This window comes from Taudactylus pleione, unplaced genomic scaffold (assembly GCF_031769625.1).
Source record: "Taudactylus pleione unplaced genomic scaffold, aTauple2 ptg000051l, whole genome shotgun sequence".
Taxonomy (NCBI): Eukaryota; Metazoa; Chordata; class Amphibia; order Anura; family Myobatrachidae; genus Taudactylus; species Taudactylus pleione.
In genome coordinates, this window is record NW_028284453.1 from 1,234,659 (window position 1) to 1,306,747 (window position 72,089).

General features: G+C 45.7%; 2 protein-coding genes across 3 annotated transcripts in view; both read left to right on the top strand.

The window, feature by feature from the left end:
* The window catches only part of LOC148535434 (uncharacterized), a 6,400-nt gene extending 3,483 nt beyond the window's left edge, over positions 1 to 2,917 (top strand). Inside the window, exon 3 of the mRNA XM_088462624.1 lies at positions 2,670 to 2,917. Within this exon, the coding sequence (XP_088318750.1) occupies positions 2,670 to 2,917 (248 nt within the window). The remainder of the gene's footprint in view (positions 1 to 2,669) is intronic.
* Positions 2,918 to 11,720: 8,803 nt separating this feature from the next.
* On the top strand, positions 11,721 to 58,262 carry LOC148535435 (uncharacterized). Of its 2 annotated transcripts, XM_088462558.1 has the most exons (5): positions 11,721 to 11,923; positions 25,196 to 25,537; positions 30,324 to 30,458; positions 44,770 to 44,819; positions 57,671 to 58,262. In XM_088462558.1, exons 1-5 carry the CDS (start codon positions 11,890 to 11,892, stop codon positions 57,677 to 57,679), a joined length of 570 nt encoding a protein of 189 aa, XP_088318684.1. In that variant the 5' UTR covers positions 11,721 to 11,889; the 3' UTR covers positions 57,680 to 58,262. The 2 variants fall into 2 exon arrangements, with proteins under 2 accessions (XP_088318684.1, XP_088318685.1); XM_088462559.1 differs by lacking the exons at positions 44,770 to 44,819; positions 57,671 to 58,262 and adding an exon at positions 38,506 to 39,689.
* Positions 58,263 to 72,089: the final 13,827 nt, after the last annotated feature.

Genomic DNA, 72,089 nt, shown 5'->3' on the forward strand with positions numbered 1-72,089 from the left:
CATTGGTACCCCACAGCATCTGCATCTGGCGTGCAGGTCGCCTGGAATGGCCTCCCCATGACCAGTAGCGCTGCTGCTCGGGGTGGCCAAAGGACGCTCAGTGCATGCACCCTGCAGTGTGAAAAGCTGCCCAGAGCGTCTGGCCAGCTCTACACTCTCTCCCGCTGGCCATCCCACCCCCACACGTGTCATCACATACAAGGGGTGGGGGCGGTACAGGGTACCGGGGAGAACTGCTCTGACGCTGAACCTGATTTTGGGGCATATTTATTAATTAACGGGTTTTGAACCTGATAATTATATTTTTTTAAGGTAAGGATTGCCGACAATTATTCAAAATCACATGCAGGGACAGGGACTGTGATAGAAGCCCATTCCTGCAATGTGTAAAGCGACCACTAGTGACATCACTTTGCTTCCACATTTGGGCCAATTTCTTCTATACAGGTGCTATGTGCATTTTGGTATACTATGTTTAGAATTTACATACAAGCGCAGTTTGATGGCAGATAAGAAGCAATCTGTTCATCTTTTTCAATCCATAATAAATTGATCCATTTGTTTATATAATTAATTTTTATATTATAAGTATATCTATACTATACAGCTTATACACCTGTATGTGTGTGCCTTCTTGACTGTGGTACATTATGTTTAAATTTCCTCATGGTATGTACTACTGGGCCTTATAGTAGAGTAATGTATACGTCCTACTATTTACTCATGAAGTGAGAGCTGTGTGTGGATCAGAATGAACCTATATTATAAAATCACATGATGCAAAGTAACTAATCAGCAGGTGACAATGCCAAAATCATCCGATATCCGTGGAGATAAAAGTGTAAGTCAGACTGGGGCATGAAGGGCCCACCAGGGAATACAGTGGTAGGGGACCAAGATAAGGGGTGTGGGATGTGGCCAGCCACCACAGAGGGACATGGACAACTATTAGAGAGGACATGCAAAGAACAGGGCCCTTTTATAAAGGAGGGAACAAAGGTGTGTCAGGACCACCCACTTTGATTGGCAGGAGGGCTAATCTTGGTGTAGCGTCCATAGAAATAAACCAAGCACCCAAGTTCCTCCATGGTCCTTCTCCACCCCTAGAGGAAGTAGGTGAGGCCTTCAGGCAGTGTGGCCCACTGAGAGTTTCCCGTGTACACCTGTGGGCAAGTTCGACCTTGATCATAAACAAAAACATAAAGCAATAGATGCAAAAATATATAGACCAGCCAAGCCAAGGAAAATGGGGATGGCATATTCTAAACCCTTTGTACAAAGTCAAGGGATAGTATAGCATGGAACATATTTGAATACAGCACATAGTTACGAGACCCTTGAATAAAAGTAGAAAGATAAGAATTGGTTTTGTCGCACATCACAGGTGCTTTAATGCTCTAAATTGTTGCAGTTACTATTCAGTGGTTTTAGCAGTGATTATCAAACTTGCTGGCAATTTGTGACAATATATATATATATAAATGACTGAGGGCCTGATTCAGCAAAGGAGGGAATTGCAAAGCTGCACACAAGCAGCATTGCAATCCATGCCGACGGAGATCCTGGCCTCTTCCTCCCCCCCAACGACGGCGGCACTCCTCTGTTTTGGGGAACGGTGGCTGTTGCCGCCCCCTGCCCACCCAAAATCGGCAGCAGACTGTCAATCACTGGTAGCTGGTGGTGGCGCAAGCGCAGACACCTTCTACCTGTATTTTTTCTGAAAATTACAGAGAGAAGTGTGCAGACGGGATTCATATGGATGTTAGTACATCCATGTGATATTTCCTAAATTCCCAATGGGAGTTTAGTCGAAAATATCACACTACAACCACAGTTTAAATGCAGATTTTAGTAAATAGCGGCCTTTGGGCCCGATTCAGAGCCGGACGCTCTGAAAGAGCGCTCACTCTGAATCAGGGTGTTTTTGACCACCCACAGCTATTGTGAGCGGCCAGGTGATGGTCGCGATGGTCTCGACCATTAGGGCTTGCGACGAGACCCTTGCGGTAGGGTCTCGTTCCCGCAAGCCCTAGTGAGCTTCCGGCTCTAAATAAAGCCGGAAGCTCACCACTGACATCACTCGTGATGTCAGTGGGGCCGCCCCCAAACGGCAGGCGTTCCTTCGGGAACACCTCCATTTGGCCAGCCACCCCCCCTGCCCGCCTCCCAAATGGAGCGAGCTGTCAATCACCATTGATAGCTCGCCCCCTTTGGTGCGAGACCCGTAGTGACGGAGCGACCGTAGCTAGCAGGGTCTCGTGTATGCGCACGCCGGAGCCGGCTCCGGCGTGCGCATGTGCAGTGGCCAAACATCGACCCGCTTGCGAGCGGGTCTGAATCAGGCACATTATCCCTTTGGTTCACCCAAACCCTAACCCCAATTTTGACCTCACAAGTGCTATAAAAGCCCAACCACTTGGGAGCTGGGTGGGAGTGAGTAGAGGTGGCGAGCGGTTTCGTGAGTTTCCTATTGTGATTTCTGAGAGGTGTCCTGTGGGATTTTTTTTGTTGCTTTTTTGCTTATGTGTCTGTTTCACTTGCTGTTTTGTCACATATTATGTTATTATTATATTATGTCTAAGTTCTGTCTGTGTATGTGAGTGTGGTGTGAGTACCATTTATGTAAGTGTTTATTTGTCACATATTTACACTTACGTCATCCATTCCAGATAGAAGGCAAGAGCATTATATGGAACCTGGAGAGAGCGAGAAGGACAGCTCACGGCTTGAAGATAAGGAAACATGCCAGGTGGTTCAGCACCTGAAACAAAGCTCAAGATTTCAAAATAAGCTAGCCACTGTTATGGAGCGAATAGAGATTAATTTGGTCCACATGACAGCTGCTTTAAATAATCTCACTGGTGTAGTAAAGGAATTAAACTCTAATTTACAGCAACACAAACACAGCACAAAATAGTCCCATCCAGTGACACAAGAATGGGCAGCTCACCTGCAACAAGTCCACAAAGGAGCTGATCTCGACTATATATAATTTAAGTTACGAGCACAGTAATTAACACATAGGGTTATTTTATGTAATAAGTTTAGGGAGAGAATATAGTTTGAGAAAATACACAGGGCAAACATTGCATGAGGTCCATGGAGATGGGTGTCCAAATCGGCGGGATGGAGGTGTGGTACCGTAAATTCCATCATTGCAAAGCGAAACGCGTCATCATGTCCCCCAGCCCAGAACACCGGAGAAGTGATGGGCTGCTGGAGGGTTGCATACTGCGGGAGCCACAACATCGGGATATTCTGGGAGCGTAGGTGAGTGTGGCGCAGGGACGTATTACCATACACACCTTCTATGAGGTTATGGGGGTGAGCGGAAAGGAGTTGATTAAAGCCTGTGCGAAAAAGATGCTAAAGTGCAAAAGTCCACAATTAGCTATCCGTGGTGTGACATCTAAGTCGTGCCTTGAGTCTCGCACTATATAGCGCAAAAATGCTCGCTGAATGAGGACCCACCTGTATACCAGGCAGTGCTTTTCAAAGCCGCCACATTTTTAGCAGTTTTGGACACTGAATTTTAAAGGGCAATTATATTCAATGCAAAACCAGGCATCTCTTGATTTCAATTTACCCCAGAGCCTGGCTAATGATCCCTGCCGCCCAAGGCTAATACACATATAGCCACCCCCCATGTTTATGTGTCCTGCAGGCTGCAAGAACCTTATCATCCTCTCTGTGTTTTATGCCCCCCAACATTTTAAAAGCCCCTCCTATCCTGCACAATGGGCCTGATTCAGACCCGCTCACAAGCGCACAGCGCTCGCAAGTGGGTCAATGGTCACCCACAGCTTAGCAAGCAGGCTGGAGGAATAAAAAAATAAATAAATAAACACACTGATTCAGGGGCTGATTCAGACCCACTCGCGATCGTTATGTGCTCACAAGCGGGTCGATGTTAGCCCCCTGCGCATGCGCCGCCTTCGGCGTGTGAATGCGCGAGACCCGGCCAGCAACGGGCGCTCCCGAAGGAATGCCTGCCATTTGTGGGAGGCACCGCTGACATCACCAGCTCAATGGGGTCTGCGGGAACGAGACCCTACCACAAGGGTCTCGTCGCAAGCCCCAATGGTCGCGACCATCACCTGGCCGCTTGCAAAAGCTATGGGTGGTCACCCACAGCTTAGCGAGTGGCCAGGAGGCCGGCTCAGAAATAGAAAAAAGCCGCCCTGATTCAGAGCGAGCGCTCTGAAAGAGTGTCCGGCTCTGAATCAGGGCCTCAGAGCGAGCGATGGGCTGCTGAATCAGGGCCAGCAGCGAGTGGCTCTGAATCAGGCCCAATGTGTTTTATGCCTCCCCCCAATCACCCCCAATGCTGTTTCACTATACAGCTGGTGGCAAACTCACAAGTAAACTACTTACTAGAGGCAAATACCGCAAGTCCGCACTGCACAATGTGCTTGCCATGTGGTCTTGCCACAGCTCCTCCCAGCTCTGCTCAGACAGTCAGAAACAAGGAACAGGGAGGGAGGAATGTCCTCGGTTCGGCCTGAAAGTGTGGGGGGCAGGCTGCAGCATTGGCATATTCTAACTACTGAGTACTGAGCACTCAGCAGTTACATTAAACCAATTCTGACAGCAGCGCAGATGGCACCTGCCAGCTGGCGCCCCTTCTTGGCTGGCCCCCTGGGCTGCAGTGGCACTGATTACCCCTTTAACTTTTAACTGGCTAATATTTTTTTTATTAATACTGAATTAAGAATATCTATTTATAACTTATCCAACACGAGTTATTTAAATCGATGATCAGAACATCACGAAATTGCTACTTAGCATTTTTCTGGAGGCACCCCCCCACCCGGTTGCGGCAGAGAGGGGCAGCTGCTGGGATACCCGATCAGTAGTGATCGGCTGCACGGCGAACACTGGGGGAGGGTGTAATGATGCAGAGGGGCCAGGAAATCCCTCCTAGATTGGTGGCGGTTGGAATATCATCTTCCGTCAGCCGCCCAGTGGGCATTTCTGACTGGTCGCATTATTTGAGACCATGTCAGGGAACCCACAGCATGGTGTGGTCGCAAATGATGCGACCGTGCCAGGCAAGTGGTTAAATCCAGAGGTTAAAACCGATGAAGGTGCAGCGGTTTTGAAAAGTGGCGTATAGTATATTTAGCCCTTTGACTTCATTCTCTCATGGTTCATTCTGTGAGGTTCCTGTCCAACTGGGAAGTCTGTCTCACCCCACCTAGCCAGCCTTAGGGGTCTGTTCATTATCACTTCATTTCTACAAAAGAAGGTGTAAATGAACATTTTCATCTGTAATTGTAAAAATTAAGTATTCGGTCCATTCATCAAGAAGGTAAAGCAGGAGATATCACAGATACAGTACCTCCTGCTTACCTTCCTCTGGCGGAATGGCCCGCTGTCCCCATACACTAGTATCACAGATATCTCCTGCTTACCTTCCTCTGGTGGAATGGCCTGCTGTCCCCATACACTAGTATCACAGATATCTCCTGCTTACCTTCCTCTGGTGGAATGGCCCGCTGTCCTCATACACTAGTATCACAGATATCTCCTACTTACCTTCCTCTAGCGGAATGGCCTGCTGTCCCCATACACTAGTATCACAGATATCTCCTGCTTACCTTCCTCTGATGGAATGGCCCGCTGTCCTCATACACTAGTATCACAGATATCTCCTACTTACCTTCCTCTAGCGGAATGGCCTGCTGGCCCCATACACTAGTATGGGGACAGAATTCATCAAGCTCCGAAAATACAATATTTTCGGAATTAGAGTGCGGGAGCATTCACCATCTTCAGATGGCGAATGCTCCTGCTTGTGGATCGCATGTCCCGGGTTGCGAAGAGAGATCCTTTCAGGTCCCTCCGCCCCTATACGGCTACTTCCGCCAGACGTCGGGGCTCTTGTGCGCATGCATGACCTGTAGGTCATGCATGCACACTACCGTCACTGCTCTGAAAGGAGCATTGAAGCCGCTCGCAGGACAGCAGATGTTTGCATCATTGCTCCGGATTCCACGGCGAGTTCGAATGTTTATTATTGAAGTCCAGACCCCGATAATTAACATCATGAATAGACCCCTTAGGCCGCAGTCATAGTTGCCTCATGTAAGGTGATTAATATTATCTTTCAGTTAACTTTTTTTTAATTTTGTATTGCTTTTGTAATTCTATTTTGTAATTTTTTTCTGAAACCTTATTATGTACTCTTATGTTGAATAAATATTCCCTTATCAGTCTGTGATTATTTGCTTGAAATAACATTATTTTCAGAAGAGATACTGTAGATTGCTCATCTAACTTATATTATTAATATATATTATATTATTATTGTGAATAGAGGAAATAATAACGAGTCAGCTATTTCATGCAAATGTGCGCCATTCTGTAATGAAGGTACAGATTTGTAGCGGCCGTCTTCACTACATGGTGGCGGTTACCGGGGTTAGAGTACCAGGATGAGTGAAATTGACAAAATTATGAATAGTGTAATTAATAAGTACCTGAAGAACCACAGCGGTCTGGTTCCTTGACAGTGCCATATACAACTGAGAAGGGGAATTCCTAATTCATGAATCTACTTCTTGCTCACAGTAATAAGCCACTCCAGTCATCTTGATGCACTGAAATACAGTACAAGGGCTCTAATATCACAAGATTTGATTTATTCCATTAGTCTTACTATTGGTCTATAGTTGGCAGTAGAAGCCACAAATAACTGTACTGATATACCTATTAAAAGTATCCAATTTGTAACAGCATAGGCCCGTATTCAATTAGTTTCGCACCCGCAATACTTTTTTATAAGCCGGACTTTTCGCCTACATCGCGTATTTTAGCTGCGGAAACTTTTCGCGCTCGTCACCGCGGTTCGCTGTATTCAATTCCAAAATACGCGAAAACGCAACCCGGCGAACGCAAAACAGGCAAAAAGTGCTGTCAGAATTGGGCAAATCAGCCTAACACCCCCTAAAAGATGCACTAACATTGGGGATAAATGTACATGCTCCCGAATAGCCATAATAAAGCTATTTGGGGTACTTAAGGTGTGTCAATAGCTTCTAATTAGCATCTTTGCAGAAGTGGTGAAGAATGGCATTTAGCAGTTTGTTTTGGTGAAGATAAGTAGTCCTGTCAAATTTGGGGTACTTGATAATGGGTGTAAGCATATTTTGAAGTCGCTAAAGTGAAGTGAAAAGAAACGTACCTTCAGCAAACACCTGCAATTCAAAAAACACCTTTGCAGCCCCCCCAAAGTCTATTTTGCTACTTTTTATGTTTGTAAGACCACTTTTACTTTTTCGACCCCTTTTTCAAAGTTGTTTTTTGGGGTGTTTCTATAATTTTTTCTAGTTTTTTTTCACAGTTATCCTTTGAGGGGCTGTCCCAAATGTGCTGAGTGGTTTTCCCACCTTTGTACCCCAAAATAGCTAATTCTTTTCTCCACCTATTCAGAGGCAAATCTTTTTATCAAGTATCAGCTCTTCTTACTTCAGACAGTGTCTGCGCCAACTATCAATTCTTCAGCCAGTGGCTGCACCAAATATCAATTCTTCAGCCAGTGGCTGCACCAATTATCAACTCTTTTTACTTCAGACAGTGTCTGCGCCAACTATCAATTCTTAAGCCAGTGGCTGCACCAATTATCAAGTATCAGCTCTTCTTACTTCAGCCAGTGGCTGCACCAATTATCAACTCTTCTTACTTCAGCCAGTGGCTGCACCAAATATCAATTCTTCAGCCAGTGGCTGCACCAATTATCAACTCTTCTTACTTCAGACAGTGTCTGCGCCAACTATCAATTCTTAAGCCAGTGGCTGCACCAATTATCAAGTATCAGCTCTTCTTACTTCAGCCAGTGGCTGCACCAATTATCAACTCTTCTTACTTCAGACAGTGTCTGTGCCAACTATCAATTCTTAAGCCAGTGGCTGCACCAATTATCAAGTATCAGCTCTTCTTACTTCAGCCAGTGGCTGCACCAATTATCAACTCTTCTTACTTCAAAATATCAATTCTTCAGCCAGTGGCTGCACCAATTATCAACTCTTCTTACTTCAGACAGTGTCTGCGCCAACTATCAATTCTTAAGCCAGTGGCTGCACCAATTATCAAGTATCAGCTCTTCTTACTTCAGCCAGTGGCTGCACCAATTATCAACTCTTCTTACTTCAGACAGTGTCTGTGCCAACTATCAATTCTTAAGCCAGTGGCTGCACCAATTATCAAGTATCAGCTCTTCTTACTTCAGCCAGTGGCTGCACCAATTATCAACTCTTCTTACTTCAGACAGTGTCTGTGCCAACTATCAATTCTTAAGCCAGTGGCTGCACCAATTATCAAGTATCAGCTCTTCTTACTTCAGCCAGTGGCTGCACTATCAATTCTTACTGCAGCCAGTGATTGTATCAATTATCAATTCTTCAATCATCAAGTGGTACCCCAACCATCATCTTTGCGCAGTCCTCAACTCTATTCATCACTCAGTTTTGATTCCGCCTAGGAATCGTGACAGCCAGCTACATGGATGCAACCTTTTTGGCCCTTAACTAGATGCAAAACTCAATATTGTGAGCTGTGAGGTGGTCAAAATTGACTGGAAACGACTGGAAATAAATGTTATTGAGGTTAATAATACTGTAGGAACAAAAACAGGCTAATTTTATGTGATTATAGCTGTTTTTATGATTTTTTAAAGAAAAAATCCATATCCAAAACCAAGCCACCAAAACAAAACACAGAGGTGAGGTTTTGGCAAAACCAATCCAGATCCAAAACCAGGGGAGATCCAGATCCAAAACCAAAACACGGGGTCGGCGCACATCTCTAGTAATAACTAAGGGCTCCATTTACTAATGAGTTTGTCCTGCTGTTATTTATCGTTACCGCTCACCGCTGCTTTTGCTGAATTTAGTATTTATCAATGATGTGCTTATCAGCGAGCGGTGGTATTACAAATCCTGTCAGCACTGTTTCTTTTCTTCAGTGCTGACGAATGACGTTTTATTTATTTTATCTATAATGGGCGTGATAGCATTCCCGTGACATGCGCAGTCTGTGAGACCTGGCTCCCCTCTAGGATCCCCAGGGCTGTAACTAGGGTGGTGCGACCAGTGCCATGGCACAGGGCACCGCAGGGCCGAGGGCGCAGTTTAGGCCTGTCAAATTTATTGTTTATTATCATTCTCACTTGTAACTTCCTCTTCTTTTATCCGTTTTCTCCATCCCAGGCCAGGAAAAAGAAAAGGGCAAAATCCCTATTTTTGGCTAAAAATACGGGGATTTCTTTCAGAACCTTTTGGACACCCCCCTCCTAATGATAAATAACCCCAAAAACTTTACGTAAATTGCGTACTTTGGCAAAAAAAACAGGCGCACAAATTTTGGGTGAAAAAAAAATCTTTGAAAATGGTTTTAACGTATTGGGCTTGATTTTTCGGGAGGCAGTATCGATGCGTCAAGTGTTTTAAACATTGCAAGCGGTCGCAGCAGGCTTTTTTTAATAGTTTTTACAACACGAAAATATACTTGCACCCATTTTAACGTACCCCCAATTTACGTGGCACGGTAATTTCCTGGGAAAAAAATGCGTTCTATCATTTTCAACTATTTTTTTTTCCACCCAAAATTTTTTTGGAGTCATTTATCATTGGGGGGGGGGGTCCAAAGGGTTCTTATAGAAATCCCCGCATTTTTAGCCAAAAATGGGCATTTTGCATTTTTTTTCTCCTGGTCCGGGATGGAGAAAACTTTTTTTCCTCCATTTTCGCATGTTTGCTGTTTTGGCAAAAAATGTCGCTCTTTTTTTTGCTGAAAAACGGACGTTTTGCCAATATATATGCTGCCCTTCGGCTAGTGTGTACAGATGATATGTCTGTGACCGACGTCATTCATAGATATATCGCATTGGCTGTGCTGCACAGCTGATGGACAGTTATATCTGCAGACATATCTGTCCATCGGCAAGTGTGTACGGGCGATCAGACGATTGCCCATACACATGCAGCGGCAGCCGCGGGGGCAGCCACAACCCCCAGCCGGCGGGACCCGCAAGTGCCGGATAGATGATGGTCGTTCAATGTGTATGAACAACCATTATCTACAGATATATCTGCAGATCACTCGATCTGCAGATATATCTGTATAGTGTGTACCCACCTTTAGACATCTTAGAACTTTTGGAATTACTGCTTATGTACACATACCAGAGGAAAGAGGATGCAAGCTGGATTCAAAAGCTATTGCTATGTAAGCAAATGCTACTGATTACGGGCTCCAAGCAGTATGCAGTCGGGATGCCGACGGTCTAAATGCCTACCGTCGGCATCCCGACTGTCTAATCCCGGCAAGGGTCTAATGACAGACATCAAAATCCCGACGCCTGTCATTTTACCAATGCCAGGATCCCGACGCCAGGCAGCCCGATCGAAGGTAAGCCGGGCGCGGAGAGCTGTGGGGGGAGGGTTAGGGGCTCCAGGGGGCACTTAGGGTTAGGCACCCCCCCGGGAGGGTTAGGCTAGGGGAAGGGGGTGTTAGGGTTAGTCATCCCCAGGGGAAGGTTAGGATTAGGCACACCCCCGGGAGACTTAGGTTTAGGCTGTGGAGAAGGGGGGGGTTAGGTTTAGGCACTTACAGGGGTGTTAGGCACTTGGGGGGGAGATTAGGCACCCCTAAGGGAGGGTTAAGGTTGGGAGGGGGATAGGTTAGTGAATACTAAAATATTTACCTGTCGGGATTAGAACCGCCGGTCTTCCAGCGTCGGGATTAGAACCGCTGGACATGCTTCCGACAGTATTTCATACCGATCCCCTTAAAAGAGATGTTATAATTAAGGAAACAACAAAAGCTGTAGAAAGAGCTGTATTGTCAGCAACCTACCGCTGTCAGCGATGGGCTAACGAGCTATGTGCATGCACAACGTCAGTCTGCGGGACCTTGCCGGAGGGGTAATTAGTGTTATATGCCCAGCGGTATAAGCGTTAGTATCACTGACACTGTGGAACAGATGTGTCCTGCTACATCTTTGCTGCGTATGCAGCAAATCGCACCTTGCATGATGCAAGGCATGCATCACGAGCAGATACGTGCACTGCGTTCCCACCTGCGGCTTCAAAGGATTGCATGGTGCGATCGCAGTGCGCGCCAGAGTACCGTAGCGTACATTGCTGCAGGAAATTGCATGGCACGATGCGTGCAAGGATGTAAGAGGACACATTTGCATGCCACCAGCAATAAGTATCGGTAATAAATGGAGACTTGAGGACAGGGAGCTGCTCTCTGTCACCGCTACATCAGACATACAGTAGCCTGTTCTCTGGCAGGTGTGCCGTGCACCAGCAGCAGTGAGTGACATGAGTTACAGTATATGAGGCGGAGTAAGTAGGACCACACCCACACACCAACGCCTGGTTACACACTGTGAGGTACCGTAGGGATGACCATTAACAATTGATGATTCATAATCATCAATGGTTTATGGTCGATGACAAATGATTTTTACCATCGATGGGGGAGAACCAGATTGTTTCCCTCCATCGATGGCACAGCATAAAGTAACGAATGTTTTTTTTTTAACACGGTGCCGAGACATGGACCATAGCCCCACCCCCTGACATCCGCGAAGCCCCGCCCCCAGTTCTGATTGGCCCACGGGCCAATCATTCAAAGAGCAGGGACGATCATCGATGGTCATCTATTACAGAGTTGGTTACCATCGGTGGCACTTGCTATTTTGCCATCGATGGTAATCACACCGATGGTCGTCCCTGAGGTTTGGCACCCGGCCGCCGCCGACTCAGGAACCAGGAAGCGATCATTGCAGCAGCTGAAGAAGTGAAAGTAAATCTTCTCATTCTCCTGTGTAGCCGCGGGAATCTCCCATTACTATCTCTCCCTCCACGATACTCAGTGATGGCGGCCCAGGGGAAGCTCTGCCTGCTGACAGGTAACGGTCACACGGGAGTCACTGACTGTGCCCGGGGGAGGGGCGGCTGTTGTATTACTGGACGTGCAGTGAGTGGTCACTGCCTTTTCCGGGACACAACTCATGTTACATACACCGGGATTGTTATGCTGCAGGGGCCTGGTATCCGCATGTGTCACATCATACACTGCATGCTATTATCCTGTGTGCCCCTTCCTCCTTACCATGTGTCACATCATACACTGCATGCTATTATCCTGTGTGTCCCCTCCTCCTTATCATGTTTCACATCATACACTGCATGCTATTATCCTGTGTGCCCCCTCCTCCTCATCATGTGTCACATCATACACTGCATGCTATTATCCTGTGTGCCCCCTCCTCCTTACCATGTGTCACATCATACACTGCATGCTATTATCCTGTGTGACCCCTTCCTCCTTACCATGTGTCACATCATACACTGCATGCTGTTATCCTGTGTGCCCCCTCCTCCTTACCATGTGTCACATCATACACTGCATGCTATTATCCTGTGTGCCCCCTCCTCCTTATCATGTGTCACATCTGATCATACAATGCATGCTATTATCCTGTGTGCCCTTTCCCTCCTTATGTCACATCCTAAGCATGTATGTTATTCTACACACTCTGTGTGCCCTCTCCCTCCTTATCATGTGTCACATCATACACATATGTTATTCTCCTGTACGCTGTGCTCTCACTCCCTATCGTGTCATATACTGTATGTTATAATTTTACATGCCTCCTCCTTCTGTGTCTTGCTCAGGCGTACATATGTGTCCTCATTCACCTAGCGTTTTTGTGCCACACCCTCCGCCATGGGTAGCAATTCATACTTTTTTCTGAATACGGCATCATCACATCATAGCTGCATACACAGTCACTCAGAGTACAAGGCACTGGCAGACTAGATTAGAACTTTTACCACAAAAAATAATTGGTATAAAGTCGCAGATTACGTCTAATACGCGGCACGGCACGATCACTTGTATCGCATATCTGTCTTTTGCCTTTTTACCCAGATTAGCGATTTAGTTAGACACAGACACATAAGTACATGTAATGCCAGCCTCGTAGTTATACTCATGTATTGTACTGTTATCGTATTACCGTGTTTCCCCGATAATAAGACACTCTTATTTTTTTGGGGGGTTCCAAAAAACAGCATAGGGCTTATTTTCGGGGTAGGGCTTATTTTAACTAACATTGACAGCAGTGCCCCTTATGCAGGCCCCCCTGTAGCAGTGCCCCTTATGCAGGCCCCCCCTGTAGCAGTGCCCCTTATGCAGGCCCCCCTGTAGCAGTGCCCCTTATGCAGGCCCCCCTGTAGCAGTGCCCCTTATGCAGGCCCCCCCTGTAGCAGTGCCCCTTATGCAGGCCCCCCTGTAGCAGTGCCCCTTATGCAGGCCCCCCTGTAGCAGTGCCCCTTATGCAGGCCCCCCTGTAGCAGTGCCCCTTATGCAGCCTCCCTTGTGTAGCAGTGCCCCTTATGCAGGCCCCCCTGTAGCAGTGCCCCTTATGCAGGCCCCCCCTGTAGCAGTGCCCCTTATGCAGGCCCCCCCTGTAGCAGTGCCCCTTATGCAGGCCCCCCCCTGTAGCAGTGCCCCTTATGCAGGCCCCCCCCTGTAGCAGTGCCCCTTATGCAGGCCCCCCCCTGTAGCAGTGCCCCTTATGCAGGCCCCCCCCTGTAGCAGTGCCCCTTATGCAGGCCCCCCCCTGTAGCAGTGCCCCTTATGCAGGCCCCCCTGTAGCAGTGCCCCTTATGCAGGCCCCCCCCTGTAGCAGTGCCCCTTATGCAGGCCCCCCCCCCTGTAGCAGTGCCCCTTATGCAGGCCCCCCTGTAGCAGTGCCCCTTATGCAGGCCCCCTTGTAGAAGTGCCCCTTATGCAGGCCCCCCCTTGCAGGCCCCCTTGTAGCAGTGCCCCTTATGCAGGCCCCCCCTGTAGCAGTGCCCCTTATGCAGCCCCCCCTGTAGCAGTGCCCCTTATGCAGGCCCCCCTGTAGAAGTGCCCCTTATGCAGCCCCCCCTGTAGCAGTGTCCCTTATGCAGGCCTCCCCCTGTAGCAGTGCCCCTTATGCAGCCTCCCTTGTGTAGAAGTCCCCCTTATGCAGGCCCCCCTGTAGCAGTGTCCCTTATGCAGGCCCCCTTATTGCAGTGCAAGCCCCCCTGTAATTGATCCCCCACCAGTACAGTACGGTACTTACCTGAGTCGCCGCCGTCCGGGATGTCCCTCTCACTTGCACGCTGACTGGATCTAACATGATCCAGCAGGCGCGGCCGCACAGGATCTTCAGCGCGCGGGTGACGTCATGACGTCACCCACGCACTGCATGACTGGGAACGCTGGTCTCTGCAGCGTTCCCAGCTCAAAATGAGATTCAGGTAGGTCTCATTTTCGGGGTAGGGCTTATTTTAGACCGGGCTACAAAAGTAAGGGTAGGGTTTATTTTCAGGGTAGGTCTTATTATCGGGGAAACACGGTAGTGATGGCCGTGGGTAGCCAAAAGGGTCTATTTGGTGCAATTTGAGCAAAGATGTATGTGGACACATCTGTACATAGAATAACATGTCATTACAGGACAGATTGGTAAATAGTGAGGCCAATCCTGGGATCTGGATTGGCAGGATTCCGGTATTTAAGGGCAAAATTGCTGGGATTGGAGCCTCCAATCCCGGGATTCGCGGGATTAAGACTTGCATAGTATTATATCTTTTTTGAGGGGCCGAGCAACGCTGCTGAGCACAGCAAGGTCACGTTGCGTGCAGCCGGGCAGTTGTGGTCGCAGCGCCTGAGGCTGAGCAGAGTGCAGGTGCTCAGTAGCACTGTCCGGATCAACAAAATACTATAATACTATGCAATTCATAATCTCCCCACGCCAGCCCGGGCTTGTCAGTGGTGTTTTTTTTTATTCTATTTATTTTTTTATTCTGAACGAGGGAGGTGTGGGGGGTTAAATTTAAATGCAATTCAATCCCGGATTGACATTTTTTCAATTCCGACTTCCGTGATTGAAAAAATGGGCCAGGATTGGCCTCCCTGTATCCTTGTTTGTCTGTGGACCACGCCTTCCAAGGAATTAAAATATATATTGCAGACAGTTGTGTCCTCACTCGTATTTGCTGCACTTGCAACAAACAACCCCTCTCGGCACACATGATTCTGTGAGGCTCTGTTAATGCTGAGTGTCTGCTTTTTTTTTTTTTTTTGAATGTGTATATTTGGTGAAAAAGCATCTAAGTCGCAATGTGATGCACATAGGACGCACCAGGAGACTGTGCTGATTCATTTGTTTTATATCTTTGTACGATGCAGCGGCCGCAGCTTATTTCCACGTCAAGTTCCGTTTACAGCCTCAGTCACACACAGATTTACATGTGTTGCATATCAAAGTAATCAGCACAGTCTCCTGGTGCATCCTAGTTGCATCGTATTGCAAATTAGACGCATTTTCTGGCAAAAAAGATGCTCGACACTAGCAGAGTTGCAGGGACCTGGTGGCTCACTCACACCAGGTATATCACGCTGCACGGCACAGATGAGCAGGGACACGTGTGTGTGTATATATATATATATATATTTTATTAATTATAGAGCGACTGGCTAGTTGGCTATAACTATAATAAATTGTGTGACTAAAAACCATGTGAGTACATATATACATATGTATATAAATAAATTATAAAGTGACAGTGCACGATGTGCAAATAATACCCAATTGTGATTTAGCCTATTTTATATATAGGTATAAATACATACCATCAAGTGCAAGGAGATAGTATATGTAGACTGCTACATTCAAAACTAACTCAGTACGATTTTATATTGAAAAAGTGCAACCAGTAAATTGAATAGATTTAGCGTAAAAACAATATTTGTTTAAAAGGCAAGGCAATTCATAAACATACACAACAAGGAGATTCGCGATTAGGTACAAAAAAATTAAATAAACTGCTCTACCTATTTATATAGCTCATTTAATTTTTTGTACCTAATCCCGAATCTCCTTGTTGTGTATGTTTATGAATTGCCACCCACAGCAGCAGGGAAGCAGCACACCAGTCTGGATGCAAGTACAAGCTGGTCGGCGCCAGTCTTTATTGTACAATGTCAGAAATAACATAAAGGCAAAAACTCTCATGTAAAGTAGAACGTCAGTGGTGTAAATCACGTACTCCACGTGACTTCCTCACATATAGGACTATCTAACACTCTTACCGTAATGATCTGGCCACTGCCAAACAAACATATTTCCAATCTCTCATCTCTGCTCAAGCCTCTAACGCCAAGCAACTTTTTAATACATTTAAATCACTTCTTACCCCTCCCTCACCCAACCCACCTGCTGCTATCCTTGCACAAGATCTTTCTTCCTATCTCAAGGACAAGATTAATAAGATCCAAAATGAAATGGTATGCTCTTCCTTTGCCAATGCTCAATTCCCTGCCTGAACCCTCTGGCACATTCTCTTCATTTGACCCCACAAATGAAGATGAAGTATCTTCTCATCCTCCTCCTCTACTTCCACTCCTCTTGATCCTATACCCTCACAAATCAGTAACACTGTTACTCCTATGCTCATCCTAACCTTAACTAAAATCTGTAATCTCTCTCTCTACTGGTATCTTTCCATCACTGTTCAAGCATGCAGTGATTACTCCCATTCTGAAAAAAAAAAACCAAAAAAACTGACCCTGACTTACACTCAAGTTACCGTTCCAGCTCCCATGGCCCTCCAATCCACTTTGGAAACTTGTCTGCACTGACTTTACACACTTTCTTTACTCACACAACTTATTGGACCCACTTTAGTTAGGCTTTCATTCCCAACACTCCACAGAGGCAGCACTGACTAAGGTAATGAATGATCTGGTCACTGGCAAGTCTGAAGGCCATTACTCACTTATTTTTCTTCTTTCTGCTGCTTTTGACACTGTTGACTATTCTCTTCTCATACAAACACTACAATCACTAGATCTCAGTGATTGCGGTGAGCGACAAAATTTGTGGGTCCCAGGGACCCACCACTGTAAAAAAAAATGGGGTCCTACCTGACCATTTCTGGGTCCCAACATAATTTATGCTTTAGAGCTCCACATATGCCTCAGACCTCCCCACATGCCACCACACATCCCCACATGCCCATAAAATGCAGATCTGATACTCCCAACAGCATCAGATATCCCCACAAGCCCCTTAAATGCATGTTTTAATGCCTCCATGATCTTTCAGGTATATGACTTGTCTGTTCACAAAACCCATAGTGCATAAGTAGGCTTACCATATCATCCCTTTAAACTGGGACACTCATAGATTACACAGGTTCTGTGGCTCATTAAAACCAGGTAAAATCTAGGCATGAAGTCAGCCAGTCACAGAACCTTTGTAATTAATTCACGTGTCCCGTTTTAAAGTGATATTATGGTTAGCCACTTTAGGTAATAGGCATATTTATCAAAGGATAAGCCCGGTCTTTACACATTATTTTGCACATTAATAAACCTTTACACATTATGCCACAAAGCAAAGCCCAGCCTTTACACATTATGCCATGCAGTAATACCCCTTACAAAATGATGCCGCACATTAATGCCATTTACACATTAATGCCCTTTAGTCCCCCTGTGCATTGCCCCCAGCAGCAGTCCCCCTGTGCATTGCCCCCAGCAGCAGTCCCCCTGTGCATTGCCCCCAGCAGCAGTCCCCCTGTGCAGTGCCCCCAGCAGCAGTCCCCCTGTGCAGTGCCCCCAGCAGCAGTCCCCCTGTGCAGTGCCCCCAGCATCAGTCCTCCTGTGCAGTGCCCCCAGCATCAGTCCTCCTGTCCAGTGCCCCCAGTAGTAGTCCCAATGTACATTGCCCCCCGTATGCCTGTCAGACCACCTATGCAGTCCAATGAAGGTATCTGCCCCCCTAATAGGTGTGAGTGACCTGGGCATTAGGCCCAGGCCACTAAAGGGCAAATAGGTGGGCCCTCTAGTGACCTGGGCCTAATGCCCAAGTCACACACCTATTTGGGGGGCATATACCTTCAATTGGGCCTAGTGCCCCCTATGTTGCCCAGGCCTTGTGCCCGCCTATAGACCCACAGGCCTATTGCCTGAATTTATCCCAAAGGCCTAGTGCCCGACAACCCTGGTGGTCTAGGAGTAAAATACCGGTGGCCCAAGGCCGCCTACCGGTACGGTGGAAGAGGCTATGGGGGGGAGCTTCGTTAGCTCTTTTGCTTTCCTCCCCGCAGTCCTCTTCGGTCCTCAGCTTCAGTCTTCTGCCGCTGGCCCGTCCTGGCCAGCGGCACCGCCTCTTCCTTCTTGATCACGTCGTCTTCTGGCCTCTTGCGCGGCCGCCAGAACTGTTGCGGCGCCACTCTTGTCTTCGGGAGGTCTTCACTCCTCCCCTCCGCCGATGGACTGAACGTTCCCGCTCAGCGGCATCTATTCAAGACGCCGCGAGTGGGCGGGGCTGTGACGCGGCGAGCCGCGATTGGCTCATCGCGTCTGCCTCCTGTTGGCTGCTGGACCGCGAGCCAAAAGCTCGTGCCCAGTGCCAAACCACCGCTACTTGGCTTCCGAGCAGCGAGCTCCACTCAGCTCGCGCCCGGAGCCAAGCTTCTCCCGCCGCCACTGGTGGAAGGGACCAGGCAGTCCCTTCACCAGGTACCCGCCGTGGTGGCTTACCCGGCGCTGGGAACAAACACTGTCCCAGCGCCGGGCACGGACGCTGTGCCGATGCTGGGATCAGACACTTGAGCAGCAGCCAATGAGAGTCTATCTGACTCTCATTGGCTGCTCTAACAGACAGCATTATGTCTGTCTCTGCAGGGGGACGCGCTGTGCTGCAGCCTGCTGCCAGGGATTGGCCACAGCACAGCGCGTCCCCGGGTACTTTAAAAAAGTGAGTCCCCAGTGCCCGATATCGGGTAAAATAGCGCGCATTTGCGAACACTGGATCTTAAGGACACAGCCCTTTCTTGGTTCTCATCCTACCTATCTAAACACTCTTTCACTGTTCGTTTTCTGGTTCTGCCTCCTCTTCGCTATCTCTTATCAGTTGGAGTACCGCAAGGCTCAGTCTTAGGTGCTCTGCTTTTCTCAATCTATACCATATCTCTTGGCAAACTAATCAGCTCTTTTGGTTTCAGTATCATCTTTACGTGGATGATACACACATCTACCTATTCTCCCCAGATTTGTCACCATCTGTTTTAGTCCGTGTCACTGAATGTCTCTCTGCCATTTCATCTTGGGTGTCATCTCGCCACCTCAAACTTAATATTTCCAAAATAGAATTAATTATATTTCCACCGACCAATAGTAGTTACCAACCTGAGCTCTCTATCACTACTGATAACTCGATAATCAACCCTACCCCACAAGCTCGCTGCCTTGGTGTCCTTCCTGACTCTGAACTGTCTTTTGTTCCCCACATTCAATCTGTCTCAAAAACATGTTACATACATCTAAAAAAACATATCCAAAATTTGACTATATCTTACACAAGACACTGCAAAACACTGAATCATGCACTCATTATTTCCCACATTGACTATTGCAATAGTACCCTTACTGGTCCTCCCAAAAACAGGCTCTCACCACTACAATCCATTTTGAATGCAGTTGCGAGGCTGATGTTTCTCACCAAACGTTCCTCGTCTGCTGCTCTGCTCTGTCAGTCCCTCCCTTGGTTACAGGTTTTCTACCGTATTAAATACAGCATACTTTAGCTTACACATAAGGCTAGTAACTGAACCACATTAACATACATCTCTTCCCTCATCTCAAAATATCTCCCCACCCGACCTCTCCGCTCTGCACAAGATCTGTGTCTCTCATCCACAGTATTACTTGCTTCCATTCATGGTTAAAGGACTTTTTTTAGGCTGCACCCACTCTGTGGAGTACCCACTCACAAACAATTAAGCTGACCATACACCAGGCCAACTTTCCTTCAATCATCCAGCTAGTTGGTTGGAATGAAAATCCTGTAATGTATGGGAGCAAATGAAAATCAGCCATTTGCCCCCAAACACCAGAGAACACGAAAAAGGTCGTTCAGGCAAGTTGGTTAAATCAGTGTTATTTAAACAACTTGTCTGAACAATAGCTTTCGTCCGTTTTCCGGTGTTTGGGAGCATATGGCTGTTTGTCATTTGCTCTTATGCATTAGCGGATTTTCATTCCAACCAACCAGCTACAGTAGTTGGGTGGTTGGAGGAAAGTTGGTCTGGTGTATGGTCAGCTTTAACCACGGTCAGATTTTTGTTCAGATCTGAACGATAACGATTTTAAAAATCGTTCATTTCTGAAGGAAAATCTGACATGTTTGTCAGGTGAACGATGCGCGTTCCCGCTGGTCAGATAAAGATATCTGACATCTGATGTGTTTGCAGTCAGACTTTGACGATTCCATTCATTTTAATGTAGTCAGAAATCGTTGCAAATCGTTCATCTGACAGTGTGTATGCTCCATAAGACTTTCTTCTAGGCTCCAAACCTTCAAGCATTTACTGAAAACTCACCTCTTTAGACAACCTTATGAGATTCCAGAACCTCCCACATAACTTTCATAGCTTCCCTATCTAATTATATCCCCTTTTAAGGTGTGTACACACTATAGCGATATATCTGCAGATGATGGTCGTTCATACACACTGAATGACCATCATCTGCATGCTGCAACGGGTCCGGTCAGCCTTGGGGTGGATAGGGGGCGTGTCCTGCCCCTGTCCCCGTGGCTGCTGCTATGTGTGTACGAGCGTTCGGCTGATCATCGGTACACACCTGACGATGGACAGATGTTTGTAGACATATCTGTTCATCGGCTGTGCAGCACAGCCAATGCGATATATCTGTGAACAACGTCATTCACAGACATATCGTCTGTACACACTGGCCGACGGGAGCACGATATATTGGCCGATCAATTGATCGGCCAGTGTGTACCAAGCATTACTGTCCACATATAACCTCGTACATATCTTTCTTCACTTTCACATCCTCCTGACCTGGCCAACATTCCTGTGTGACTGGATCATTCAGCCAACCAAGAACTTCTGCAATCTGGCTGGACAAATATGTAGCAACTATTCTTTTGTATCAATGCCTATTTCCCTATAGATTGTAAGTTTGTGAGCAGGGTCTTCCGAACTCTGGGCCTGATTCAGACCCGGTCGCCAGCGCTGAGCGCTCACAACCGGGTTGATGGTGGCCCAGAGCGCATGCGCACGACGGCGCCGACTCCGTTGTGCGCATGTGTGAGACCCGGATAGCGACGGGCAATCCGTCGCTCCGGGTCTCGCACCAAAGGGGGCGTGCTGTCGATGTTGAGTGACAGCACGTCCCCTTTGGTGGGTGGGCTGGAGGGGTGGCTGCCCAGACAGAGGCGTTCCCATGAGAGCACCTACCGTTTGGGGGCAGCCCCACTGACATCACAAGTGATGTCAGTGGGAGAGCTTTCGGCTCTGTTTGAGCCAAAAGCTCTCTGGTGCTCGCGGCCAAGAGACCCTACCACAAGGGTCTCGTCGCAAGCCCGATGGTCGTGATGGTCTTGACCATCGCGACCATCATCCTTGCCGCTCGCATTAGCTGTGGGTGGCAACCCACAGCAATGCGAGCGGCCAGGAGGCCGCTCCATTAAAAAAAAAAAGACGCCCTGATTCAGAGCGAGCGCTCTGTCAGAGTGTCCGGCTCTGAATCAGGGCCTCTGTCTGTCTGTTATTACTCAGTTTTGTTCTATGAATGTTTCCCATTGTAAAACACAACAGAATATTTTGAGCTATATGATAAACTGTTAAAGAAAGATATATACACAAATGTGACTCGCGTTACATTTCTGTCCCCAGTCTCTGAAACAAGGGCTCTGATACACATTACTCAAACCTGTATAATCCATGTGAATTAATCAATGTAGGCCTGTTTATCTTACTGATTTACTGTGAAGATGTATAAAATATTGCATCTGGTGATGATGGCCATTTCCAGTTGCTGCCAGCTTATTTACCATGTCTGATGTCCCTGATCTCACCTGTGTGACTGTTTCCATCATATTCAACATAGAGCCAGTCACCAACTTTGACTACATCAGCTGAAGTCACTGTGCCAGTTAGTATTTGGACAGCCACCGATTGTGCAAGTTTTTGCACTTTAAACTGTGAGAGACAGAATCAGAACAAAAAATTCCGGAAATCACATTGTATGATTTCTAAACAATTTATTTGTATATTCTTTTGGAAAAAAAATATTTGGACAATCAAAAAGTTTAACTCAATACTTTGTAAAGTAACCTCGGTTGGCAATTACAGAGGTCAATGTTTCCTGTAGTTCTTGACCAGGTCTGTACACACTGTTGCCACAAAGTTGGAGCATTGTCCAAAATGTCTTGGTATGCTATTAAGATTGCCCTTCACTGAGCATAAGGGGCCTAGCCCAAACCCTGAAAAACAGCCCCATACCATTATTCCTCTGCCAAACTTCACAGTTGGCACAGTGCAGTCAGGCAGGTAACCTCACTCCACACGTTTCCACTGCTCCACACTCCAGTGTCGATGTTCTTTACACCACTCCATCCATGTGAGGCTTGCATGCAGTTGCTCGTCCATGGAAACTCATTCCTTTAAACTACCGACGCACCGTTTTTGTGCTTGTATTAATGCCAGTGGAAGTTTGGAACTCTTCAGCTGTGCAATCGGCAGAGCATTGGCGACTTATACACACCATGAGCCCTAGCAGTCGTTGACCCTGCTCTGTGATTTTTCGTGGTCTTCCTCTTTGTGGCTGAGTTACCGATGTTCCTAAAAGCTTCCACTTTCTAATCGTATCACTTACAGTTGACCGTGGAATATCCAGCAGGGGTGGAGTTTCACAAGACGTTTTATTGCAAAGTTGACATACTATTACAGTACCAGTCTTGAAGTCACTGAGCTCTTCAGAGCGACCCATTTTGTATCACAAATGTTTGCAAATGGAGACTGCATGGCTAGGTGCTTGATTTATACACCTGTGACAACAGGTCTGATTGAAACGCCTCAATTCAATAATTAACAGGTGTGGCCAAATACCTTTTGTCCATATATGGGTATATTTATCAAACTGGATTTTACTTTCATTTTGAAGTTCGATACAGCTCACCTCAAACCGAATCAAATTGAAAGTACAAATCCCTCATCCCTGTGGTACAAAAAAACATACTCGCCTTCTCCCTTTCGTGGATCGGTCCTCAGTAGGCATCCATGGTCATCTTAAAATAAAAAAACAAGTAAACACGAGCCACGCAACAGATAACAACCACGATGGTTGTTATCTCCTGAATTAAGAACTCAGACACTGCTCTAGCCTTTGTAGAGCCGTATCTGAGCGTTCATTGGCTGAGAGAGGTCAGCTCCCGCCTCTCTCAGCCAATGAACGGCTCCCTCCATTGAAGTCAATGGAGAGCCGCAGGGTAACTAAAGTTTATTTTGCGGTTCCCACCGTTGACTTCAATGGAGGGAGCCATTCATTGCCTAAATTTTACTCTTTCTAAGCTTTTTACAGTAAGATACATTCAGGCATCTCACTGATGTGTGCATGTATCTGTGTCAATCTGACCTGCTCATGCTCAAATCGAAAGCATGAAGCAGATCTATTCATTTGGGGATTTGAAGTAAGATTTTGTGTTCGATTTCAAATCGAATAATAGTAAATAAGGGATTTGTGTGTTATGGTGCGTACACACGGTCAGATTTTCTTTCAGATCTGCACAATAACGATTTTAAAAATCGTACATATCTGAAAGAAAATCTGACGTGGGCCTGCAACGATGAACGATGCGCGTTCCCGATATCTGACATCGTCTGTGGTTGCAGACAGATTTTAATACTGTCTGAAATCGTTCAATCGTTCAAGTCATTGGTAAAATCGTTCAAATCGTTGGTAAAAATCGTTCATCTGACCATGTATATGCACCATTAGTCTATGTAAAAGTACTGATGTTTTTCCAATGCTCAATTTGAGTGCGATTTGAGTAAAATTTGGTTTTAAGTTTGATTTTACATTCGATTTGGCCTTTAGTAAATACCCAAATGCAAAATCACTCAAAAATCAAAATCGAACTTTAGTAAATTTACCCCATATTGTGTGTGTGTGTTTGCATATGTGTGTGTATATATATATGTGTGTGTGTGTGTGTGTGTGTGTGTGTGTGTGTGTGTGTGTGTGTGTGTGTGTGTGTGTTCTTGTTTCTACAAACACTAAAAGGGTTCAGAAATGTGCTGAAGTTAAGTCTGAACATCAAATTCGTAATTTTAATCTTTTTAAGACCTAGGGTGCAATTCAATTGTTTTGGCCCCTCCCCGTACCCGACGGAGCTATTCAATTGTTGCTCTTGTCTGGCGCGAACAGCACCGGGGGGTGCGAGCTGAAATGCGTGAAAAGTGATCTGTTTGGGTTCCCAAACTGCACTTTTCTCAATCACACCCAGCACTTTGGTTGAGTGTAGCATTTTACTAAACCCGACTTCATTGGGCGCGGTATTCAAGTCAATTGAATCTCGCCCCCCAATCTTCCGTCACTTTAGACGGGAGATTGGGCGCGAGAAAACAATTGAATTGCGCCCCTAGTGCCAGGATTTATGTATATTTGGTGGAGAGGCTTTTAATGAACAGGGACTGATTCAGAGCCGGTCGCTCTGACAGAGCGTTCGCTCTGAATCAGGGCCAGTATTGTTTTTTGTTAGAACGGCCTCCTGGCCGCTCGCATAGCTGTGGGTGACCACCCACAGCTATAGCGAGCAGCCAGGAAGAAGGTCGCGATGGTCAAGACCATCGCGACCATCGGGCTTGCGACGAGACCCCAGAGAGATTTCGGCTCTAACAGAGCCGAAATCTCTCCCACTGACATCACTCGTGATGTTAGTGGGGCCGCCCCCAAACGGATGCGTTCACATGTGAACGCCTCCGTTTGGGCAGCCACTCCCCCGGCCCGCCCACCAAAGGGGGCGTGCTGTCACTCAACATCGACAGCATGCCCCCTTTGTTGCGAGACCCGGAGCGATGGAGTGCCCGTCGCTATCCGGGTTTCACGCATGCGCACGACGGAGCCGGCTCCGTCGTGTGCATGCGCACTGGCCCACCATCGACCCGGTCGCGAGTGCACAGCGCTCGCGACCGGGTCTGAATCAGGCCCAGAGTTCTCAGTGATAGACAGATTGTGAAAATTTAGGAAGAGCTAATGAGAGCATGTACAATTATTTGGAATATCTATATATCTGATGTGCTTCTCATTTTATTGTCTGTTGCAGCTATTCTTGCCATATGGATGGACCTGGCCGTTGGTGATATTGAGCTGATCCCAGCCCGACCGTGGCTAAATAGTTCTGTCACATTTATTGTCACTGGTGTCCAGGGAGAGATCCTGTTCTCGGACTGGTACAGAGGAAGTGGTACTAATGCTGATGATCAAATTTTTAGGTTGCAAAGTAACCGAATAATAAAAGGGAAACGATTCTTTGAGGAAGCCATTGGGTTTTCTAATGGCTCTTTTCAGATTGTAAATCTCCGGAAAGACTTTGAGGGCCCTTACACAGTCTCGATCCAGACAGATACTGTGCCGAAACAGTTCACAGCACACTTGACAATACTTGGTAAGTATGTAATAACCAAAGAAAAGAGTAGTAATGGATAGCTAATTATCCTCCTCTAAACTTCAGTGCTTGTCTGCATAAATAGGTTAATTAATTGGGAATGTCACGTGCGAATGAAAGTTACTCTTGCAAGGAGTCTATTGGAACCAAATGACTATACAGATATCAATCTTTACAAACCATTCTAAATAAAATATATTTAGCTGTTTTATGTCATGGAAAACAATAGGCTTCTCGCATGTCAAAAGTAGTAATGTTTATTCATGAACATATTTCAAGGTTATAAAAATCATGGAAGAATAGTGAAAGCTTTCAACATTATTTACCATTCTTGCTAAAAATTCACAATGTGTCACAATGTATCAGTGATTATATATATATATATATATATATATATATACACACTGATAATGTAATACGATAGGGATACTAGGATTTTATGGGAGTAATACTTCCTATGTACCATTGGATAAGTGCAAGCTCCAAATGTTACAGGTGTTTTTCCATTCCGATGTCATTATCGTGCAATCGCTTGGAAATCGTCCGCAAATCGGGCAGTAAAATGTTAAAAACGACCAGCGATGCGCGTGCCCGCTGGTCGTTTTTAACATCTATCATCGCCCGAACATGACGGTCAACCTGACGACCGCCGTCAGGTTGCCATGTTGGGCATGATTGATCTGCATACACTGAACGTCTGAACGTTCAGTGTATGCACTTCACCCCTTGGGGGACGACGGCGTGATTATGATGTCGTAATCGTGCCGTCGTCCCCGCATCTAGTAGTGGATGGACAGCATAAGTCTGATAAGGGGAATTGATTGCCCCCAAATACATGCCGTTCTCCAAGGGGTGATAATGACTGAGCCGCAGCTTAAATAGTTGAAGGTATCTGCTCCACTGGTAATGGAGACAATCAATCCTAGTGTATTTTGGTCTGGCGGTACCATAGTGTGTAGTCTCTGCTTGAGATGAGGCAATGTGGGGATAACCAGTCAAAGCGTTTCGTTCTCTAAAGGGGAACTTTTTGAAAAAGGATGAAAATCAAAAAAATGTGCTTACCTGCCACCCTTCGTCAATAATGTTGTGTCGGACACAGCTCGATTTTGTTTATCCACGCCATTCAACTGTCCGCCAACAACACTGGTGTTGCCTATCACAAGAGGAGGAGGTAAGAAAGGGGTGAAATGAAAGGGGGGTGGACAAGGGGTGGTGTAGTGGACAGTGAGCTGTGGGAGCAGATGAGAGAAAAAGGAAGGGATGATGGGAGACCTACGCAGAGATGAGAAGAATGAAAGTGATGGGAGGGGGCAGCAGCATGCACAATAAGGAGGAGGGGCAGGGAGGCAGAGACGGGTACAGATATGAAATTGACAGAGATCCTAAAGCCAGAGGTACACACTAAACGAGATGTATACCCAGTGATCCGACGGGCGGCCGGTACGTATTAGACGTTCCGGTGTCGATATGTCAACCCCTGCCGCGTACCGCAGCATGGGGTCGTCAGGTTGTGCTGCATGTAGGGCCGACCTAATGATGCGGCTGACGACCCCACCGGAAGGCGCTCCGCCACACATAGTGGGTACACACTGCACGATTTGTCGTTTCGATCCTTCGGAAGTGGGCAAATCGTGCAAAATATCGCTAAGTGTGTATCCAGCTTAACACAGGGTGACAGACAGAAGCACAGAGGGTGAGCAGATGCAAACACAGGATGGGACAGACAGAAGCACAGAGTGTGACAGAAGCACAGAGAGTGAGCAGACGCAAACACAGGATGGGACAGACAGAAGCACAGAGGGTGAGCAGACGCAAACACAGGATGGGACAGACAGAAGCACAGAGAGTGAGCAAACGCAAACACAGGATGGGACAGACAGAAGCGCCGAGGGTGAGCAGACACAAACACAGGATGGGACAGACAGAAGCACAGAGAGTGAGCAGACGCAAACACAGGATGGGACAGACAGAAGCACAGAGAGTGAGCAGACGCAAACACAGGATGGGACAGACAGAAGCACAGAGAGTGAGCAGACGCAAACATAGGATGGGACAGACAGAAGCACAGAGGGTGAGCAGACGCAAACACAGGATGGGACAGACAGAAGCACAGAGGGTGAGCAGACGCAAACACAGGATGGGACAGACAGAAGCACAGAGGGTGAGCAGACGCAAACACAGGATGGGACAGACAGAAGCACAGAGGGTGAGCAGACACAAACACAGGATGGGACAGACGTGTTGGGCAGGGGAGAAGAGGGGACGCTACTGGACTCTATAGATATAAATAGATACAAATGTTGCAAACAATATAAATTAACAGAGCAAAGTAGTAAACTACACAGCCTGTAATAACGGAATAACAAATACCAACTACTGTGTAACAATTTACAAAAATGGAATGATATTGGCACTTTGCTCTATAGTCTGATGGTTGGGATCTTTTTCTGATAGGTATATACATGAAAAAGAAAATATAAAATTCAACATAATATGGTAGGTTGTGGATTTGCAACACCCTTGTGTCAGCACAGCAACATGTAGTGCCATTACTTTCCTTAATTAAACTTACATTGTCCCCAGTACCATATATTTCTCTGCAATTCTCCTATAATCTGATTGGGAAAGAGACTATTGCTACACATCTGCACCGCATCTTCCTAATTCCCCAATTCGATCGTCCAATCAAAAAATGCAGATCCCCGATTTGATCGGCCAATGAAAAAAGCAGATCGGTGGCCATCAATGATCTGTGTTCCGTCGGACACTCTGGGAAATTCTGCATTTTCAAAATCCCCGATTTTGCCATTCCCGGTCATTTTTTTTGGTCAGGATCGGCAAGTCTGGAAAATGCAAGATGTTGGATTTTCCTATTTTCTTGGTGTCGTGGGATCGGGAAATCAGTCACAGATATATAGGCCCCTTTAAGCTCTCCTAGCATCCATAAGTTTAAGTTCATAACGTTGGCCGTTGGCTACACCACGTCGCCCTCAAACTCTAGTTTAGGGTGAGCTTTTACATTTATTACCTCTGCAAGACAACATAGTTTTCCAGGGGCACAATTGATACCATTAGCAAGTTATGCTCCTTTCTCAAAATGGTTTTGCTGTATTTTTGCGTAGCGTTCCCTGTCTGATGACCTCTCTGCCTGATTCAGACCTGCTCGCTATATACGGCCGCTTACTCCCAGCGTATGGAAATTCAGCTAAGTGATGTCAAGCAGGCGGTCGCACGGCAAGGCATAAGCACGCCAACTATGTCTTGGTGAGCAATCACTTTGTAATTTCAGACACCCACCAGTCTGTCTTTAGCTGCCCACTAGCGGTCGTCATCTCCAGGAAGTATATACAGCCATCGGTACATCGGGTTCTATCGGATCTGACCGCATCGCTTGCGGTTGACTACCCTACCGCAAGCACTGCGAGCACTTCAGTGTATAATTCAACCAAGTGACGTGTATTATGATGCCAGTTAATTATGCACGCCCCAGAAACGGTGTGAAAACACTCTGGCACGACTGCGTCCGCAACTCCACTCCCCCGTTATTACTGTACCTGCCCCTGTTACCACCCACAAATGGCCTCTACTGTCACTCATTCCACTGGGCTGTCTTTGCAGGGCGAGCGAGCGCATCCCGATCACTTGTACTAGTATGCGCACGCGCACTGTGAACTATACGCATGCGCACATTTTCAAACATCGCCAGCAGCGAGCGATCACTTGCTAGCGAGCAGGTCTGAATCAGGTCCTATGTGTAATGTCCATGCTGGGTTTTTTTTGGTATCATACTATTTCCATGATAAAATTGAACATGTTACATACAGATGTGTCCACATACATCTATCCTCCGTGTGCTACAAGTCGTGCTACACACAGTGCGTGAGCTCTGTTACTCTGTAGCGCATAACGTCTTTTCATGCAACTTTTTACCTTCAAATGCGTCTTATTTGCACAACGGTGTGAATAGGAAGCACAAGCCGCTTCTGCTGATTAAATTGATATGTGGCATGTCTATGTTCTGTGTTAAACTGCGTTTTGCATGCAGATGCACCCACCGTCGCACATAGAATACAGGCATGCCGCATATCACTTTAGCAGAAGCTGCTTGTGAGTCCTTTTCGCATCGCTGTGTGAATAAGATGCATTTGGTAAAAGGTCTCACAAAAATACGCTCGGTGCTACTGAGTCACAGCACGGTGCGTCTAGACGGGCTGTTTAACGAACAAGGAGGCTAGATGTATCAGGACACATCTTTATATGTCCTGTATCCTTAGGGGTATATTTACTGAAGGTCTTGATTTTGATCGATTTAAAATTGATGGAAATCGATCAACATCGATGTTGTGTTTCTGGGGCTAAATCACACATTTACTAATACTTAAAAATACAAATCAAAATTCATTGGTCAGTAAATGTATGATTTAGCCCCAAGAAACATAACATCGATTTTCATCGATCAATTTAAATTGACCTTTTAGTAAATACACCACCTAGTGCAGAGATTCCCAAACGCGGTCCTCAAGGCTCCCCAACAGTTCAGGTTTTAGAGATATCCATGGTTGAGCACAGGTGACTTAATTAGGGTCAATTTGGTATAACCACCTGTGCTCAACCATGGATATCTCCAAAACCTGAACTGTTCGGTAGCCTTGAGGACCGCGTTTGGGAACCTCTGCCCTAGTGTTTGAATGACCATTTATGTTTAAAATTGATTGCCTGAATATCTTCTATACTGCTATATTTCTGCTACTGCAATTTGTTTTCAGATTTTGTATAATTTTTTTAGATAAAGAACCACCCCCACCCCCACCCCCACCGGGGCCACTAAGTGATGGTGAGATAGCCGGAATCTGCATAGCAGTATTAGTGGTGGTGAGTGCCGCAATCGGCGGAGGGGTATATGCTCATAAAAAGAAAGCAGGTGAGCAAGAGATCTTTTAATCTCATCTTGTCAGGATCATGTATCTGGTATATGTTTCAGTATGGAGAATAAATAATATATCTAAGGCCGGGAGCACATTAGTACAATATCGGCACGATTTGCTGTATCGGATCGACAAATCGCCACATATCGTTTGTGTGTGCACAATCGCACACTACCGCAGATGTCCTACGAGATCGTTTGACTGTGCTGCGCAGTCCATCAAACCATATCGTGTGTCAGGCTGTGCATATTAATGGAGGATGAAACGAGGTATCGTTCCGTCGTTCATTAAATCGTGCGGTGTGTATGGCCAATCTGTGATGGCCGCCCAGTGCACGATTGCCCGTTGTTCTAATGTGTTCCCAGCCTAAGACTTGGGGTTTGAAAAGTGGATCCCCTGTGCCTCTGTTGTTGGTGCATGGTAATTTGGAGTGTGGGTTAATGGTGCTCTCACATCTTCACTAGTGGTTCCTGCAAGAGGACGGATTAAGAAGCTGCTGACTGCCAGGCGGTGAGGTCTGAAATCACTGCTGAAAAGACAAGGGGCAGTGGGCGGGCTGTCACATGGGGATGCTGAAGTCGTGTTCCAGGAAGTGCAGAGAAACCTGTTACACAGGAAAGGCATTAATGGGATAAATTAGTTTGTACGGGAAGTCGGTTCTTTGTAGGAGAGGCTCAGGTGACGGGCAATGAGGAAATCTGAATTTAGGGTATAGAACAATTAGAGCAGAGGATCCCAAAGCCAGTGCCTTATAGCAGAGGAAATGCCTATAACTAGTGAGGCCTGATGTCTAATACCAGAGGAGGCAAATAAACAAGTAGTTTAAAATTCATGCAACTGCTCAGCCAGCATAGAGGCGGCCACTACCGCTTTCTCACATCCGTAAGACCCCGCAATCCTGCGTATACATCGGTAACATCGGACCCTCACGCAGCATTAGCAGGTCTGACCTGTCTCAGAAATTGCAACTCTCATACACAAGCTGCGTATGGCGTCGCAGTGGCTAATTTATGCACGCACATGTAACGGTGTTCAAACGGACTGGCACGCGTAATTGCAATGCTGTCGCAATCCTAGTCTGCGCACGTGCAGTACGCACCATCGGCCCATATGCGTACGCTGTTGCAGTTGTGATCTGTGATGAATCGGGCCCACAGGCAGGTATGCACAAAGACGTTATGAGACCTACAAAAAATTATAAAAACACACACATAACTGACAAATATTCCCCGGTCAGCTCACTCCTATGGTTAATTTAGCATTCTAGTATGTAGGCAGGGGGGGTCATGTAGAACTGAACAGACGGCCATTTGCAGAGCATAAAGTACATGTTGCACATATGTTGTTTTTTTTTCCATCCCACTCCTACAGTATCTCCCACTTTATATACATAGATAAAAATATCCAGCAAATATTTTGTTAAGAATTTATTTGATAACAAACCAAGGGCCTGATTCAGACCCGACTTGCAAGCGCTGAGCGCTCGCAACCAGGTCGATGGTGGCCCAGAGCGCATGCGCACGACGGAGCCGGCTCCTTCGTGCGCATGCGCGAGACCCGGATAGCGACGGGCAATCCGTCGCTCTGGGTCTCGTACCAAAGGGGGCGTGCTGTCGATGTTGAGTGACAGCATGCCCCCTTTGGTGGGCGGGCCGGGGTAGTGGCTGCCCAAACGGTGGCGTTCCCATGTGAACGCCATCACAAGTGATGTCAGTGGGAGAGAATTCGGCTGGGCTGAAATCTCTCTGGGGCTTGTGACAACGAGACCCTACCACAAGGGTCTCGTCGCAAGCCCGATGGTCTTGACCATCGCGACCATCTTCCTGGCCGCTCGCTATAGCTGTGGGTGGTCACCCACAGGTATGCGAGCGGCCAGGAGGCCGTTCTAAAAAAAAAAAAAAAAAACAGCCCTGATTCAGAGCGAGCGTCCGGCTCTGAATCAGGGCCCAAGTCTTCTGCCATTTTACATGGTAATTTGTTATTCTATTAGAGTCTTTACGCCATAGTAATGTGTACAATGAACAATATGAAATCTCCAAACATAAAAAATATGGGGATGTAGTCAAGAAGCCGACGGTCTAAATATGACCGCCAGCTTCCCGGCTCTCTAATCCCGGCGTGGTACTAATGAGAGGCGTCAAAAGCTCGACCCCTGTCATTATCCATATGCCGGAAGATATAGCCACAGGGGGGGGGGTTTAGGTTTTAGGGCTCCCAGGGAGACTTAGGGTTAGGCACCCCACTGGGAGGGTTAGGCATTAGGCTAGGGGAAGGGGGAGGTTATGGTTGGGCACCCCCGGAGAGAGGTTAGGGTTAGGCACACCCCCGGGAGACTTGGGTTTAGGCGGCGGGGAAGGGGGGGTTAGGTTTAGGCACTTAGAGGGGGGGTTAGGCACTTGAGGGGGGTGGTTAGGGTTAGGCACCCCTAAGGGGGGGTTAGGGGGTAGAATTAGGTTAGCGATACTTACCTTTGGACGATCGGGATTTTCACCCTTGCCGGGCTGCCGCTGTCGGGATTTGAACCGCCGGCCTACTACACCCAAAATATGTTGGTCTAGAAATTATGGAGAGAGTGAGAGGCTGCATAAACCTGATTCTGAATGTCAGCTACAGTAGTCTGCCACCTAAATTATATCTACATAGAAAAGGATAATGCTTCATATTTACTTAAGTTGAAATCTACTGTACATATAAAGGATAATGCCATTAAAAACACCGAACAGGATGGATAAGATCCTGTTCGGGTTTTTATTTTTTTACACCATTTTGCTTCCCGGACAAATGGACTAAACTAATGCTGTGCATACACTATACAATTATCTGATATCGGGCGGATCGCCCCGATAATTGTATTGTGTGTGGGCGACCGATGATGGAATATCGATCGGTTGGGCATGCCGGATCGTCCAGCATGTCCGGGCGAAGTGATATTTTGCAGTTAAATGTCGGCCGCATCAGGCAGTGTATGCAGCCACTGCCCGAGCGACCAACACCTCCTCTGCTGTGTGGGCGTGTTTACTTACCTTCCTCCGCCGAGCCGCTTCCTGTACAGCCGCGGCAGGTAAAGGAGTTCTCCAGTATACAATTCTGTTCTGTTTATACCAACAGCGCTTGTAATAGATAGGAGTAGGGTTGTGGCCGGAATATATTTTTTTCACAGTTTTAGCAACCACATATATTTTTTTATATTTAATAAAACACTAATATTATTTGTTAAAGTACTAATTTATGCACATTATTAGTTAAGAAATCAGTTAAGAATGCACATTATTAGGAGACAGAGGCCCTGATTCCGACCCAGACACTCTGACAGAGCGCTCGCTCTGAATCAGGGCCGTCCTTCCTGATTTTAGAGCGGCCTCCTGGCCGCTTGCATAGCTGTGGGTGACTACCCACAGCTATAGCGAGCGGCCAAAAAGATGGTCGCGATGATCAAGACCATCGTGACCATCGGTCTTGCGACGAGACCCTTGTGGTAGGGTCTCGTCTGCCGCAAGCCCTGGAGTGCTTTTGACTCTATCAGAGCCAAAAGTACTCCCACTGACATCACTTGTGATGTCAGTGGGGCCGGTCCCAGACGGTAGGCGTTCCCATGGGAACGCCTCCATCTGGCCAGCCACACCCCCGGCACGCCCACCAAAGGGGGCGTGCTGTCACCATCGACAGCACGCCCCCTTTGTAGCGAGACCCATAGCGACGGCTTGCCCGGGTCGTGCGCATGCGCACTGGCCCAACATCGACCCGCTTGCGAGCGCTCGCGAGCGGGTCTGAATCAGGCCCAGAGGGATAAGGTGCCAGCCAATCAGCTCCTAACTGCCATCTCACAGGCTGTGTTTGAAATATGACAGTTGGGAGCTGATTGGCTGGCACTTTATCACTTTTCACACTGTCTCCTAACACTGCTTAGTAACTAGACCCCAATGTACTTTAGTAACTGATTTCTTAACAACATGAGTTCTCACACCTCTTGCATGCATTACTGTTCCGAACTGTGTCCACGGACGCATCATCAGAACATCTGCGTGATTTTCTGCCGGCTTGAGTGACCATACATTGCCAGATAAAATGCCTGTCAGCCTGCAGAGATGTCTCGCAGTGTACTGGCCCCGATATCTGCGCTCCGCCACCTGGGGAGGAGGCATTTCCCCGTTCCTTCCATGGAAAGGAGCAGGGGAAATGTCTGTCAGCCACGGCTTGGCATAACACTGCCCGATGCAGCCGACATTTTACCTTGCAGATATCGCATCGGACGGGCATGCTGTACAATCCGACATGCCTGACCCATTGATATTTAACCCTCGGTCAGCCACACACACACTACAGTTATCGGGGTGATCAGCGGATATCGGGGCAGATCGCCCCTTTATTTCTAGAGTGTTATTTTCAGAGAATAGGGTGCAAATATTTAATGTTAAATAGGCCCTTGTAATAACCATTCACATAAATAAGGGCCTAATTCGGAGATGGATGCAATAGCATAGTACCTGCATCTATAGATGCAGCTACTGTGGTAGAATATGCTAATGAAGCAGGAGGCGTCTTGTGTAAATAGACTCCTCCTACATGCCTGTGTAATCCTCTTCTGCGTGCAAAGAAGCAGCATCGGATCACTTGTGTGAACATTGGTCATCTGTGTAACCCTCAGGCTGGCCAGTCTGTGCAGGGTTCCAGGGCCATTAAATCTGCACCGGAAGATGCAGACCCTGGCCTTGGTACTCTCAAAAAATGAGGACAACATGCCTCCTTATTTGGGGATGCAGCCCAGCACTGCACTCTCCCCACCTCTAAACGCCCGCAGCCTGCAGCTTAGGGAGCAATCCAGGCTACTATGCAAATTATTTTGTCCCTCCAGTGAGAGGGAACAACGATATGACAGAGCCTTATGGAGAAAAATCTGTGGGTTGTGAAGAAATATCTGTCAGTGTATGGCCAAGATATCTGATGCTGACAGATATTTTTATCTGACTGTATGCTCAGCATAATTTCTGATTTATTATTACAATACTGTTTTTTTTTATAGTGTGTTTATTTACAGTGGCTCACCTAATTGAAGTTTCACTTAACTATTAAATTGAGGTAACTAAAAGAGTGCTTAGGGTTTCTACCACATAGGTCTCTGTGTCCCTGTATTGTACTAAGGGTTTCTACCACATAGGTCTCTGTGTCCCTGTATTGTACTAAGGGTTTCTACCACATAGGTCTCTGTGTCCCTGTATTGGGTTAAGGGTTTCTACCATCTAGGTCTCTGTATCCCTGTATTGTGCTAAGGGTTTCTACCACATAGGTCTCTGTGTCCCTCTATTGTACTAAGGGTTTCTACCACATAGGTCTCTGTGTCCCTCTATTGTACTAAGGGTTTCTACCACATAGGTCTCTGTGTCCCTGTATTGTATTAAGGGTTTCTACCACATAGGTCTCTGTGTCCCTGTATTGGGTTAAGGGTTTCTACCATCTAGGTCTCTGTATCCCTGTATTGTGCTAAGGGTTTCTACCACATAGGCCTCCGTGTCCCTGTATTGTGCTATGGGTTTCTACCATCTAGGGGGTAAATTTACTAACGTGAGAGTTTTTAGTAGTGAGTTTTAGAAGAGATGTTGCCCATATCAAACAATCAGATTCTACTTAACATTTAACTAGCACCTTCTAGAAGATAAAATATAGAATCTGATTGGTTGCTATGGGCAATATCTCTTCTAAAACTCACTTCTAAAAACTCTCACTTTAGTAAATTGAACCCCTGGTCTCTGTGTCCCTGTATTGTGCTAAGGGTTTCTGCCATCTAGGTCTCTGTGTCCTTGTATTGTACTAAGGGTTTCTACAATCTAGGTCTCCGTGTCTCTGTATTGTGCTAAGGGTTCCTACCATCTAGGTCTCCGTGTCCCTGTATTGTGCTAAGGGTTCCTACCATCTAGGTCTCTGTGTCCTTGTATTGTGCTATTGTGCTAAGGGTTCCTACCATCTAGGTCTCTGTGTCCCTGTATTGTGCTAAGGGTTTCTACCATCTAGGTCTCCGTGTCCCTGTATTGTGCTAAGGGTTCCTACCATCTAGGCCTCTGTGTCCCTGTATTGTGCTAATGGTTTCTACCAGTGTTGGACTGGGCCATGAAGGGCCCACCAGGGGAATGCAATGGTAAGGGCCCATGCTTAAGGGGTGTGGCCAGCCACCAGAGGGTGTGGCCAGCCACCACAGATGCTTGGTTGACCAATAGGCAAATCTATGTGTAATATCTATAGAAAGGAACCAAGGACCCATGATCAGTGGTACTACACCAGGTAACTGACCATCTTATAGAGTAACAATGTATGATTTGAGGTCTGGAACCTGACACCTAGAGGAGTGGGTGGGCCCTCAGGCAGTGGGGCCCACCGGGGAATTCCCCTGTACCCCTGTGGGCCAGTCCAATCCTGGTTTCTACCATCTAGGTCTCTGTGTCCCTGTGTTGTGCTAAGGGTTCCTACCATCTAGGTCTCCGTTTCCCTGTATTGTGCTAATGGTTTCTACCATCTAGGTCTCTGTGTCCCTGTATTGTGCTAAGGGTTTCTACCATCTAGGGCTCTGTGTCCCTGTATTGTGCTAAGGGTTTCTACCATCTAGGGGGTAAATTTGCTAAAGTGAGAGTTTTTAGAAGTGAGTTTTAGAAGAGATGTTGCCCATAGCAACCAATCAGATTCTACTTAACATTTAACTAGCACCTACTAGAAGATAAAAGATAGAATCTGATTGGTTACTGTGGGCAATATCTCTGCTAAAACTCACTTCTAAAAGCTCTCACTTTAGTAAATTGAACCCATCTAGGTCTCTGTGTCCTTGTATTGTAGGTGCACAGCCATAGAATGGTTAAGAAGTGTCCCAGTGTTTTTTCCCTATACATCCTTTCCCTAAGATGATCCTAGGAAGTCTCTCTTTTGCCTTTTTAGCCAGTTTGCACACAAAACTACATGATATGCCAGCGTCAGTATTCAGGGTACCCCTGCATTGTACTTTTGTTGCATTAGTGATGCAAATAAGACATGTTAAGTAAAAGTCTCTGGTAGGATGCTTGGAGCGGCTAAGTCGCAGAATCCATGGCGAGTAATGTCAGGAAAGCTATGATACTTCTGTCCAGACACACAGTGGTTTGAAGCTGGAACATGTGAGTTATGATGTGACGCTTGTTGTTGGACTTAAATCGTATAGTCACCGAGAGGTGGGGAAGTAGGAGGAGAAAAGTGGTGATGGGAGAAAATGACAGGCGGGGGTCTTAGAGAATATATACACCGGTAATCCAGTGCTTGCTGAAAATAAATATAAAAAACCTAATACAGGACGGTGGTATCGATCAATAAAAATATTTTTTATTCTTAAATAACAATAATATGCATGTTAAAAAAATATGCAGATTAAAAAATTATATAGGATGTATAAGCCACCTGTGATACTCCAATATTTCTTACTGGGTTAGGACCTCCACCATGGCATTTTAGCAGCAAAGTTCATCAGGTGGTTGTTGTAGTTCCCCAAATTGTTGAAAGCACCTGGTTTAGCAATAAGGAGAAGCCAAAGTCCCAAGTAATGTCCACAGATAAGAGTCAGGAGTCCATATAGATAAGCTCAGATGGCAATGATAGCTCAACGCGTTTCCCTGGGTAAGGTAGTCCCAGCTTCCTCCGAGGGACCAGCCACCAAAGCACAAAAAATATTAACATGCAGACCATTCTTGGTCCCACTTCTGTCCAGTCCTCTGCTCTGGGCCCCGTCCCAGACAGAGGGAAGGCCTCGGTATAGTTTTACAAAAAATAAATAGTAATGTGGACACTTGGTGTTGGGTGAGCCCCTCAGCAACCCCCGGACCCGCTGCCAAACAGGATATGCAGCCATAGGTTAAGGAAACCATTTTTGTCACAAATTTGTACAATCTAACAATCATACTAAAACTGTTTATACATTTTTGACAATTTAAATTTTTTTTTTTTTATGTTTTGACAACAGCCCCCTCTCGCTTTGCTGCTGATAAAGGTCATTTGGCATTCTCTCTCTCTCTCTCTCTCTTGTTTTTATTTCAGGAGGTCAGGAGATCAAATGATATCCAGAGGGTTTATTACAGAGAAGCTTATTGGATCTTCCAGCTTTCTACTAGTCCTAATTCAAGAATGGGAGATCACGTTACAACTCCAGTAATTCAATCTACTACTCACCTCTGGCTCTAGTTCGGCAGATTTACTAAGGCACAGACCTCCATGGGAAATGCACAGTCTGAACTGTCTCTGCATGTTTGCTTGTACATTTGCATGTTGTGGAACAACACATGCTTTTACATGTAAATGATCTAGGAATTCTTCAGATCATTTGTATCTCTTTTATTTTATTTATATGGAATACCTATCCGGTCCTGGCTAATTTCATTATTATGGTGTCCAATACTTCCATAATGTCTCCCTTACAGCACTTGTAGCTATTTCTTTTGTATGTATTTGAGTATTTGAGTGTGTATGTGTGTACGTGTATATATATATATATATATATATATATATATATATATATATATATATATATATATATATATATTGCAAATACTTTAATTCAAAGGAAGATTAGGGATACATAGTGCAGGAAGCTGGGGCCCCAATAGCTCCCGGTAACTGACATGGTAAAGCCATTCTACCTGACAGGAGGTCCGTTAAGTATTTCGGGAAAGGGCGGAGCTTACGCTGGCTGACGTGACCCAGCATGTTCCGCTTCCATTTTACTAGTATATATATTTTCTGCAGACGCTTTAGCATATGTTTGCATGGCAGCTCATTAATCGTAGACCCTCTGTGTCTGAGGTTTATGTAGGACCGGTCAGCACTTACATAGGTGAGACATTTTTAAACTGGGCCAAATGTAGTTGAAAATACAGCACTTAAACTTCTGGAAGGCAATATTAATGGTGTGCCCCGAAGGATCTAGCATGTGTGTTTTTAGAAATGATTCTCTCTGTGAAATATATGTGCTTATTTAACCACTTACCTGGTGACATCTTATGTGATGTGACTGGAGGCAGCTGTGCTTCAGGTGGCAAGGTCGCATCACACACGTCCTCCCCGCTGTAGTAGAGGAGATCTGTTCTGCACAACGGGCAGTGATGCGGCAGTCTGTGACCTCCGACATCACTGCCAGAATCACGCCCCAGAATGCTGTGCGAACGGCACTCTGAAGCGCATGCCCCAGGAATCAAGGTGTGCCGCTGTGCTCTGCATGTTGGGGAGAGAGGGGGGAGGGCAGCCCATGGGGGTGGGAGGCTAACCCCCAGGGGGGGGGATCCAGTAGAAATGGGGGGTCTGAGTGGTATAAAATAATAACACATGACGCTGGAGAGGGGAAGGGGTAAAATAATAAAAAGTAAAAAAAAAAGATTAAACTGGTCACAGGGTAGTAGGAGGAGGGGGGCTTAAAAAACTGTTTTTACAGGGATTTTTTTTTTACTATTAAGGGAGTGTGGGGGGGTGGTGTAATGTTACGATTTATGACCACCAGTGGGTCCATTGCTTTACGGGGTGGTGGGAAGTTATTTTAGAATGGTAGCCTATGGACACAGGGTGGATGTGTGCAAATCACCCCCTAGATATATATTTAATAAAAATTATATTATTAAAAATACTTTTGAAACTTTCTTAAAAAAAATCCCCCAAAAAACAGCCCATTTATGAGCGGTTTTGTAGAAAACAAATAGACAGTTAAGTGGTTAATGGGCATTTTCAACCCGATTGTTTTTGTTTTTTTTATTTAAAAGACCCTTTTTACCCCTGTCTAGCAAAACAATATGATCCCCATCTTTTGAGTTCCACCGTTCCTGAGATAAATTCTATTAAAATTAACATTAGCAAAAAAACCACATAGGTATCTGTTTTGTGGACAGCGGGTGTCCAGCGGGCAGGGGTCCTCATCTTTTCCTTAGTCACTTGAAGGGAGGGTTATGGTTCCCTGTGAAGTGCTGTATGAATGAAGTTTTTCATTGTAAAGGTAAATGTGGCATAATGTAGCATCATTTTTGTTTCAAGGCTACAAATGTATAACAGTAGGGATGTCAGCATGGGTAAGGCCAGTGGAGGCTTTAGGCGGGCACCCATTAAAGTAATGCATGCTATATTTCTCAGGGACACATTTGTGGTTTCTTTGTGGTGATGGGTGCTATTGTTGCTTTATCTATTGTGTTCATGCTGTGCTCCTTAGTACATCTGCCCAATTATAGGACTGTCAAATTTCTAATATAGTATTGAAAACAAAACTTTTCATATGTATAACGCTGTAACAGCTCTTTTAAAATAATTCCATTTATTGCATGTATTACACATGGGCCTCATTTCCGAAGTGCGCTCCCTGCGTGCAGCGAAACACGTTGGAGATGCTGAGGTGTGATTGGATGGCTCGACCAAGGCGCACACGTACTCTCCATACTCAGGAGTCGTCTCTGCAAAATAAAAGTGCGCCATGTGTGCAAAGAGGTAGAAAAGTCTTAGGAGGGTGCATTGTGCAAAAGCGTCAGTTACAGTCCAGACTTCTCTACTACTTAGGAAACAACTCTTGGGTCTGATGCAGAGAATGCAGATCAACTGTAGATGTTCCCACATGCCGTGCGCTTGATTTAATGGTCGCCATCATAGTCCTCATCAGTGGGCCTGAGTAGCAGCTTATATTTGATGCCAAAGAGGTGTCTGGAAAGAAAGCAGATTTCCATTTATGTCCAACTCTTAGTGTTCATTCTAGGACCCTGCATCTGTCACAACCTGTGCAGTTCTTCTTTCCTGCCTGGGGTGTCGCTCTCTGCTCTGGTGCTTCTAGCACACTGCGGTCAGTATCTCAGGCATTTGTTGCATCAGCTGAGTGTGCTGGAAGCACCAGTGCAGAGAGCGACACCCCAGGCAGGAAAGTGGAACTGCACAGGCTGTGATAGGTGCAGGGTGCTAGAATGAAACCTCTAGCTTCAGTTCCGCAACTAAAGGTGCATACACACGTAACGATCTTTTGAACGATTTGTCGATAACGACATCGTAATCGTTCAAAAAATCGTTCAGTTTCTGAGTTATAACAAGCGATAATCGTTAAAGCGCGCTCCCGTTTGTAGTTATCGTTCATCGTCCATTTCAGAATGTCCAACATAACGATTTTCATTAAGGGAAGGAACATAATTCGTTCATCGTTGTAAAAATCATTCAAAAAATCGTTCACTTTTTCAAGGAAAAATCTGAACAAAAATCGTTGGCTACAAAATCATTACGTGTGTATGCACCATAGGACTACATGAGAACGCCCAGTTACCGCACAGTCTTCTCCACCGCTAGAGTAGACCTGTTTGGAATGCTTACTACTCTGTATCACCCAAACCCGTATACGGAGCATGTGCAACATGTATTTGTATTCTAGAATGCTTCTCGGATTTAGTTTCAATTAACCATGGGAGTGAGGTGACTCAGGAACATTTGGCAATTATAAACACACATTGCTTTGAGTTCCAAGAAATGCCGAAGTGCAGCATTGAGGTGAAAACGCGATCTTATTACAAGTATAAGATGAGACCCAAAGACCGTTTGATCTGTGCTGTTACAAAATTGAAGTCCGCTTGTGTCTACCCGTCATCACATTTCAACCTCTGCGCTCTCCTTTTCCTCTGTATACCTATGCTCCTTAGTGGGACTCTAAGTGCACCTGCGCAAAGCGAGACACACATACCAAAACCAAAGCCGATTTGCGCTTCGTAAATGACCCCCACAGCGTGTGCCAGTATTGACTACTTATGCTGCTTTTTATAATTCTTTGAATGAAGTATTGCTTGCAAAAGTGTTTTCTGAAATAATTTCAAGCCACTTCCTAACGTCATTCTTTTACATAGAATGTACCCTTTTTGCTAATCTCAATGCCTGTTACCATATTGTTTAATTGTTTATAAATTTGTTATTAAAACAAAAATTGCAACTATTTTGATAGCGAAGTGTGTAGACTTTGCACAATAAATATCTGTTACATGCTAGAAAAATAGTCCTCTTTTATTAATGATATAAGTAAGTTAGAGCCATTGCTTGATAGCTTTGTATCTATGAAGGGTAAATTTTGTGCTGAGACACATTGAGGGGACACATGATTTTTAAACTTAAAAACACCACACCAATGTGATGCTGAGGTTCTGAATTCCACACCAAAGTGATGCTGAGGTTCTGAATTCCACACCAATGTGATGCTGAGGTTCTGAATTCCACACCAATGTGATGCTGAGGTTCTGAATTCCACACCAATGTGATGCTGAGGTTCTGAATTCCACACCATTTTTAATTTTGGGTACCAAGTATGGTAAAGGAGCTAAAGGATTCTGGACCTCATTCAGAGTCTGTCGTAAGCGGCCGCTCGGTCGTACGCATCCGATGTTTCCAAACCACGCATGCGTACGGTTAGTTGTGCGCATGTGCGTACGAGACCTTGCGATCCAAAATGCTGTAGATCGTGTGGCTTCCGAGAGTTGATTGACATGAAAGGCTATTTCTGGGTGGTGACGGGGGTCTTGGTCTGAAAACGCAGGCGTTCCTCACCGTTTTCAGGGCATTTTAGGGGCGTACATAAATTTCCTGCTACGACCGACAGGTTCGAGGCCTGGCTGATCGTACAGCTTGAGGTTGGGTATGTGCTCTCTCAAGCCCCAGAGTTCAATCGATAGTATCAAATGTAACTGATGTTAGGATTGATGTTTCTATTTTGAGCCACACAATGCAAGCAGCTAATAATCGATTGTTGAAGCTAATAAAACTGCTAATTGGCTTGTAATTGATTCAGCTGCGTTTGCTTTAGCGAATAATAAGAATAAATAAATTTCATGGGGATGGCTTATTCTATGCGTTTTTTTTTTATTTTTGTGGGCATCAACACAACACAAGCGGCCGCAACCATCAGAAGAAAATTAACATACAGCGACTGACAATGACTGACAACGATTGACTCGATCGCTAGCTGCTATCACTCGCTAGCTAGAGGAGGTGTATTGTTCATGTATGGGCGTCATTATGGTTGCGACCGACCGGCCGTGCGATTGCTTCCTTTTTCAGTTTCTCGGTCGTTAGGCATACGACCGAGCGTCCGCTTACAACCGACTCTGAGTGAGGTCCTCTATCCCTTTTACTATGTTCCTGTTGCTAAAGATTGTAAAAATTTGATAGAGAAGGAACCTCCTTTTTTATTACATATAAGGAATGACCAGTGGTGTATCTATAATGGGTATAGGGTGAGCGGTGCACATGGGTCATGGGAGAACTGTACCACATCAGTGTGACCGGGTGGGGGACCACCTCTTCTAAAGCGCCATCTTTCCGGTGATGTTTTCGGAAAGATTGTTCCAGCACCGCAGTTGGCAAAGTCTGGCGCTGTGCCATCTTTCAAAATTAATTGATGGAAAGATGATGCCAGAGCTGAGGGTATAGGAGATGGCCGCCGCACGGACACACTTGGCGCCCACTGCTGGCATGAGTCTAGGGTGGGTTAGGGGCATTGGTTAAAATACCCCTGGGAATGACCCTGTCTCTTGAAGTGATTATTAATTTTTGCATACCTGCAAAGTATGGCGCATATGATCTGTACTTTAAATTTTAAATGGAAGTGATTATGGGGCATTGAATCTCCCGAGTGTTAATTGCAGCCAGAATATAGAATGAAATGTGTTGGGTACACTTAAATTAATTGTACAAACAATAATATATAACAGGTGTGATTTTTTTTTTTTATTTGAGAAATATTTTCGTGCATGTCTCCGGTTACATGACATGAACAAAACTTTGGTCTCCTTGTGGGACTTCTCTATAATAGTGGCTTAAATATGCAGTAAAATTAATTAATGCTGGGTACACACCTAGCTGATCGGCGTCCCATCGAGCGAGATGTCGAATTGGTAAGCTATATACACTTAAAAATCGGCTGCTCGATATGCCTGGCCTGCCATCTCAACTGGGCGGGCATTTAAATTTGCCCACCCAGTTGCGATGTCCGTGTCGGCGGTTCCCACGGACGGTCGGCAGGTCATGTACAGTTGCACTCAGCGATAAGTCTTTCGTCGGCTGTACAAACAACATATCGCATAGTGTGTATCCAGCTTTAAGTAATAATAGGAAATCACCAGGTAAGTGACGCTGTGGGTTGTCTCTGTCACTAGACTGCATCTGTGCGCTGTAGATAACTATAGGAAAATCCCATAAACAGATGGTGGACTTGGTGGATGCCATCTTCATGGGAAGTGGAAAACAGATGAATAACACTATATAATGAAGTATAAAGTAAATTCTGTCATGTACATATTTGTATTTAACTTCTAGCTTCCCCGCCTAATGCTGCGACTTACGATGCTGTGAATAAAGAAACCCCGGTAAGTACTAGTCTTAAATATATATCTTGCAATGCACTATTATAATGATATAAAACATGTTTTTTTCTGGTTTAAAAGAGGCATAACTAGTTTATTCTCTTGCCACTGACCAAAACAAAAATGTTTTTGGTTTAAGCAAGACATTTTTGTTATAAATATTCATGGAAAGGGTAATTTTCCATTAAATAATCAACACACCAATTGTTTCGGTATAAAAACTTGTTTAGATGCTTGTATCTTACAGATGTGACCTCCTACACTATGGCCGCAGTTGCGCCAAACAGACCTTCTTGCGCAGGACGTCTTTTTTGCATGAGTGAGCGCCTTAGTCACAATGTGGTGGGACAAAACCACTTCACGAGACTGCGCTTGTTAATTTGATGTGCGACACTTGTATATCTGTGTGCGACTGAGCCTGAATACAAAGTGCTACCACGCAGCGGCTGCGCTTTTTTTTTCACTCCCGGTTCCGTTGTACAGATTCAGACTCTGTCGCACAGAGATATATAAATGTTGTGTTGTGACAACGCGTTGCCACTGAGATGCATATTGGAGCGAAAAAGACGCTACACAGCACAGCTCGCTCGAACCAGGCGCCTTGCTCCGCATGGCCTATTGAGGCTAGATGTATGTGGACATATCTACATAAATATCTATATTGCTATTGGTGAACTGTAGGATGTGAGACTAGTGGTAGAACTCAGCATTGCTCCAGCCAGGTTAGGAAGCACAGGTCTGCACATAGTCTGTAATTGTCTTCTCCTCGCTCCATGTTCTTTGCTTTTCCCTTGACGTTGATGTGTCCCCAGGCTGGAAATAGAGCTGTGACCGCGTTAGTGCCTGTGTGTCAGGTAGGGTGAGGTCAAGTAGGGAGCAGTTGGAATGAAAAGAGTGTCTCTAGGTAATGGAAAATGCATACATGCAAGTCAGTGAAAAATATGTGGGTGTGAATGTAGTAGGCATTCTGTGAGTTTTGGGCAGAATGCGTGTGTTTGCATTGTGTGGTTTGAGCAGAATGCGTGTGTCTGCGTTGTGTGGTTTGAGCAGAATGCGTGTGTCTGCGTTGTCTGGTTTGGGCAGAATGCGTGTGTCTGCATTGTGCGGTTTGGGCAGAATGCGTCGGTTTGCATTGTGCGGTTTGAGCAGAATGCGTGTGTCTGCATTGTGCGGTTTGAGCAGAATGCGTGTGTCTGCATTGTGCGGTTTGAGCAGAATGCGTGTGTCTGCATTGTGCGGTTTGGGCAGAATGCGTGTGTCTGCATTCTGCGGTTTGGGCAGAATGCGTGTGTCTGTATTGTGCGGCTTGGGCAGAATGCGTGTGTCTGTATTGTGCGGCTTGGGCAGAATGCGTGTGTCTGTATTGTGCGGTTTGGGCAGAATGCGTGTGTCTGTATTGTGCGGCTTGGGCAGAATGCGTGTGTCTGCATTGTGCGGCTTGGGCAGAATGCGTCGGTTTGTATTGTGCGGTTTGGGCAGAATGCGTGTGTCTGCATTGTGCGGTTTGGGCAGAATGCGTGTGTCTGCATTGTGCGGTTTGGGCAGAATGCGTGTGTCTGCATTGTGCGGTTTTGAGCAGAATGCGTCGGTTTGTATTGTGCGGTTTGAGTAGAATGTGAGTGTTTGTATTGTGCGGTTTGAGTAAGAATGTGAGTGTATTGTGTGGTTTGGGTAGAATGCGTCGGTTTGTATTGTGCGGTTTGGGCTCAATTTGTGTGTATTGTGCGGTTTGGGTAGACTTTGTGTGTTTGTATTTTGTGGTTTGGGCAGAATGCATCTGTTTGTATTGTGCGGTTCAGGTAGAATTTGTGTTTGTATTGTGCGGTTTGGGCAGAATGCGTCGGTTTGTATTGTGCGGTTTGAGTAGAATTTGTGTGTTTGTATTGTGCGGTTCGGGTAGACTTTGTGTTTGTATTGTGCGGTTTGGGCAGAATGCGTCTGTATTGTGCGGTTTGGGCAGAATGCGTCTGTATTGTGCGGTTTAGGCAGAATGCGTCTGTATTGTGCGGTTCGGGTAGAATTTGTGTGTTTGTATTGTGTGGTTTGGGCAGAATGCGTCGGATTGTATTGTGTGGTTTGGGCAGAATGCGTCGGATTGTATTGTGCGGTTTGGGCAGAGTGTATGTATTTTTACAGACTGTTGACATGTATTGTAGTGACCTCTTTATTGAGCTCCAAACTTTTTATATCTTCCCACCCTCTTGTAGAGGTCACATTCACCCAAAGATTGAATAGAAATGAGTAATTGGAGGGTGTTGTCCCTTTGTCACAGGTTCTCAGTCAGACCTATGCAGGAAAACAACACAAAAAGGGCCTAATTGTTCCTGTTCCCTTTCACAAAGGCCTTTACTATATGGTATATCTTTCAGCAGCCAATAATCCCTCCCTGCCAGTGACGCCTCTTTTTAAAAGAGCTCCGTCCATACAGAGGAACTGTTTCAGCAAACAGCAACAGCAATTCTCTTCTGTGTGATCCAGGTGACTTTCCCTGGGCTACAGAATATGGTTCTGCAATTTCTTTCACGCAAAGCTACATGTATGTAGTGGGCAGAAACGTGTGTATGATATGTTTTTTAGCCGAATGTGTGTGTGTGTTCTTGCAGTGTTTATAGAGCAGAATTCACAAGTGTGTGAGAGTTATAAACACAGAACCTCTGCTGTTTGGGCTGCAGGCTGTTGGAGCTGGCGCTGTGGTATACATCTCTCCATGCTGTTTCTTGTGTTTGTATTCTGTGTCTTCTCCACCTCCAGCTGTAATGACTTCCCAGCAATCTTTAGGAGTACATACATCCCACTAAAACACTGGAGGCTGTCATGTTTATGTTTTCATTTGGCTCCTGATATCGGTGGTCTGTGCGTGCGTCTGAATCGCAATGTGCATGCATCAACTTACATTACCTTCGGTGCTCGCAGCAACTATTTTCCCGCAGTGAGGAAGCATTTGGGGGAGGTAACAGTAGAATGGCGGCAAAAACTAAGGCGTGTCGCTAACCGTTGCCCGTTTTCGGGGGCATGACAGACTGTGATTGCGATCTTGGACGCATAAAATATGGCTCCAGCGTCTCAGTTTCCGCGGCCATTCTGCGTGACCATAGGGTTACTCAGAAGTCTGATTATCGAGGGATAAGCGGCCGTTGCTGCATCTTTGTATGCAGATGCTCGGATTTGTGAAGCCACCAGTTGGCGTTTCAATACAAATCTGCGACACTTGCATATTTTCTCACATCCACTGCATAGACATGCAACGGCATTAGCATACATCTCTGAATAAAGCCCATTGACCACTGCCTGACCTACTACCCAACTTGGTTCTGACCTTTACCTGTACGAATGCCCACTCTGGGTTCTTGTACCTGGGCAGACTACGCTCTGGTTGTTAGTGGATCTGTTTGTTATCGTATCTGTCTTGTGTTGTCCATTAATACTGAGCCCTCTCCCATTTAATTTTCCCATCGTTACTGATCAGCGATCCCGTGACAATCTTTACATATCATTTATGAATTGGTAGAAATGTATGGGGCAGAGTATGTGCATTTGGGAGACAGAATATGTGTGTGATACAATGGGGTCTATATACTAGGTTAAGATTTTCTGAAAACCAGCGTGATTTCGGTAATATAGCCACGAAATTTAAAGCGCCAATTTGTTTTAATGCAAAATCAACCTCGTTTTGCCTTGAAACAAATCGCCGCTTTAAATTTAGCAGCTATATGGGCAAAATCACACTGGTTCCAGCAAATTGGAACCTATTAACTATACCCCATAATGTACATGGAGAAGATAGCAAGCAAAAGTACTGTATGGGAGCTGTTTTCCAGACTAAATATTCAAAAAGTTCCCAAAACCAAACACAAAGGAGTTTAGGGTCAGTAGATGCTAGTGTTGTGTTTTTTCTGTTTGTTTAAACACCTCATATATTTTAAGCAAAAAATTGTTAAGTGCAGGTTTTTAGAAGTGGAGATGTTGCCCATAGCAACCAATAGGATTCGACTTATCATTTATCTAGAACAGGCATGTCAAACTCAAAATCCCAACTGGGCCGAATATTCAAGGTCTAAAAGTGTGTGGGCCGCAAGAAAAAAAAAACAGGCATCTTGCGACACCAGGGCTGATATCAGAAATTGTGGGGCCCGGGTCTGGCAAAATAGGCAGATTTTTAGGCAAAAAGAAAAATCATTAAAATTTGTACAATTTTTTTTATTGTGTATGAATAACATACCTCCCAACAGGACCCTCTCCCGGAGGGACACAATGCTCTGGTCCTGGACTTCCCTGGTAAGAGGCGGGGATGTAGCGCAGTTCAAAATTCTTATAGGGGAGTCACACCAACTGTCATTTCACACACTGCCACACATCACTGGCTGGGACTCACTGGCAGTTGGTGTGACTCCCCTATTTGAATTTTGGACTGTACTCCAGCCCCACCTCTGGAGCCGCCACCAATCATAAATTACCAGGGAAGTCCAGGACCAGAGCATTGTGTCCCTCCTGGAGAGGGTCATGTTGGGAGGTATGGAATAAGGTTGTGGGGGAAGGGGGTGGAGGAGCGGGCCGCTCCTCCACCCCCTTCCCCCACAACCTTATTCATACACAATTTAAAAAAATAAATGACAAATTTTAATGATTCTGCCTGCAATAAATGTAATCATGCAAGAGAAGAATTACCTTAATTACCTTGCTCGCTCCTTCTGTCTGCTACTGTACCTGCTCAGACTTCTGACACCACCCGTGGCGGTTCCTCTCATTCAGCGTGCGGTGCCCGCAATAAAGTTTTTCTTAAGAGCACTGAAGGTGCAGGTGTTGCTTGATGTTCGTGACGCTGCACTGGCTTCAGTGCTCACATGAAAACTTTATTGCGGGCACGCCGGACAATGCGGCATAGGTAAGGTGGGGGAGGTGGAGCGAGTCACTTGACTTACTTTATTATGCAGTGGGGGAAAAGAAGTGGGCGCTGGCAGCCGCAGCACACTGGTAGGAGCAGGCCCCTGGGAGGGCCTGTCACTGGCATGTCACAGTCTGCCACCGTGGGCCAGGGGGCGTAGTAGTGGGCGTGCGGTAGGAGCGGGCTTGGCCGCATAATATGTACATTTGAGCCCTCGATGTCGGGCTACATAAAATGTACATTCGGGCCGCGAGTTTGACATGGCTGATCTAGAACCTTCTAGAAGATAATCGCTAGACTCTGATTGGTTGCTATGGGCAACATGTCCAGTTCTAAAATCCTGCTCTTTAGTAAATATACCCTCCGGACTACAGTATCACCACATGATACATGGGCCCCGTCCAACATAACGCTCAGATTTATTCTCATCACTGCTACACTGTGCTGTCTCCTCGCCCAGTACAGGCCGTTACCATACAGGAAGACAAAGCCTGGCACATCTCCCAGTATGACTACATCTACGTTATAAAGCCGTGCTCACCACACTGCAGTCACAGGCTGATATAACACAATATTACCCCCCCCCCCCTCACTGTCTCCTCGTCCAGTACAGACCGCTACCATACAGGAAGACCAAGCCTGGCACACCTCCCAGTATGACTACACCTACATTATAACATCGTGCTCACCACACTGCAGTCACAGGCTGATATAACACAATATTACCCCGCCTCACTATTTCCCTTTCACAGTTCACTGATAAACAAAATATACTGTCACCTCACCAACAACTCTATACTACCACACCATGTAAGCATTTATATGGCTCTGGCTTCCCTCTCTGCTCGTTACACAGAACAAATGATCTTATACACTATGTAGGCAAAAGTGACTGGACACTGACAGCAAATAGATGAACGAGATGTTATTGATGTCTGTACTTAGTAGGTCCACCACGTGCAGTGATTACTGCAAACATCCTTATTGGAAAGCTGGCCACAAGTTCCTGGATAACAGCAGGCGCTATGTTTTGCCATTCTGCCTTACGTACAGTGACCAACTGTGACAGTGAAGAATGTTGAATCAGCCTCGAACGCATCCGTCACTCCAATTCATCCCTGAGGTTCTCAATGGGGTTAAGATCTGGACTCTGAGCTGGCCAGTCTATCCGGGTTACTGAATTTTCTGTATACAGGTCCAGCATTGCCCTGGAAATATCACTGACATTGTCGTCCTGATAAAACATTTGTTGTTTCTGTAGAACTGCAAGTGCATGGGGCTCTCTACCAAGTGTTCTTGTCGAAACCGCCACATGTTTCCAATGGTAAACATGGTGTGCATTTCGCTTGCCCGGGGATGTCCAATCACTTTTGTCTACATAGTGTATGTATTATTGTGAAGGAAACCGAGAAATACATAGTAAACGTACATCGTTACAATGTGAAACTAGTTATGTACTTAACAAATGTTATCTCTGTAAACATTAGTTCCTCACTAGGCAATGACCTGGTCACTGTGGTAGTATACTGTACATGTTAGCAAGTTGGATGTTCAAACTTTGTTTAACATAGAGGCACATTAGACTGTAGAGTCTTTCTGCATCAGTGTTACAAGAGCCTTCTGTCACCACTCTGCACCTATCACGTGCAGCCCTGCTCTCCTTACATGATCATACGAGTGAATGGGTCATTGCTTCCCACAAGATCTGTTCACTCCTCTGCTGAAATACTCTATGCTGCTGTGCCCCGTTACAGCACTTCCGATGGCTGCAAATTGGTATTTCATTTTAACTACTTCCAAACTGGTTCATGGCAAAATGTTGCTCTGACCTTCGGGCCAGATTCAGAGACTTGCGCTAATGCGATCGCAGCTGTGATTTTGTACGCATCGCAGCTGCGAAAATATGCTAATGGTTACAAAGCTTATCCGAGCACACTGCTGCCTTCTCCTATGCATACGACGTTGATATGTGCATAACATCGACGCACATCGAGCAGCCATCTTGCCATCAGCCTTGGGAGCTCTCCTGACACGCAGAGCTGCGTAGAAGATCACATGGGCTAATTTATGCACGTCCATGAAACGCCGTTCAAACGGACGCGGACATGCCTGCGTTTTTCAGACCACCCCCAAACGCAGACAGCCTTTCACTCACTTTGCGATGGATTCCTCTGTGCGTTCGTAGTCACAATGCGATCACAGCACATGCGCAGTAGTGCGGCTTATACGCATGTGCATCCACATAGCCCACCCCCAGCCACAGGCAGACCGTTTTTCGTTTGGTGCTGAACAGGATCAGTAGCACCTTTTCTAACAGGGGGTCTGCTTTAGCAGTCCCAAGCTTTTCATTTTATTAGTTATTTTGTTATTCTGTTTATCTGAGCAAAAGCAGCAAGGCGTCCTAATGGGCGCCTGTGCCACTGCTCCTTCTACCTCTGCCGGCTCCGCCACACCAGTAAGCGGTCTGGTGATTTTGACTCACACCAGGGGGACTTAGCTAGCCGCTCCACTGGGGACTCAGGGCTGATGCAGTAGCGGGAAGGTAAGCTATCACCCGGCAGCCTCTCCCCCAGCCCAGAGCACGATCCCTCACAAGAGTTTTCCCACTTCTGGGCTGCTCCTCCTACTCACCCTCCTCCTATATGAGAGGCTCAGTAGCCATTAATCAATGCTTTTCTGAAGCTACAGGTTTCAGGAGTGTTGGGTCCAGTCTCCCTATACACCTCTCCCTGGGGCCAGGTTATACAGCGTACAAATCCTACCAGCCCTTGGAGGGTTGAGTAGTTGATTTAGTGCCCATTACAAGTATATTTTTATGCATTGTATGTGACTTGTGCTAGCTATGTTGTTGTGTTCAACTTTCTGTCCGTTATATCCCTGCTGCTCTTTCTCAAACCTTCAACTACCAGGTGTGTAGGGGTTCATTAGTACTTCACATTTACTTGTATTTGTGAAGGGTGTCACATTGCATTGTTAGCTATACACTTATTGTGTGCCACTAATTAGCTATTTCTATGTCTTCCAAAGGCAAGTATTAACAGGAGGCTTAGGCCCCTGTGCTGGTTACTTACAAATCCTGTTTGGTGGGCTTGCCCGCTCAGGATTTCATATAGGATGGTCTATCTGCTAATTGTTATAAATCTGCTCACCAATCCACCTTACCAGCCCCCTGTACAGGAGCCACCTTGGATGTTCTCCTTATCCCAGGTCATGACGCAGCTAGTGGATTGTTTATCAACCGCCCTTGCTGCCTCCCACCATGGGTACCCACAGCTATTACAGCCTACTGTGTCGGTACCCCCTATGCATCCTCCTTGGATGAATGTTTATGCCCACTCAGTTCAGAATATGGCTCAAATGTCTGCTGCATCTCAGCAAAGGTTACAGGCGGACTGTATCATCCTCCGAGTCAACCCAGCATTCGGATTCTGATGCATCATCTGAGGTGGCAGATGATGCTCAAGGTTCTCTCTCCTGGTATCACTCAAGTGAGGAGCACCGTCATTCAACAGTGGATGTTCCTTCTTTAGTGAGGGTGGTTAAATCAATCCTGAATATAGAGGATGATGAACCGGCCCCTAAACCCCGATGTTTAAACGTCAGAAGGTGGTTAAGGCTGAATTCCCTCAATCAGAACCGCTCACTGAGCTCATAGGAGAAGCCTGGGGTACTCCTGGCTAGCGGGTCCAGGTCTCAAAAAGACTAGTGCCTTTTTGCCCTCTCCCTACTAAGGAGTGTACTAAGTGGGAAGTCCTTCCCACTGTTGTTTCATGTGTGGTCCACTTAGAAGCTCTACGCTGCCTTTACCATCTACATCCTCCCTTAAAGACACCACAGATAGAAAGCTAGAAACTTGTCTCAAGTCAGTCTATTCACTTTCTGGCGCTATCACTAGGCCAGCTATGGCTGCGGCCTGGGTGGCTAATTCTATCGAAGGATGGGCAGAGGCACCAGAAGAGAACCTGCCATCAGGCGCTACCGAGGAACAACTGGCCTACATCTCCCATATTCAGGAAGCAGACTCTTATTTGGGAGAAGCTGCGTTGGATAATGGACTCCTTGCCTTTAAGGTATCTGCGACCTCGGTAGTCGCCCGCCGGGTCCTTTGGCTACGGTCCAGGAAGGAGGACACAGGATCCAAGAAGGCACTCTAATCCTTACCCTTCTCTGGAGACAGGCTGTTCAGCGCAGAGTGGGACAAGATTGTGGTTACTGTGGCAGCCTCAAAATCTGCTTTTCTGCCATCAGCAGCTGCCCCTAAGCCTAGTCTGTCCTCTTCTCGGTCCTTTCGCCACCAGAGTAAGGCAAGAGGAGCTTTCCCAGGCAGTCTAGTTCTCACAAGACCACCAAACCGTGAGCCAAGCAGTCTTGGTTGGCCAGACGTCCAGCTTCCAAGTTGGACGACAAACCCTCTGCCTGATGGGACTGGCCTCCTCCTGGGGGATTACAGGGTGGGAGGCCGACTTCATTGATTTGCCGACTCTTGGGATCAAACAACAATAACCTGGGTCCGAGAAGTGGTCTCTCGGGTACACTTCTTCAGTACCTGTTACTTCGGCTCAAAGAGGAACGGGTATTTATTCCACTCTTTCTGATTTAGAAGCCGAATGGGTCTTGTCAGCTTATTCTGAATCTTAAACCCCTCAACAAATTAATCAGAGTTCCCAAGTTCTGCATGGAAACTCTACGATTGAGTGTCCTGGCATTGGAGCCTGGGGATTTCATGGTTTCTCTGGAGATTTAGGATGCATACCTGCATGTACCTATTACTCCAATCCACCAGCAATTCCTACGATTTGCTATTCTGCAGCAACATTACCAGTTTCGGTCGCTGCCCTTTGATCTGTCAACAGCCTTTCGGGTCTTTACCAAGATAATGGTGGTGATGGCGGCACACCTCAGACGCCAGGGAGTCAGAATTCTGCCATACCTAGATGACCTCTTAATCTTGGCACACTCACCGGTTGTGTTACAACAGCCATCTCCAGCTGACCGTGGACTGTTTGCAAACACTGGGCTGGATCATCAGTTGGAAAAAGTCCTACCTATCTCCGACACAACGGATGATACATATGGGGGCACTCCTAGATTCTCAAATACAGAGGATCTTTCTGCCAGCAGACAAAATTTTGACGCTACAACTTGCATGTGCACAGCTTGCTCCACGATTGGAGGGTTTCCATTCACTCAGCAATACAGGTCCTGGGGTCCCTGGTATCCACCTTCAATATGGTGGAATACGCCCATTTCCACTCCTGGCCCCTTCAACGACTGATTCTCTCCCGGTGGAGCGGACAGTAACTGATCCAGTCCTAGACTATCCTCCTCTCTCTAGGCGGTCGGCTTTCCCTCTCATGGTGGCTACAGATGTCCCATCTGGACAAGCGTCGCCCATTCTGCATTCCAGATTGGGAACTTCTCGCGACAGATGCCAGCCTTCGTGGATGGGGCGCGGTAATCGGTCATTATACTTTTCAGGTGCGGTGGACAACTCAGGAAAGTTGCCTGTCCATACATATTCTGGAGCTTCGAGCAGTGTACAGAACACTCACTCAGGTGCAAGATCTTCTCCAGGCCAGTCCATATCCAGTCCGACAACGCAACTGCAGTAGCGTACCTCAACCATCAGGGTGGCACACGAAGTCGGGAAGTGGCAAACATTCTAGTCTGGGCCGAAGGTCATCTCCCGACAATTTCGGCAGTGTTCATTCCTGGAGTCCTCAACTGGGATGCGGACTTCCTAAGCCATCAGGACATACACACTGGAGAATGGGCTCTCCACCCAGATGTCTTTCAACTCTTGGTGGTCAAATGGGGCCTGTCAGATGTAGACCTCATGGCCTCACGTCACAACCACAAGGTCCCCAGGTTCGGGTCGAGGACCAGAGACTCCTCAGCCGCCTTTGTGGATGCTCTGGCAGTGAGGTGGGACTTCAATCTCGCATACCTCTTTCCTCCGATCTCCCCCCACTGAGAGTTCTTCGAAAGTTCAAGCAAGAAGGCGGCACGGTGATACTAATCGCCCCACCCTGGCCTAGGCAACATTGGTTCACCGACCTGCGGAGTCTCTCCATAGACCCTCCTTTGCTACTTCATCTAAGGTAGGATCTGTTAGCGCAGGGCCCTTGCCTGCACCCGGACCTACCTCATCTGTCTTTGACGGCGCAGCTCTTGAGTCATCCCTCTTAAGAGCCAAAAGTTTTGCTCGCTCTGTGGTCCAGACGATGCTTAGTGCGTGTAAGCCTGCCTCAGCCTGCATCTATTACATTCTTGGCACTCTTGCTTCCAATGGTGCTCACTCAGAGGCTATGACCCTACAGTTTTCAGGGTCTCCCAGGTGCTTGCCTTTCTCCAGGCTGGGTTAGACCTCGGCCTCCGTCTGGCCTCCCTTAGAGTTCAGGTTTCTGCTCTGTCAATCTGGTTCCTGCGGGGGATTGCTCCCCTGCCTGAAGTTTGAACATTTTTTTCAGGGTCTTTTCCGCATTCAACCTCATTTTGTCCCTCCGGTGGCTCCATGGGATTTGTCCTTGATTCTCCGTGCTCTACAGTTTTCTCCATTTGAACCTCTGAACTCAGTAGACCTCAAGTGGCTAACAGCAAAGACGCTTTTTCTCCTCGCTATCTCCTCTGCCACAGGGTATCTGACTTAGCAGCGCTCTCCTGTCACTCCCCATTTTTGATCTTGCATCCGGACACAGCTGTCCCCCATACCAGACCTGGGTACCTCCCTAAAGTGGTATCTTGGTTTCATTTGAATGAAGAGATTGTGGTTCTGGCCTTCCAGTCCTCGGATCTTTCTGCAGGTGAAGCTTCCTTGGATGTGGTTTGTGCTCTTCAGATCTACGTGTATCGTACTGATTCCTTTAGGAAATCAAATTCTCTCTTCTGTATTGTATGGCTTTCACAAGCGAGGCTGGCCAGCTAACAAACAGACTCTGGCTCGTTGGCTCCCCACCCTTAGGGAAACTGCTTCGAGACATCCCCATGGTATCCATGTGGATCCCCTATGGGCCCTGAAGAAGAAATTAAGAGTTATGGTAGACTTACCTTTGTTAACTCTATTCGAAGTTCATAGGTTCCACAGGGCACCCACCCTGACACACCTGGCTTCTTTGGGTATTTTTTTTCTCTTGATCACTGATTCCTTCACCTTCTGGGAGATTTGTTTCTTGAGTATATGGTTCTTCCTTCTCCTCTCACCTGCTCTTGCCTTTGGCTTGTTTACAAAACTGTCTGCCTGCGGCTGGGGGCGGGATATATGTGAAGGAGGGCCAGGGCATCCTGGGGGCTTAACTGTTTGGTACCCGGATCACTCAAACCACACACCCCATGGTATCCCTGTGGATCCTATAGACTTCGAAGATATAGAGTTAACAAAGTTAAGTCTACCATAACTCTTAATTTCTATGTAGGTTTTTGTAGCCTACCCACTGAATTAATTGTACTTAGGTTTTGTTAGTTATAATGTGTTGAGTGTTATTTACTAATATCGGCAGCCAGATTGCGTCTGTATAGTGCACGCCAGACAGTGAAAGAACGCACACGTGTCCAGTATGGATAAATGACTCAGACTAATGAATAAATTAAGGTCATTTGCTATTCTCCATTACAATCTGACATTTGATCATAATGTTCCAATGGAGTCGTACTAGATCAAAGTAAGCCATACCTGTGTTTTTCCCTATATTATGTCAATTACTTTCTATTAAAGGGTTCAATGTCCTCACTTTATCTGTAGCTTATTGAGAAGTAATCGGGACAGTTTTTGCGCCTCTGCCGCAATGCATTTTTTATTTTCTTATTTACTTTCCGTCACTTTCTGTATATTAATTATTTATCATGCAGTGTATCAGTATCTTACAGGAGATGTTCTATGAGATCTACATGTGATTCTGTATTCACTCCACTGATTGTGCTCTATATATCGCTTGTATTTGTGATGCTAATTACATTTCTTTGCTTGATTTTGCAGATGGCATAAAGATAACCTGACGACTACTCTGGACCCCCTGTTCTGACAATGGGAAGCACCGTTCTCAGTCTATTGGGAATAATTGGGAATCAGCACTACAATATCCAGTTTAGCAGGTGTAACCTGTAAATCAGGGGTATTCTACATGCGACCCTCCTGCTATTGTGGAGCTACATATTCCAGCATGCCTTGCAGTTTATGCATGCCCTAATAGCTAAACTTGTGCAAGGCATGCCAGGATGTGTACGCCACAACAGCTGGAGGGTTTACATGTTGAATGGGTTGGGTACGGGATGCCAGCAATCAGAATCCCGACTCCAGCATCCCGAAAAGGTTGGGATACCAACACAAGCAGGTCAGTATCCAAACCCACCCCCTACCCCTAAACCTAACACTGCCTCCCCGCACTGCTATCCCTAACCCCCTTGCCCCCCACAGCCTAACCCTCCCCCTAGTGACTAACCCTAATCCTAATAACTAGTTGTGGTGAAGAAAACAAAACAATCTAACAATACTGATTCAGTCTACAGTCCGTCCATTGTTGTACGGAGCAATGACCATCTGCACTGCAAGTAAATACATTGTGTATATACATTTCTTTTTTGTCTTGTTTTGTCCCCCCCTCTCCCCACCAAATTATATGGCATTTCCATAAATTACGTAAACTGTAAAAGTAACATACCTCATATTATTCCTCAACCTCCGGTACCCTCGGCGATATTACAGAGGGGTTTTGAGCTTGTAACATTTGCCTTTTGTGCCTTTTTTGAGTCATTGTGTCAATTCATCCATGAATGGGCAAAGACACCCACAGCCGCCTCATAAACGTGAACAGCCAAAGGAATTCTAATTTATTCTGTATCATTTTCTTAATCACTTTTGGACCATATAATTATTAAGTGTATTCTACTTGGATGCCAACTCCACTGTGGTGGGTTCCGTTGACCTGGGATTCTCACGTTTATGCTAGTTTGAGTGAAGGGAGATGGTGGTTATAGCATCTTTTGAGAGACAAAATTCCTAGTGGAGCCTCTCTCTTTTTCTCTTTCTCTCCACTTATCCTATTCCTCCTCGCCTCTCTCTTTCCCATCTCCCGCCATCTCCTTCTCTCTTCCTTATCTCTCCCTTTTCAACTGTCTCTTCCCTTCTCTCTCTATCTCCCTCTCTCCTCCTCATTTTTTCTCAACTCTTTTTTCTCCTCCCTTTTCTCTCTACCCCTTTTTCTCTCTCTACCTCATTTCTCTCTTTCTCTTCCTCCCCCTCTTTCTCTTTCCTTCTCTTTTCTCTCTCTCTCTTTCCCCCTCTTATATCGGTCTTTGTATACACTATAATTCTGAAGGTGTTTGTTTCATGGGCCAAGGATTAAGTGTAAATTTAGCAATTGCCAGCAAAATTATTTGGGGAGTGGGTAATGTAAAGTGGGTGAGTGTTCTGGGAAAGCTGGTCCAGGGTAATGGTGGAGCTGGTCCAGAGTTATGGTGGAGCTGGTCCAGAGCAATGGTGGAGGCTGTCACTGGTGGAAGCGGAAGCTGCAAGTGGGGGCACACGCGCTGCACCATCCGGCTCTTACTGTGCATGACCGGGACATAGTGGAATTATATATAATATTCTTTTCCATCCAGTTCCAAATTCTTTTTCTCTTTTTTGTCTTTTTCTGTTGAACATTGTGTGTATTGTCTGTCATTCTCCAAAGTTTCTCAACTAATCAATTTCTTTGTCAGACTTTTAATTTCAAATGAAGTCAGATTGCTACAGGCTTAATAATTATTATTGTTATAAAAATAAGATGATGTAGTTCCAGTCTTTATATGGGCAATCATTCATGTAAACGGTGCAAAAAAGAAACCGTTCTGCTTGTGTAAGTTCCTCCACTGCAGGAAAATGATGTAGCAAGATGTTCTGCAGACATTTAACTGCCAGTTATTTTTCGGAAGCTGGTGGCCATCAGTGCAAAGCTGTGGTCATACACTGTGCAATTATCTGCCCGATCAGCCTGTTATCGGGCCAATAATTGCACAGTGTATGGCTGCAGCTGAGCACCAATTCTCGGTCTGTCGGGCATGAGAAATCTTACAGCATGCCCGACAGATGCAATAATTTGTGCTTGGATAAACAGAAACAGATAGGCCAATTATATGACAGTGTATGGCAATGTCAAGTAATTGGTCTGTCTGTTAGCGAGTTTAATCTGACAGTGTATGGCCTGCATCAGTCTAAGGTAAATGAGCTATAGCATTTTTACAGCAGAGTGGAGACATCCAAGTGGTTACTTGACTCCTTATATCATAGGCGCTGAGGACATGGATAAAAACGATGTACTTTTCGTGCCTTGCACTTTAACCAATAAAAACTATTGAACTGTTATCTGCATTAACACAAGTGAAATAGGTCTCCATTAACATTCAGGGTACAGTTGTGGGAACGAGCCCATAAGTAACTATTCATCCTGTTTTCAATGCGTTTTTGTCAATAGTTATTTATTTGCTGAAAAGCACATTAACATGGGATAGGTGTGATCGAGTACAAACTACCTGCCAAATTCCCATTGGCTGATTGCTGCCTTCCCCCATCCGCACTATTCATTTAATCAATCCCATGAATTTATGTATTTGTTCTAAATTTGTGGCCCAAATTGTGTAACCTCCTGGAACCCTATACTGGTCTCCAATCTGTAATCACACCAATGCCCATTCTTTTTGTGTTTCTTTTATTTCTCTCCACAATCTATTGCAATAAAAACAAAGTAGTTATTGTCGTCACAAGTGTAACACTACGCTGTGTCTGTTGTAAGTAACGTGTTCTATATACCTCGTATATCTTAATGCAGAATAAAGTTATGCGTATTTAAAGCCGCTTAGAATAAGGTATTTTGCTTCTGTGCTTGTACGTGTACAGTTACTCTTGGTATCTTTTTTTGTAGTGTAAGAATAGAGACAGAGACTTGTACCATACATTGTAACCACATCATTTGTCAAAAATGAAACCTAAATATTTTGGGAATTTGGCACAGGAGCAGAAAGTAGGAGTAATTTGTATGAGTACAAATATATTAAATTGTCATTTTGGATCTGATTCAGTAGCGTACGCAGTTGCGATTGCAATCGCCTATGAATCGAAGATACAAAAATATGCTATTGCCTGCCAAAGCGCAGCCGGTATAGAGACGCCCACTGCTGCCTTCTCATATCATCAACCTCGCACTCCTGCATATACATCGATGCACATCGGTGCGTGGCGCAGCATTTACAACAGGTCTGACCAGCCTCAGAAACTGCAAGTCTTGTCGCACACGGTGAGCCTCCAAGCTGCGTATGTAATCACAGTGGCTAATTTATGCACGCCCGTGAAACAGCGTTCAAACAGCCAGGCACGCCTGCGTTTTTCTGACCACTCCCCCGTCATTACCCCCAAACACTAATAGCCTGTCGCTCACTTTTCTTTGGGGCCTTAATCGCAATGCGATCACTGCACACGAGCAGTGCAGCTTATAAGTATGCGTGATGGCAAACAATTGTTCAATCTGCTTCCGTAGTCGCGCCCTCGTACCATACTGATTGAGGCCCATTGTTTTTAATTGTAACATTTTTACGCAATTTCAACTTAGATATGTAGTTTATAGCAGGGGTATTCAACATGCGGCCTCCAGCTGTTGTGGAACTACACATCCTAGCATGCTTTGCCACAGTTTTAGCATGCCCTAATAATGATATGCCAGGACTTGCTGGGATCTATAGTCCCACAACAACTGGAGGGCCGCATGTTGAATGCCCGTGGTTTACAGGACACCTAGGTAAAATTTTTGCCTGGCTGTTTGTTCCGGGTTAACCCAAAAACTGTCAAACCTATTTTGATAAAACCGTTGCTATACTATTATCATCACTCCTGTACTCAAGTGGGTTATGTAAGAAATAAAAAGCTTAATTGTGCTCAGATCCTTTGGGTAAATGGTGGGGGAAGGTGCGGCCAGCGGCACTTTGTGTGCGCAGGGCCTCATCACTTCGGGGTGAGTGTTGAGCGAAGGCGTGGCTGCCGCCGTTCTGTGTAATGCAACTCTCCACGCAGTCCCCTCCACGACGCACGTATCCGACTCACTGTAGAAATTTAGGAATACCTTAATACAACTAAAACGCCAGAAATCAAAATGCAGGCAGAAATGGCTTCAACGCAGCTCAGTGTAGCTTTAATAATGCATCTTGCATTAGGATGATCAAAAGTAATACCTTCTCTGTGTCACAGCACATCTTTACAACACATCACTAGAGTTCCCCGCCTCTGGATGACTTTCGCATGCTCGCTTGTAGTCCTGCAAATTTTACTAGGTAAATTGCTTTTTGGCCGTGTGTTATGGTCATTAAACAGATGTTTATTTTCATTGTCCTCAGGAGCCTTTGTATACATTTGTATCCAGAAAACATTGTGTTGTATCCTAGACCAACAGTCCCGCCTGATTATACAAGAACAAAGCTCTGTACCAGCTGCTCAGCTCCAAGAAATATTCCTATAGTATTTTAGTCCCAGGCAGTTAGGTATTTGGTACTGTGGGCCTGATTCAGACCCGCTCGCAAACGCTATGCGCTCGCAAGCGGGTCGATGGTGGGGCAGTGCGCATGCGCACAACGGAGCCGGCTCCGTCGTGTGCATGCGCGAGACCCGGATAGCGACGGGCAATCCGTTGCTCCGGGTCTCGTACCAAAGGGGGCGTGCTGTCGATGGTGAGTGACAGCACGCCCCCTTTGGTGGGCAGGCCGGGGGGGTGGCTGCCCAGACGGAGGCGTTCCCATGGGAACGGCTACCGTCTGGGGCCGGCCCCACTGACACCACAAGTGATGTTAGTGGGAGCGCTTTCAGCTCTGATAGAGCCGAAAGCACTCTGGGGCTTGCGGCAACGAGACCCTACCACAAAGGTCTCGTCGCAAGACCGATGGTCGCGATGGTCTTGACCATCGCGACAATCTTCCTGGCCGCTCGCTATAGCTGTGGGTGGTCACCCACAGCTATGCGAGTGGCCAGGAGCCCTCTCTGAAAAACCAGAAGGCCGGCCCTGATTCAGAGCGAGCGCTCTGTCAGAGCGTCCGGCTCTGAATCAGGCCCTGTTTTCACACTAATAATGCATATTTTTTAATCCATATTGACTATATATATTCTTGTTTGCTCTTGGGTCTTAGGGTCTGGTTCAGCAGTGAACGCAGCTCCTTCTGTGCCTCTGCCTGATGGACAGGCAGAGGCATTTAAGGGGCGGGGCAGACAACGTTTTCTGGGAGTGGCAAGGCCAGGGGGATGCAATCGGGAAACCGGCTGACATGATCCCGACTGCTTTATCCCGGCGTGGGTTAAATGACAGGCGTCTATATCTAGACGCCTGTCATTTTCCCGAGGCCGGGAGACAGGCGCCCGGCATCCCGATCGAAGGGATGCCAGGCGCCGCGAGCAGACAGCCGCGGGGGGGGAGGGTAGGTTTAGCGCACTCGGGGGGACTTAGGGTTAGGCAATCCCCCGGGGGACGTAGGTTTAAGCAGCGGGGGAGGTTAGGGTTAGGCACTTACAGAGGGGATTAGGGTTAGGCATCCCTAAGGAGGGTTAGGGGGGTTAGGTTAGAGATTACTTACCTTAGGACGATCAGGATTTCCAGCGCTGTCGGGCTGCCGCTGCCAGGATCTGTTCAACTGTCGGGCTGCCACTGCCGGGAATCGAACCATGCGGCCGGCGGTATTTCATACCGATTCCAGGCCAGGGACTGCGTCAACCGATGCAATGTCCTGGCCTTGCCAGCCAGCGTGAGTAAGCTGAGGCTTACTCAGCTGGCTGGCAGCCCAGCGCCGTCCACCATTGTGACCATCGACCACTGATGGTCGCGATGGTGATCCCAGCCGACGACCTCCGTCGCAGTGCTGGGATCGCAAATGCAGCAGGGGGTGTCATACACCTCCTGCTGCATTTGTATAATAGCAAGGACAGAATTGCAAAGCTGCCTGCCTGCGTGCATACAGCATATATCTATAGCCTGCGTGCATTTTTTAATTGCGATCCTTGCTGAATCACCCCCTTAATACGCAGCTATTTAGCCTCCGTTAAAAATAAGGTTGGAGTTTTGCAAGAAAAACATCAGAAACGTTTGTTTGCTATTAATGTGGTTTCGGGTGTGAAGTTGAAGCAACAGTTCCGGACTTGATTGCTTACACTACAGCTGAAAGACAGATGCGGTTGTCTTTATTTGGATCAAATGTTTTCATACACCCAGTGAATTATAGGGCAATGCCACATTAGTCATTCTGGCTCCCCACACTAGCTTGGGAGTAGGATTGTGTTCCTCGGGTAGAATCTATTTGGAAAACAGAACACACAGTATATATCACATTTAAATGTTTTTGCAAATTACATGCTGCCCCCTACTGTCCCCGATCATGAGCCTTTGGTCCTGATTTACAGTGGGACAGAATTGTATTATGGAAGGGTGCGTCTTGGCAGTACTACGTATACACATACCGTAGGTTACACATCTCTGGCAGAAGCGTATCAGGGAAGTTAACTTGCAAATGGAGTATATGGGAAAGATTTCTGGACTGCACACCCTGAATATATATTATATATATATATATATATATATATATATATTGTGGCAGTATCACCAGAGATGACGTAGGTGAGCAGCAGATTCTGTGTGGGATTGGAGAGATCCTCCCACACAGGGTTGAAATACTGAGTGGTGATACACCTGCCAGAGGGAGAGAGCTCAGGTGTGAGCTAATGAGAAGACCAGCATTCAGGCTGGTGGAGACAGTCTAGTTGGGACTGTAACAGCCAGAGAGCCCAGTGAAGCTGAGCGAGCCATTGGGGGCCAGGAGGCCGGTGTCTGGACCTTGCAGGAGGCAAGGGGGGACCACAAAACTATCTGACCGTGGGACATTGAAGCAGTAAAGCTGCGGGCTGAGAAAGCCAGGGCCTATATCTGTGTGATACAGGGAAGGCCACCAGGATTGTGTTTTGTTGTTTTCTGTATCCTGAATTCACAAGCTGGAAGTAAAAGCATTGTTTATTTACTTGAAAACCGTGTGTGGACCCTCAATAAGCACCTAAACACTGCACCCATCCACCCTCTGCTGAGCTAAATACCCCCAAGTCATCACAATATATATATATATATATATTAGGGATGTGCAGGCTCGGATAGGTTCGAGTTTGCACGTGGAGTTCGGATTTTTCCCTCCAAAAAAACGGAACTCAGAACGAGGCAAAACGTCATCTTACATGGACGAACATCATCATTCCTGGTCTTTTGTCCAGGAATGATGATGTTCGTCCATGTAAGATGACGTTTTGCCTCGTTCTGAGTTCCGTTTTTTTGGAGGGAAAAATCCGAACTCCACGTGCAAACTCGAACCTATCCGAGCCTGCACATCCCTAATATATATATAAATAAAATGGGAGGTGCTACCTGATTAGACCAATTGCAGGCACAAAAACAGACAAATCTCAGGTGCACAACTCCAAATTATTAATAATATATAAATGCAATAAAATTTTTCCAGGTAACCTCTGTAGGGTAGGTCCCTAACATACTACGATTCAAATCCAGTGTGCAGAACACCCCCAATCTACCCCAGCTAAGCTGCCCCAGGGCACCGCCATAGTAAGAAAAGTGCAGTGTGAAAGAGATAGTTAGGAGCAGCTATCTTAAGATTTATATCCTATAGATTTATGTTGGCATGTATCTTAAGATGTGTACAACGCAAAATACAGACCTATGGATAGATTTACTAACGGGCGGTTTGTCACAGCTGCCGATAATTGGCAGCTCTGACCGATTGGTTTTGAAAACGGCAACAGCAATAAAGGCTATGTCAGGCGTGTTTTAGCATTGACTCCTGTTTGCAGTTTAATAACGATCAGTGAAGGCAGCTGATCATCGGTGCCTTGGACAATCCCCTGTTAGTAAATATACCACCTTCCAATGTAAATGTGCAGGCACACCTTCGCTCATGCCCAAATTGGGCATCTTTAAATTCAACTCAAAATCAGTAGACCATAATAATTGCTTAAGAAGTTGGATAGATGACTTTTGTTTCATGTAGAGGAAGGCTTTAGTGATGCTAGTAAATGCAAAAACGAGCTCCAAACCTGCCTTCACACAATCTCTCTCTCACTCTGTTCATATTAGGCATACAGTATGTATGTTATTTTAAATATGCATAAAACATGGTAAATGAGATATATATATATATGTGACTCACAGTAGCCTGTAAGTAGGTAATTTTGCCAAATGCTGCCAACAACGTATGTGCTTTCATGATCACCTACATTTTAAGAAACCGAGACTTTGGATGCACATGAAATCACCTTCAGTCAGTGGAGGCAGAAAAAATGCTTATAAATAATAATAATAATTATATTTATATAGCGCTTTTCTCCAACAGGACTCCAGAGGCTTTACAGATAGTATGAACACAATACAGGTTTACATTTTCTTAAAATACAGAAATCATGCATAAAGTATAAAGGCTTGGCAGCCATTTTGGGTCATCGGTTCCAAGCAGTATCCATCCTACCCAGGAAGGATCCAAGTGAGGCAGCCATTTCAGGTGCACTACACAGGATTACAAGCAGAATAGGCAAATGCTTGGAGATTACACATAATGGGGAGAAAAAATTAATAGGTGAGATCCTTGCAAAATCGTCAGTACCATGCATTGTTCATTCTACACATTAGGGTCCCAGGTGAGGCAGCCATATTGGGCACATTGCATCGGTTACAATTTGTGAGTCATTCAGTTCACACACAAAGCAATACAATAGTTGTTAGTTGGTAGGTAAGGTGCACAGAGGTCTGGTTATGAAAGAGGCTCAGGGACTTTGCTCTTTTACATTGATTTCAACTTCCTGACACTCATGTAGCATAGAAAACATTTATGTTTAACACCGAGGTTCCCAAACTCAAGGCACCTAACGGTCCATATTTTAAGGAGAACCATGCTTGGGCACAGGTGACTTAATTAGTACCTCAGTCTTTTGATTTTACCATCTGTGCTCAACCATGGATGTCCTTAAAACCTGGACCGTTAGGGTGCCTTGAAGACCGAATTCTGGAACTTCTGGACTTTAACCTATCTTCATTTGTATTTTAAATTCTGCACATTGGTAGAGCATTATTTTTTTTATTCCGTCTAGGGCCAGATGTTTTAAGCTCTGAAGAGTGATAAACCACCAGCCAATCAGCTCCCAGCTGTCATTTTTCAAACACAGCCTGTAACATGACAGTTGGGAGCTGAATGGCTGCCAGTTTATCACTCTTCAGGGTATAGTACATCTCCCAAGACTGATAATGGTATTAGGGCTGCATTCATTTCATGGGTCTCATTTGATGTTTTGCTTACGGTATATTGATTTATTTGCATGTATAAACCTACTACTCGAAATATCTTTCTGTAGATGGCTGAAGGGTATCCCACAGCTATATAATGACTGGAAGCCATATTTACTAAGTGGTGGGTTCTGTTTTACAGGACTCTGATTTACTGAGGCCACAACCATTGAGAAACAATACTTAAGATCAGAATATAGATGTAGCATTGATATTTTAGGCACGGGGTATTCAACATGCGGCAATCCAGCTACTGTAGAACCAGGGCCGGCGCTAGGCTGTGCTGCGCCCAGCGCCGTCAGGTGTTGCCGCCCCTTCCCTCCTCCACTCCTTCCCCCCTGACCTTAAATATATCCCATAGCGCTGGGAGGGAGGTGGGCGTTTCCTGCGCCCTCTGCGCGACGGACCGGCTTGCCCGTGCCTGGAGCCGCTACTGTGTGGAACTATACATCCCAGCATACCTTGCCACAGATTTACTATTAGGGTATGCTAAAACTGTGGCAGGACATGCTGGGATATGTAGTTCCACAGCAGCTGGAGGGCTGCATGTTGAATATCACTGTAAAGCCATGCAAAAAAATAAAGTTAAAAGTAAAAAAAAAAAACCTGATTCATCAAGCTGTGGTTTTAAAAATGATCGGCAAACCTGCCCAAAATGATGACTAGGCTCAGACAGGCGTGATTGCTGGATCAGCAGGTAAATTAATTGATTTTGACAGGCAGGATTTATTGACAGGAATATCATCCAAATGGATATTTGAGGATTAGGATTTCTGTTGACTGCAGTTTGTCAGAAATACACAAACAAAAAAAATAAAACAATCACGCCACACACAAAAAAAGAGGACTTTTTAAAAAACAAACAAAAATAAAACATAATGAAAACACAACTTAAATAGACATTATACAGAACAAAAAAACAAGACAACTTTTTTAAAAAGTCACTTCAACCAGCAATCACTAATATATATACTGTGTGTGTGTATATATATATATATATATATATATATATATATATATATACATATATACAGTCAGGTCCATAAATATTGGGACATTGACAGAATTTTCATATTTTTGCCTCTATTCACCACCACAATGGCTTTGAAATGAAACAAACAATATGTGCTTTAACTGCAGACTTTCAGATTTAATTTGAGGGTAATTACATCCAAATCAGGTGAACGGTGTAGGAATTACAACGGTTTCTATATGTGCCTCCCACTTTTTAAGGGGCCAAAAGTAATGGGACGAACTAAACAATCCTAAATCTAACTTTCACTTTTTAATACTTTGTTGCAAAACTTTTGCAGGCAATTACAGCCTGAAGTCTGAAATGCATAGACATCACCAGACGCTGGGTTTCATCCCTGGTGATGCTCTGCCAGGCCTCTACTGCAAATGTCTTCAGTTCCTGCTTGTTCTTGGGGCATTTTCCCTTCAGTTTTGTCTTCATCAAGTGAAATGCATGCTCTATCAGATTCAGGTCAGGGGATTGACTTGGCCATTGCATAACATTCCACTTTTTAGCCTTAAAAAACTCTTTGGTTGCTTTTGCAGTATGCTTCGGGTCATTGTCCATCTGCACTGTGAAGCGCCGTCCAATGAGTTCTGAAGCATTTGGCTAAATATGAGCATATAATATTGCCAGAAACACTTCAGAATTCATTCTGCTGCTTTTGTCAGCAGTCACATCATCAATAAATACAAGGGGACCAGTTCCATTGGCAGCCATACATGCCCACGCCATGACACTACCACCACCATGCTTCACTGATGAGGTGGTATGTTTTGGATCATGAGCAGTTCCTTTCCTTCTCCATACTCTTCTCTTCCCGTCACTCTGGTACAAGTTGATCTTTGTCTCATCTGTCCATAGGATGTTGTTCCAGAACTGTAATGGCTTTTTTAGATGGTCTTCCTGTTTTTGAGGCTCACCAATGGTTTATATCTTGTGGTGAACCCTCTATATTCACTCTTGTGAAGTCTTCTCTTGATTGTTGACTTTGACACATATACACCTACCTCCTGGAGAGTGTTCTTGATTTGGCCAACTGTTATGAAGGGGTTTTTCTTCACCAGGGAAATAATTCTTCTGTCATTCACCACAGTTGTTTTTCGTGGTCTTCCGGGTCTTTAGGTGTTGCTGAGCTCTCCGGTGCATTCTTTCTTTTTAAGAATGTTCCAAACAGTTGATTTGGCCACACCTAACGTTTTTGCTATCTCTCTGATGGGTTTGTTATGATTTTTCAGCCTAATGATGGCTTGCTTCACTGATAGTGACAGCTCTTTGGATCTCATATTGAGAGTCGACAGCAACTGATTCCAAATGCAAATGTCACACCTAGAATCAACTCCAGACCTTTTACCTGCTTAATTGATAATGAAATAATGAGGGAATAGCCCACACCTGTCCATGAAATAGCTTTTGAGTTGCTAGTCCCATTACTTTTACCCTTAAAAAGTGGGAGGCATGTATAGAAACCGTTGTAATTCCCACACCGTTCACCTGATTTGGATGTAATTACCCTCAAATTAAAACTGAAAGTCTGCAGTTAAAGCACATCTTGTTTGTTTCATTTCAAAGCCATTGTGGTGGTGAATAGAGGCCAAAATATGAAAATTCTGTCAATGTCCCAATATTTATGGACCTGACTGTATATATATATATATAGCTACTACTTATATATGACGGTGTCCTACTCCACTCAAACTACTCGCAAACCCACAAGTGAAAGAGGATGTGGCCAGCTGTCTGTTTCTATGATGATATTTGAATTGTGCTTTTAAAAACAAATACAAAAGCACCATTAAATGAATATAATAGCTTGTAATCCTCAGTGGTTTTGAAGGGAAAACGCTGCCACATAGAACATACCATGGCGGTTTATCATTTCTAATACGATGGATCAGCAATGGGTTATGCTTATACAGAAAAACTGAACTTTAGTAGATACAGATTACAAATTAAAATTGATGTTAATCCATGATGGGTTCTAAACCACTTCATACAGGCTGCTTAGTAAATTTAGCCTGTGGTCCCTCCCTTTTCAGATAACTACTTACCTCAAAAAACACAATATCTTGTTCCACTGCATAAAATGTAATCTCGATAATCTTCGCACTACATACTGTAGTTTAAGGTTATGGCCTAATAGCAATGTGCAGGATATGGCGGTGGTACATGATGTCATTTGGGAAGTGGTCAAGTCCACAAAGGACACAAAATATGAAAGAGACCAGGTGATATAGAAATAATATAAAATGTTTTCTAACATATATACTCTTCTGTGCTGGACAAAATGAAGCAAACGACATATGGAAGGTTACAGTCCCTTTAAATAGAAACTATTTAGGATGGTTTTCAAGGCACTCCTTAAAGAGGTTGTATACCCTGTCCTATTGCATTATTTAATGCAGTCATCCTGCAGACTTGGAAGCAGTGGGGTACACCTGCAGAACAGGTAGCCATTATGAATGGATTTAAAATGACATATTTCCCTGACATTCACTTACGAGATGCCTAATTGAGTCTGCCAAGTCTCCCAGGCAATTGCTCAATGTTATGATTCTGTGTTGTTGACATAAGAAGAAAAGCCAAAGCGTGGGGTCCTCCTGTCACCTAGTCCAAGCCTATTCAGCAGGGGGATGTGTGCCTCTTCCCTAGGAAAAAAAAAGCCAGAGGCATCATCACTAGGGTCTTTGGAGCCCAGGGCAAGTTGAAGAACGGCGTTCCCCTCCCCCCACATACACACATATAGAAAAACATATTTAAAAAATGGGCGTCAAATGTCACATACGAAAGGGGCGTAGCCACTGAAATGGGGCATGCCAAAATGACACGCCACCCATTTCTTGTCACTCTGGTTACATTACTTTCCATTCCATATGCATCTTACCTCTACGGTGGTTTCTCACAATGTGGAACCTCTGAAGAAATGTATCCTCCATGGGAAGACGGCATCTTCACTCTGTATTCACTATTCATGTAGGTCACATTGTCCGGAAGATGCCTGTTTGTGTGGAAATATTAACAAGGTCATCATCTTACAACAGCGGTTCCACCAGACTCGTTCCCCCTGTGTAACTTCCTTGCCACTGCATCCCTTAGCCATACCATCTCCCCCTGCATCGTCTCTCAGCACACCATCACCTCCGAACACACACACTGACATAGACACACACACTGACACAGACACACACTGACAAACACACACTGACACAGACAGACACTGGCAAAAGCCTACACCGACACACACCCCTTTCACACAAATGCAGCCATCCAAATAAATTTGCTTGCATATGCAGGCGCTTTTAGCACTACAAGTGCCTGCATACCCATGGCAGAAAAAGCATTCTGAAGCTTGAAGAAATTGCTGGGACCTGTATTTTTTGTATACTTTGACTTCTCTGACTCCAGGGTGCACCACCAACCAGTGTCTGGTTAGTGATAGATTTTTTAATCTATGTGAATACATTATCGTTGTTTTTTTTCACACATTTATACATTTACACAGATTCCTTTTCCCATTTCCCCTCTCCCCCATATTTTGAAATTTGGTTGCTGTGTCTATACAGTTTCAGATTCTTTTCACGGATATACCGTTACTCTATATTGCCCTAAAATCCCTTTTTCCTTGACTACTTTCATACATTTCTCCACATATAACTATGACAAATTTCAGTTTAAAAAATTAATTAATATACAAAAGGAAAACCGCCAATTTGGATAGCATCTTTCCCAATACATCAACAGGACTGGATTAAGATCCTACATGGAAAGAAGATTTTTTCAAGCTGAAACAAATACAACAAAAAACAGATACAAACAAACTGGAACCTGGCTAGCTTTTACCTAAATTTACCTAAGGGTCCAAGGGCCTGATTCAGACCCACTCGCGAGCGCACAGCACTCGCAAGCGGGTCAATGGTCCCCGACTGCGATGACAGCTCGGTCGCAACGGGTCTCGCTACAAGACATGGTGGCTGTCGATGTTGATTGACAGCTCACCCCGTTTTGTAGGCAGGGAGGGGGGGTGGCTACACAAATGCAGGTGTTCCCTT

What these genes read in the sequence shown, in the direction of transcription:
- LOC148535435 (XM_088462558.1), top strand. Translation starts at nt 11,890, where the DNA reads ATGGCGGCCCAGGGGAAGCTCTGCCTGCTGACAG. An exon ending in GAAGCTCTGCCTGCTGACAG is followed by an intron (nt 11,924 to 25,195) that starts GTAACGGTCACA and finishes TGTCTGTTGCAG; the next exon opens with CTATTCTTGCCATATGGATG. An exon ending in TGCTCATAAAAAGAAAGCAG is followed by an intron (nt 30,459 to 44,769) that starts GTGAGCAAGAGA and finishes TTTAACTTCTAG; the next exon opens with CTTCCCCGCCTAATGCTGCG.